Source organism: Platalea leucorodia (assembly GCF_965183815.1).
Source record: "Platalea leucorodia genome assembly, chromosome: 10".
Lineage (NCBI taxonomy): Eukaryota > Metazoa > Chordata > Aves > Pelecaniformes > Threskiornithidae > Platalea > Platalea leucorodia.
The window spans coordinates 15,393,728-15,465,816 of record NC_138832.1 but is presented as its reverse complement, the minus strand read 5'-3'; the positions used below and the strand labels follow the sequence as shown (position 1 = coordinate 15,465,816).

The window sequence follows — 72,089 nt, the reverse complement described above, 5'->3', positions numbered from 1 at the left end:
CTGAAATTGTTCCAGTATAGGAAAATCCAAATTTGGATCTAGAATTTCATATTCCTCTTTCTGAGGGGATCTAGAATTTCATATTCTTCTTTTTGAGGGGAGAGGACAAGTGGAATCTCCTCTCTTACCCAGAGAACTGCTAAATGCTTTGCATTTGCTTTGCTTGAGGGACCTCTTGAGATCAGCCCAAATCTTGGGAGGCTAACAGAAAGCATCAGACATCCATGACAACGAGCATGCTGAGCTACTGACACAGATACCATGGCTTCCTGAATAAACACCATTTTCTTCACATCCAAGAACACTAAATTTGTACTGACTAAACCTTGGAGTAGGCCACAGCTTAACAACACCAGCATGAATGGTGACCCTACAGCAATGAACTCCAGTGTTTCCTCATCAAATTGTGAACACAGCTGTGCAGATGACAGATTTCCCCAGAACACCCATGTTTCAGAATAGCCTGCTGGGGACTGAATCACCTCAGGCTGAGCAAGAAACCAAATACAAGTGTCTCATAGTTTAGGTATGTGCTCTGACCACTGGCTGTTGTGTAAAGCCCTATTCTCAGAACCTCTCCTTCTGGATGTATTTTCAAACAGGGGCAGGGGGAAACCAACCTGTTGTCAGACTTCACCACTACCCACTGGTCTCCAAACAGCTCACCCAAAATTTAAGGAGTAAATAGCAGCCTTTCCCTTAGTCCCAGCAGTATTAATGTAGCTGTGTTAAGTTTTTGCTTGTTCGGTACGTGGTGTAAGCTCTGCAGATCATTACTGCTTCAAAACAAAGACCTAGCCACCTGATCTTGTATGCACTGGAGCTAATGACAGCAGTCCCATTAGCCACTCAAGGACACACTTAAGTCATTGTGCAAGTTCTGTACTTAGGGTCTCCATGAAATAGGATTCAACTGGAACAATCGAGAAAACATTACGCAAGTGCAAGCCACAAGAGATGTGCCTCGCTACTATCAATCGGGACACTGTTGTACCACACTTACTAAACAGAAATCATGAGAACTTTTGAAGAACTGGAAACACAGTTTTTGCAAAATTGCCACTCTTCTTTCTTACTATATGAAGAAAACACATTCCACTGAGAAACTCTTAAAATTGCCTCCAGGAAATGTACTTCTGTCATTCACATTTCTTAGGATAAGCTTGAGTGAAGAATGTAGCCATCTAAGGCAAAGATGAGAAGGGCTTGCTCCTACTAAAATTAAGGGGTTTCTTAGCCTGACCAGGGACATCAGAAATGATAACACAGACTTATTAAATACAGACACTTTAACACAGGACAGTTTTTAAGCTAATCTGACATGAAGAAGGTAAGTGATTAATTTCTTGTTTCTGCTGTATACAGGTAAAGACATTATACCTTTATATCTGTTTATGCCCATAGCTACAAATCCCTGTCTATCTATACTTAGGTTCGGCTTGAATTTTTCTTCTTGGTTTAAAAAAATTTCACTGGGCTACCAGTTACAGCAAAAGAAAAATTACCAAAATGTCTCAAACATCCTAGACAGCCACATGTGTTAGCTCATCATAACATGCATACAGATATTTATGTTCCAGGCTCTACAACAGTCACATTATGGTTTTAAGTGCATATCTCCTACAAACAAAGAAGTCTGAGGTTGTCAGTTATTACATTTGTGTTACCTGAACATCTTGCTTTTTACTAAAGTTTCCATGCACAAGCAATATTAACATCTGTTTCAAGGATCTCTGCTGGAATTGTAGCTTCACGCAGCCAAATTGCCTATGCTTCCACCGAGGAAACGGCTATTTATTTTATGCAGCCATCTGGGCTCTAAATAGTATGTTTTGTCATTTGTGGTCTTGTTTTCCAGGGTTTCTTGTATGAAATTTGATTCCTTCATAACTTACTTCTTCTGTAAATGACATTTTTTTTAGTAATCAAACTTGTGAATGAATGTTTCATAAGAGACTTACAACATCAGTGTCAATTCATAAATATTTTGGATCTAGAGCCAAACCCTAATTGCAACAGCTTTGATGGTCTACATTTACATGTTTTTTTCTGTGGAGTCATATGTAAAAATAGTCTTTATGAAACCCTCTCCCAGTTAGATGAAGGACATATGTTGTTGCAGAATTTAATACTTCAGAATGATGCTGGTCAAGTTGTTTACATGGCTTGAACACAGACCCTTGCAGTCTCAGAACCCAGGCCCCATCTTTTTAAACAAAGGGACCAATGGTAATGACTAGCAGCAGAAATAGATATTCACAAACCTTTACCCACAGTCTACTATTTTGCTTGGATTATGATAGAAATGCAAATACTTCTTTCCCTCCTCTTATCATACGTTCTCAGATTTCCCCTTAATTGATTTTAGTCTCAGAGTTACATGTCACAATCCAGAAAGTATCAGGTATCTTGGAAGGCCACTTACGGAAATAGTAAGAAATCCTGAATCACAGATGAGAACAGCTGACTTCCCCATTCCCTGTAGTCACAAACTGGTTTGTGTTACACCATAGAGCTCACTAATTGATGCAAGGGAACAAAGAGCAGGACTCCAAGCACCCTCAAATCTGCTCATTGTTCTCTAGATACACAACCAGCATTCCCCTTTTACCCATAACAAAGGGAGCTCTATGTAACATAGACTTAACACTCCACCTTTCCACACAGGTGAGCCAAGAGATCTCTTCTCCCAGAGATCCACCCCGCACAGGAGCCACCACCACAGCAGCCCATCCTCTGCACCTCCTGGTACACCTCCTCCCTGGCCCCATCCTCCAGCAAGGAGCGTTCTCTCACTCTTCCCACCAAAGGTTAATTTTCTTCCCAGTGTTACTTGCTCTGTCAAGGAGGCCAGCCACACAAACTAGCTAATACTAACAAAGCCGCCTTTTCCTCTTTGTGAAATGGTGAAGGGGATAAAGCAAGTAACAAGCTACACCGCAAACAAAGACTAAAGAGACTATAGGGAAGCACATGGCTAAACTAGGCAATATAAACTCATTCATTTTACTCTCCTCCTCCTCACAATCTAATCACCAAGCAGAAGAAACATCCCTATTCTATCCCCTCTTCATCGATTATGCTATATCCACTCCTATAGATCCTAAACATAGGTTTCAAACTTCAGGAGATACAGAACACAATGCTATCAACTCCCTCGATCAATTTCTTTTGTTCCCCTTACCTTGACCATCACTTTATATTACGTATCTTCCTTACCAGCTCTGCACAATCCATCTTGCTTCTGCTCTCATATCTTGTGCTTTACCTTCTCCTCACTCAGGTGCAGTGGCCTAATCATCAGGTTCATTGTCTTCACCTGGAACAGCTACTAAGTGGTAAATGGCTGCTAGCAAACGTTTTCCATGCAGCAATCTCAATCTCGTCCTCCAAGCTCTTTCTTAAAACATCTTCTTTCAAGAATACTTTTACATAATCAACATATCTTCAAAGACAAGGTACCAAGGATTAATACAGAAAACCTTTTACATTCAAACAGAATGCAAAAAGGAAGAATATCTTGAGTAACCTAAGACTATACATAGTATCCAGAAATGCTGCAAAATTCCATAAAGCCTTAATTCAATGCTGGCCTTTTCTGGAGCTGGCATGTGGTTTCTTTCCCTCCAGAGCCTCACTCAGTTTCAAACTGTACTCTTCCAATCTATCAAACCATGACTGGGATAGAAGGAGGAGGCTATCACAAGCCCAGGAAAATGTATTAATAGTAGGTTTGTCTACACTGCTGTCAACAGGCCCACAGCATTTGTAAGGAGACAATCAAATCTGAAAGGAGACAAACCCCTTTTCAGCTGGTTGTCTGAATGAATCAAGAAATAATTATTCTTTCCTCTGAGGCTAAACTCAGACAGATTGGCAGAATTCTCCCCTTGCTCAGCAGAAGTAAATATGAGTAAAACACATCTGAGGAGCTTTGCCACTTTAGGAGCCTTGGCTGTAGAGGAAGCTCTACCTCTCTTCACTTTAGCCTGTGACGTAAACCACTGGTCTCTTAAGAGGTGCCTGACTACTTTCCTTTAACTGGAGTCATCGAGCTCAGGAAGGTGACAGCTAGGAGGCAGCTAATATTCGGTGATCATCTGTGTCGATGATCTCGTTCATGCACCAGAAGACGACAGCCACTTGCAGATATGAAAGCCCACTGTGGTGGGCTGTACAATACCTGCCAGCGTGCTACCTGGTTCAGGCAAGCGCCATCCCCATTCACTAGGAAGCATGAGCAAATTCTCCTTAAAATAAAGAAGTGAAGGAGCAAATGACTAGACTCTGCAGCTGACTGCATAGATAACTTCAGGACAGGACTAGAGAACAGCTTCCCTACCCTGTATGATGAGTAAAACCAAATTTTATTACAGATGATATGAAGGGGCTTACTAAAGCAGTCTGACCGCATGATGTACTAAGAATAATTATGATCCACCCACCTTATTCATAGTAGTCATTAAGTTGCTATTTCTGTAACAGGCTTAATAACAAGGTGAAGAGTGAACGTGAAAGAAAAAGTCATATACCTGTCTCATTGGTCATTGTTTCCTGTATGACTAGGATGTCTATGTGGGGAGAACCAAGTAATGGAGAGAGAAATAAAGTACAGAAGATTATATTTAAAGAAGGGGGGAGCGAGGTCTGTCCTTGCACTACACCAAAGCAGTGGTCTCCTAAGTGGGGCATGTGCACTCAAGGGAGTACACAAGACAATCCATTGGAAGGAAGAAAATATTTTTCATACCACTAATAAAATGAAAAAGAATTTAAACCAGTGTTTATTCTATCTTTATCTCATCCTTTTTTAATTTTTATTTTTGTTTTATAAGGTACATAAGATATTAGTACAGGAGAAGTAGTGCTGAAACAGCAAAACAGCTGGAGCAGGTAAGTGTTAGAGTAGCTATTTTACTCACAGAACTAGTGCTAGGACCTGAACACCCCACCCTGAACATCAGCCCATACGGAGATCACAGTAAAGCGAACAATCCTCTGGATGGTACAGATACACCCACAAAACAAGGAAAACTCAGTTACTTGTTATGGCTCTTGCTGCTGTTCTAAATAATTGCATAAATGTGAGATTCATGCTGTAACAACTCTAACCTGTCAAGATGAGCTACAGATGATGTTTTAAACTTACCATTGGCTGTATACTTCTTATCAATGGCATTAAGCAAATAGAAAAGCAATTGTTCTAAGAAAAAAAGTTTGTTGAAGTATAATAATATGAAAATTGCTGCAGTAGATAACAATTCCTTTGGGTTTATCCCTGCATTCTTAACAGTATATACTACTTAATTGATAGATTATAACAGCTGATTTAGAGCTATTAGGTCTATTGCAGAAATATGTGGTCAAAAGCTCTTTAATGCACACCACTGTTAGTGTAGACCACAAGAGCTGATTTGAAACTGTCAGCGTAGTTTGTCACCATCTATTTTAATCTGAAAAAAATCTCAATCACTTTGTAGTTACCAACGCACAATTTAAGCTGATTGTTTGGTGCCATAGCTGAGCATTGTTTGAGCATGGGAGGTGAAATACTAAAGCAACTACTATGAACAACAGGCATCACTACCATCAGACAAATCACAGGGGACTCAAATTCAAAGTTAATAATGGAGATGCTTGCCATGTGTTTACAGAGGACAAACAATAAGAAAAGATAGATGGGAGACAGATTATTTCTCTGTTTAACTCTACTCAGCTACTTTAAAAACCTATGAGGAACCATTAATGCTACATTTATAATTAAAAAGCAGTAACTGCTTGCTACCCCCACTTCCCAGCTCAACTGTCTGCTGCCAGCCAGCTGAGAAAGCTCTGCTGGGAAAGGGGGTGCAGCCCAGTTCACCCATTGTAGCAACAAGTTTGGATCTCACCAGCATATTGAGAGCTTCCAGCACAGGAACTCAATGGAAAGAGCGATGGCACCTTTTCCTTTTCCTGTCTTTTGGCCCTTTGTACATTCCCTCTCCTCTGCCCCTAAGTACAGACAAGTGATTGAGAAGGTCAGATATAGGCACCTAACTTTGCAGGTAAGAAGTATGGAGTTGAGGAAGTAGATTCCAGCTGTTCTTAAGTGCAGGCAAAAGCTAATACAAATGCTCAGAACCCCCAGCTGTCTGTCTCTACCAGTCTCTTTGCTCAGAATGTGATTCTCTATAATCATGTCACTCAAAGAGACTTTTGCTAAGTACTGAGGGAAAAGTGGCTTCCTTTGGTGAGGGGGGGGAATGACTATAACTGCAAGCTATCCATCATCTTAAAGTACAAGATGTACTAAAGCTCCCTAAATTTTTTATTCCCAACAGAGCCAGATAAGACCAGTGTTTTCCTGACAGGCACTCCTCCCATGTCAAAATCTGCTTCCCAGTACAGTTTTGCAGACATCCACCTGCTTGCTAGGTTGGATAATAAATAAAAGCCCATAATGTCTTTATTTGAGAAATATTTTCTTCTTGCTGCTTTTTTCTTTTTCCTTGCACATCTGGGGAAAGACACCCTTCCCCCCTGCCAGGAAATAGCCATTTTGAGGTAAGACCTTAAAATTGATGATTTTGAAAGTTTTCCCTATTGCCATGCTGTTCTGCTCCTGCATTCCTGTGGTGCCAACAGATGAAGTTGTAAGCCTGCTCGCCTCCCTGCATCTAATCCTGATACTACTCAGCAGCAGGGAAGGTGGGCAAATGTTCACTAGCAGTTGTTGGCAAAGAAACACAGCAGGATTTAAACTGGATGACGCCACTGCATGTGTAAAACAACCATTTGAGCAAATGCTGCTATAGTAACATCTTTAACCAGTAAAACAGAATTTGCTGTTAACCTTTTGCTTCCTAACTAGCTGCACTGATGAGTAACTGTTAATTGCATTTATGCTTTTTTAAAAAATCCCCAAGCATGTTGATAAAAAATAAGATAAATAATACTAGCAGTTGCTGTGACAGACTTTTATACGTGACCACACTAACAAAAATAAATTGCAAAAACCAAATAGGAATAAGATTCTCTTTCATTCTGATAAAATGTTCCACGTCATTTTTCACAAGGTCACTTTTCCCATGATCTTCCTTCTCTTCCTTTCCAGCTTGCACAGCCTGGTCTTTAGTTGATGTGCCCCAACCCCAGATGTTTCACGGTTTAACCATAGTCATTTTATAGCATTCTAGGACTGTTATGAATGAGGAGGACCATAACAGTAATTTACCATGCTTATCTACTAGTCAAAAGCTAGATCTCAGTCACCTACTGTGTCATTAAAATAATCGGTCAACACCACCCCAATAACTGTTTTTCCCCAGGCTCTCAGGTTTCCTTGCTTCTGATGGTTGGTCATACAGACCATAAGAGCTCCCTCTCCTTCAACCTGAGCTCCATCATTCTTTAAAGTTATCAGTTTGGTATCATCTGAGAAATATAACTTGAAATAACTTGAAATATCAGCCAACAATGCACCCAATGTTAGGAATGGGAATGAATTTTTTCCTGCCTTTCCTTGAAGATGATGGGAAAAGATGCATCACATAGCCAACCACAATTCTTATATGCTTAGCTACTGCAATTCATAAGGTCATGTTTAATTGAAGAAATTGCTTTTCAGTAATGCTGCTACCTTCCTGGTGCATTTAACTGAAGCAGGGCTTTCCTATTAGGAAATGTATGTGAGAGCATTTTTTATCTGTGTACTATCTCCCCAGATCTCCTAGCTGTGCAATAAGTCCTAAGCACAGGATGTTATCTGTCCTTTTAGTTGGCTTAGTTCCTCCATCCCACATTTAGATCATGCGTGTTAGTGCTGGATCAAGTACGTTGAATAAGGAAATGGTAAAAGCTTGGAGAGTCAGTAAAAACCTTAACAGGAGCCTGGGCAAGAGTGCAGTGCTAAATGGCAGGCCAAGCAGATACATCAGAAAATTCCTTTTCTAAAGGAAAGTTGTTTTAATCATTTCACTTCAACTCAGCCGATGATCTACACTAGGTGGAATATTGAACAGCTCTAGCCTTACAGACTGAAAAATCACATACTTGAAAATCAGGGAGATAGGATGCAGCAGGTCTATAACATCTGTAGCCACGCTCCCTTTTAGAGGGCAGCTCTTTGCAGAATTGCCATCATCTTTCCCACATTGCCTGAATGTCAGCTGACACTACCAAACCTGCAAAGCTACCACGACAGCGATGGTGGTTGATACTACAGGGAAACAGCTGTTGCAGAGTGAAGCTCTATTCCACTTACCTGTACACAGAAGAGAACACACAATAATGCTCAAAGATTTATCCGCTTGGATGGGAGATATACGTAGGATAGTGATACTGTGAGGAAGCAGTGCAGTAAAAAACAAGCCTTTTGTGAAGGGACTTGGAAGCAGTACAACGAAACTTAGAAGGCTAGAATGGTACAGCTGTGGACAGTTTTTCACTTTCATCTGGCAGAACCCATGTTTTTATTTTTTCCAGTGTTTTGTGAGAACAAAAAAGTTTGGAGCAGGAAGTTCAGAGGCAAAACTGAGTTGGACAGAGCCAGTCGCTCCACCGGGACCTTGCAGGAGAACATGAAACACTTTTTCCAGGGAGACCTTTGCACTTCATTTTAACTGTGCATCCAAGCCTAGGTCGGCAAAGGATCAGAGGAACCATAACATTTCAAAACTGCATCCCTTACATGGAGACAAGCTGGGAAAATATTTGTTGAGCAATGAAATATATTCTCTTGCTATGTCTGCTCTACCTGGCATTGCATGAATCTCGGATGGGTAAAGCGTGCCCCAGAACTGAATATCAAGCCTTCAAAAATATGAGACCAGTTCCCCAATCACAGGAATTTTGCTTAAGTACAAATTTGTATTTTGCCTTGGATTTTTGAGCTTTATGGTTCAAATCTGTTCTCTCTCTATAACTCTGAGAAGCTTGGGTTTCATTCCATTTTATTTATTTTTTAAGTTCAATTCTCATGACTTTGAAAGCTTTCTAAAGGTCAGATGGAGGGAAGTACCAGATATTGCCACAATTGCCTGCAGTGTAATGCAGTAATTTCATATTGCTTTAAAGCTTTCAAAAAATCATCTCAACTCTTTCTCTTCATCCTACAGAAAACGGTTAAAGGTGTCGTTAGGTTTCAGAGGAACAGAAAGTGAGACAAACCCTCTGCCATCAGACATGGTGCAGGCTCTGGGTGACGGGATGAAAGAGCTGTACTAACTGTTGAAGCCCTATCGTAGCTCCTGTCTCTAGGGTAGCGGCATCCGCTCTTGGACACAGCTACTGTGCATTGGGGCAGGTTGTTTAGCCTTGTATTTATTTAATCTTTGTGAAGATAAAGAGAGATGTTCCACTGAGAGCTCTTTTGTTTCACTCTGTATCAGTTCAATAGGAGAGAGAGCAGATCTAAAGCCACAAGCAATGGTTTGTGTATCTTGTAAGTCTTCTAAAGCCTTGTCATCATATGCTGTATTATGTTGTCTTTTTTACTGAGTGACCATTGCTCTATTGTACACTATCTGCCTTTTTGTGACTTGATGAACCACATTGTAAAAGGTAGAAATCAATGAAGTTCTCCAGAAACCAAAACCGCTGAGGGGAAAAATGTTTTCCTGCAGCACCATCTTGTGGTCCCTGATTTTAGTACTGCGGGTGTCCCCCTCGCCGTGCGCCTGGAAGGTGGAAGCTCTGCTCCGCAGGCTTGGGAACTGCACCCAGCCCTGAGCGGCTTCTTTCGCTAGCCACAAAGGCACTGTGAGGAGCCTTGTAAGAATGCTTGTGCCTTCTTCTAGCTGACCTGGGCACTAATGGAGATCTTTGAACGGAAGGAAAAGATAAAGGAAAATTGAGCTTGGCTCAGCAACATGTAGAAGATAGATACACAACAGCAGTTTAGGCACTGGGGAAAAGACATGCTCCAGGTAGATCGGGGGTAACCCCATGTTGAAATTGTTCTGTTGTATGCTAAGTTCCAGCAGTATAAAAACAAAAAATTATCAAAGGGATCTGAATATTTACTACTGGAAGTAAGCAGCTGATCAGCTGATCAAAACATCCACGCTTATGTGACAATGTCAGTACAGTTAGCATCACACGCAGGCCTGTGAATGAATACCCGTGATCTGACCCTAAGGTGATAATCTTGACCTTCAATAATAATGAAATAGCTCTTATGACATTTTAGGCACAGATAGCATTTATTTATGCAATACACATGCTTGACAGCTATTGGTTCAATGAGCTGTCAAGCTACCATAGAAACTAAAATTTAACATCAGAGCTTTTGTCTTCTCCAACTGAAAAGCAAAACTTCCAGCTTTTTAGAACATCTTTACAATGAAGCTGCTACATGGAAAAGGGACAGGGCCCAAATCCGTGCACTGTGCTCCTGACTACTGTCCCACTAGGGGGAATATAACCCTTGCTGTGTCTTTTTCATCTCACCTCCTCCTCTTACAGTGCGTGTATTTTGCTTATGCTCATCTTGTTCTGGTGCTGCCAGATACGGTTACTGCAGATGCATCGATTGCTTACTGTTAAATACAGTTGTTTTATCAGTATGTGTCCCTTTGTCAGAATGTTATGTGACATTGAAAGCAGTTGTGCTGTCAATGACATGGAAACAGAAGGAATTTATTACCCTTCAAATCAAAATCATGAAGCACCATATGAAAGCCTAACTTTCTCCAGAGCACAGCTCTCTCTCCGTAATCACCATCAGCCACGAGGATCTATGTGGTTTGTCACATGCACGTTTCGGCTGTGACAGTGCCCCTAAATTCATGTAGCAGGAAACTGTTTTTATCTTTGTCAAAATGTCTATATGCATACTTCACCATTCATAAAAATAATATCAAGAAACAGCAAATACACATCAGATTTGGAAGGCAAACAGAGCCCTATTCAGTCTTTGTCATTCAGCTGCTCCACATCAAAAAAAGCATAATGCTTTTGCTTACAAAATTATAATCAAATCATCTGTAATACAATGCTATTGGCAATGGTTGCAATATCAGTCTTTAAAGCTCCTGCATATAGTTATGTCTGACCATCAGTAAGTACTCCGACAATTCCGTGAGATTGCCCATATGCATATTCCACCCCTATTACACTTGGATTTTAAGTGATGCCTTTCTTAGAACTGATGAAACTAAGAAAAAAATTATTAAATGGGGAATCCTGAAAGTACACAGCGTTTCTAAGAATCATTCATAATATTTATTCTCTTTCCAGCTTAGGAGCAATGCACCATTCCTCCCAGTTGTAGCTCTTGGAAATTCTGCTAAATTGACTTCACAGACCCAAATTAAAATAAGTAGTGATTGCATTATTATGGGTGATACTGATTTCTACTGACATTCTTTTAGGTGCTCACTCTTACTTTGCACTCAGCTGCTGAAAACTCTTACATGTTTGTTTCTTTTATTTTTGTTACACTACAGGGAAACAGAAAGAAATTGCGTTTTGAAATCACCTACCTTGGGAGACAGGTCATCCAAAGATCAAAGCAAGTTCCGTGGTGCAGCGATATACCATGGAGAGAAACAATGCCAGAGAAAACACTACCACAGTTTCCTCAAGTACTTTGTATTTTTGCCAAGCATATCTTTAAAGCAACTGCCCAACAACAGATTTCCCAAATCCTCTGCAGCCTAGTAAGGAGTTAGCTGTTCTCCTCACTAAGAGTAGCACTACTGTGCCATGGTGCCCTCCAATACTGAAACATTGGATTTCCAATGTTTCAGTTCCAATTTAATGAATGACAACACTCTCTTCTTAATCCAGATAATATTTTGAGACTGACCTCAAAACTGAGACAGGCACTTAACTGGTATCTTTATATCCCTCCACACAGATGCTATATTAATAAAGAGAAGACTAGCTTTATTATTCAGGAGTTACCACGAGCAGTTTTGCCTTTCAGTGTTACTGGTGTTTTTTGTATAGGAGATATGGAATGAGCATGAAGAACTAGAAATGAAGATCTTTTATTGCAAAATCAATAGCATTATCAAGGGTTGACAACATTGTATTACTTTGATACTAAAACAAAACATCTCATTTTCTAGGGCATACTCAAGTAATCCTGGTGTCCTTCTGCTTGAGGTCTTCAAGATCAGGTGGGTGTTCCTCTACACAAAAGGGAAAAAAAAAATACCAAACATCAGTATAACTAGATTTAGGGACATCTTTACATTTTTGCCAAATCAATACTCTTCCTGAAATATTCCATTATGGTCTAATGACCTCACTGACACGTCTTTATTTCATTGTCACCTTTAGCAGACTATAGTTTGGCATACTCATGTGGAGTAAACAGCGTTTCACTCTCAGATTACATTTATTTCAGCAGTCAAATGCTCTTCAGCGTTGAGGAAGAACGCCAAGACGTGGAGCTATGTGAACGTGTCAGCTATAAAACACCCCTATTCATACAGAAGGACAGATTTCTCAGTACCTGTAAATGGATCCACATCTGAAAGCTGCAAACCTTACTTTGCTTTTCCACTTTTCCATGCAAGACAGTTTGCACACGGGATAAGGAACACTGAAATGGCAGAGGACTTAAACCTAGAACTGTAATATTGTCCATGGCTTGCTCTGCTGTCATTTAGCATCCTAGGACAGCAATCAAATTCTTGCAGACTCTCATTACTTCTCCCACAACAGAAACTGAAGGTGATCCCTGATAAACAGTGCCTTTTGACAAAGTCTACTGACTGGGAAGCAACAGGCATTTAGTACTGCATATGTTTAGTATTCTATACAGAACTGATATAAGATAACAATCCTAAACTGAAAGTACAAAAGAATACTCCAAGGTTAGTTTACCTTTTTTTTTTTTGTTCTCATGGTCCTTAGAGTCTTCAAGTCAATCCTGTAAAAGGCCATAAACATCTTCACTACGTGCTCTTTTCTTCTGCACAATTTGCTTTATTTCCTTGTTTGCCCTTCGTAAAGGATTGATACATGGACTGCAACATATTAAAACAACAGCTGAAATTGGTTGACACCTGGACTTTAGCTGTGAAATCCTAGCTCCAGTGAAGGGGGGGGGGGGGGGAAGCAAAGCTACAGTTGATTTTAGGGGCCATCACAACATTTCATCACTAGAACACAAACAGATTAAGGCTAGGAAAAGCATTTCAATAAGGTTTTCTCATCTCTTACACTTTCTTCATGAATTTCAGCTCACCTTCTGATTCATATAATGCAACCATGACCAGAAATTTTCCCAGTAACTAGTCAACCAAATTCTATGGCCTGCTTCCCACATATGTACTTGGAATTCAGCAGGAAATGAAGACCTCCAGTTCTTACTCTATTTTAAAAATCTACGCAGTATTATTCAAATATAGCACTAGTTAAGTGCACCTGCATTTTCCTAACCTTTAGTGTCTTAACCTACCCATCATAGCACGTGGTTGTTAAGACTAACAAAACTGAGAGAAATAAGACAGGATAGCACAGTTATTGACATAGCAAAAGCATCAGAGAACACAGCTCAAGAAAAGAGATATTGTGTTGGTAGCACACAAGAGAACTGTCAATTACCAGGGAAGGGGTGCACGTCGATTCTGCTTCCTGCATGAAAAATACCATTGGAAGGAAGCAAACACACAGTTCATCAGTGGGGATGTGGAAGTAACAAAGCCTCACTGACTCAGGAAAGTACTGGTGCTGATCAAGCGTGGCAAGGGGAGGAGTAGTCAGCTCCCTCTATCCATTTTACAGGAATTCCATGCTTTTACACGTTCTTAGTCTGGCCATGTTATGGAATTACTTCTGCTGTCCTAGTCCTGGGCATCTCTTGAAAAACAGCCACCCCTAGCTAATTAACACAAGTGCCTGCAAAAGCTTTCCCGAGCTAGTTGCCCAGGTTTGGTCTCCCTCTCTCTCTCTCTTTTTTAAAAAAATATAAATACAGATTCCTATGGGAAACCTTGGAATTTGCTCTAGAAGGGGCACAGTGGAACTAATCAATTATCCCAAATTTCATCAGCAAAAGCCGTCTTATTTTTTGATAACTCCAGAGAACAATTTTTACTTTTGTGCACGTCCATTGCAGTAGTTTTAGCAATGTACGTAGGACCGTCTCAACAATGACCATACAACGTTGAAAACAAAAGAATTTCCATCCAGAGAGAAGGCTATTTAAGGAATGCTTTTCAAAGCCATATCCTCTGTCAACTGTCTCTAAAACTGGTAAAACTCAAAGTTACAATGTTATAGGATTCCTCGTTCCCTAGAACTCAAATATATGATGTTGGAAATTAAAACCATTTAGCATCTGGTTAATCACTGCATTAAAAAACAAAGCAAAACCCAAGTCATAGCAGAACAGCAATATTCCTAAGTTTCACTGGCTATGAAAAAACACAGAAATGATCATTTAGACATTAATGTGAATTCTCTCAAAACGAACACATATTAATTCATTTTCCAGAAAATTTATGATAATTCCATGTTAATTCTTTGCCTCCTGTTTTCAGAGTCACTGATGACTCAGTGCAGCTATCTGTATGCTGAACATCAGCTGTTGAGCACAGTGTAAGATGTAATGTGGAGATTTTCACAGCAGGTTTTGTCTAAATGTGGAACTCCATAGCAAATAGCCATCTGCTAAGCAGCCACATTAGTAAAGTCTATGTGTGTGTACGTGCATGTATATGATCCCACACAGACTACTAATATCTTAGTAAAGCAAAAGTTTAACACTTCGGGGGAAAAAAAAACTTCACAAAGACGACAATTCTGTCATATTAACCAAGCTATAGCATTAGCCATTCAATGTGAACTACAACCTTAGAAAAATAAAGCACAGTTATGTTAATACATTCCATCTTCGTTGAATGATTTTGACATTGTGGAGCTTACATTTTCCCATTATCATAAGAACATATACACATGCCAAAACTCTTCACAATATCAAATGCTAAACTGCTTGCATAGCACTCACAGGCTGTAATGTGCCCTATACATTAAAAAAAAAAAAAAAGCACTGCGCATTAGAAGCATTCGAGATAATTAATTTGCTTTTCTCCCAAGCACACTCCCAGCCCGTCTCTCTTACTCTATTCAGGCCTACTACTGTGTTCTTTCCTTCTGTGTCTTACTGCGTAACTCTACGTTTATCCCACACAGACACGTTTCTACTTGTTCTTCTTTACAAACTGCTTTTTCTCATTCATTTCTTCCCTGTTATCTTTCAGATAATTCACTCCTGCTGGCACATGCCATTTCCTGTGCAGCAGTCAGTTGTTTACCATGGGCAACATCACTCTTTTGTAGAAGTGCCTTCGAAGGCAGTGGTAAAAGAACCATTTTTGTCTCCGTTCTCCCTTTGATTTTTGAGAGCTAACGCAACTGGCAGGAAGTTTTCTCTCTTGTTTCTGTTTAAACTTATGTTGCAAAGTGAAATTAACTTTTCCTCCAAACTTTCCTTTTCTTTTTTACTGATGTTCTGGGTTTTCTTTGCACTCAGGACACTGTGTCCTAAAAACCTGTCTGCATTGAACAGGATGGGCTGCGTGCAGCGTTGCAGGCTGCCCGATAGCTTGATTTGCTCTTAAGTCTCATTTGCTCACAACTGGCAGTTGTTAGTGTTACCTTCTTGCCAAAGAGGAGAAGAATGGCAATCAAGTGGCTTTAACATATATGGATATATTAGCCTTTGGTGGGGAGCAGGGGCAGAAAGTGGGGGAAGATAACAGAGTCAATGGAGCAGAAGCTGGGCCTTCCATACCTCAGCATATTGGCCCAGGAGAGGATCTCTGCTTCCTGCAGAGCTGAACTCAAGTTCAGGCACAACTGCTCAAGCTCCATTCAGGGCTTTATGTGCAGACTCATTTTCTAACCTACAGGCAGCGTGCCTTCATGTTTTACATGCACCTTCCCAAGCAAGGGAAGTAAGATTAAGTCTAAGTCCTTTATAACTGGGTCTTTAGAAAGAGTACTGGGGTATTAACAAACTTTTTTTCCTTAAGCCAAATTGACTGTTTTATGCAGCTTCAAAACAGAAGGACTCATTTTTTTATGTTTGCACATTAGTTTCTTGCCTTTTTTTCCAATCTTTTCTCCTCTCACTGACTTCAAACATGTCAGTTGTCCATATTTTCTATGTTTAGTAGCAGTACATCATAAATTTGGTCTGGTCATGCTCTAATGCTTACCTTCTCTGCAAACAGGCACAGCAACAGAATGGTAGACACCCGAAAATCAAAAATCCTCCTGCCACAACCACAAGCAGTCGAAATGTCAGTTGCATATCTGTAGAGTCAGCAGAAGTTTGCATTAGTTACGAATCATTCTGAGGTACATATTGGGATACAGATGACAGAGATCAGCCTCTAAGACAGACATGTATGTATCTCAGCCAGCAACGCAATGGAAAAAAGTAGGTGTTAGAAATGAGCTCAGATAAGAAAGATCAAGTCTCAAATTTGACCTGGGTTTGAATACTCCAAGTGCTCGGTTGGTTAGTTTCAGAAGCGACTGGGGTTTGAGTGAGCCCAGGGCATGGGGGGGGAGGTGTGTGTGTGAATCAAAGTCCTTTAGCAGCTTCTTTAAGAACAGAGGCAAACTCACACAAATGAATGCTGTTTATCTATTTCAGTTCATAACTTCTGCAGCATTTTCTTAAAGCCTCATTTTATTCCTAGTGAAATTCAACACAAACCTCCCAGATAAGAACCATCAAGTATGCAACCTGTGACCATCTTACAGAAATGCAAGTGCCATGAGTCTAATATCTGCTAAATGCTTCTATTTTGTCAACAGATTGCTACGAGGCAAACAGCATGTGCTCCCAGGGCAGTAAGTGTTTGTATTTTCTTTGGACATATGTTGTACATCCAGGAGCATTCAAGTAGCTAATTAATCTATGAACAAATAATTCTGTAAAATAGTCAGCCCTTGATATTTATGTCCAAACAATAAAAGCGTAACTGGAATGAGGAATCAAGCAGTCACAGCTGAATAAGCATATTTAATTTTAACATTTGCTTGAGTGTGTGTCCTAAAAATGAGCAGAAGAGCTATAATATTCACTGTACAGCTTTTCTTCTCACTATAGTGAAGTGTCTTTTATACATAATATAAAGGCCCAAGTGGGGAATGAATATTACTAAAACATTTTATTTCAGCAGTATGTCCCTACCTAATAAACAGATTCTGATGGCCTCACGTGGAATGGTGCTTTCTTCTATCAGAAGTTATCTAGCTTGTAGTAGTTACAGCTGCCCTAGCACTGGAATGTGGAGCTGCTCAACTACAGGAAAAATTTCAAGGTTTGATCCTGACCTCTGCTTGCTTCTGAGCAAGGACAAACAAGCAGAAAGTGAATTCATGTTAGCTTACAAGTATTCCCTGGAGGTATCTGCATTAAGTCAGCTCTTCCTGAAAATTGGATATCATCTCTGAAATCAATGGAGGTATGCTGAATTATATCAGGAAGACCTAAACCATTAAGTTCTAGATTATGGTTTCTTTTTACTAGTTTAACATCCATGTTTGGCAAGATTGCCTGTGTCTGAGAACTCTTCCTGCTTAATTGTTGGTGAAAAAAAGGGTACAATATAACAGGAATTGCTGTGTTAGAAAAAAACATGGTAATATTTGGCTCTGTTCCTATTTAAGTCTATGAGTCTCCAAACATCGCTCTAATATCTTGACATAGTTCTTGACAGAAAATGATGAGATATGTGTCTAGTGTCAGGGCATGAGGCAAAGGACACAAGATGCAAAATTCCACCTGAACATAAGAATTTTTGGTGGTTTTTCCTGTGAGGGTTCAAACAGCAAACACTGGAGGAGGCTGCCCAGAGAGGTTGTGGAGTCTCTGTCCTTGGACATATTCAAAACTTGACTGGACACAGCCCTGGGAAACCTGTTGTAGCTGACCCTGCTTGAGCAGGGAGGATTGGACTATACATTCTTGAGAGGTCCCTTCCAAACCCAATAATTCTATGTCTAATAAAAAGCCTCTAACTTTTTTGCATTTTTCCGGTTTTTTGAAGCAGCTTCTCTGTGCAAAGCAACAACTGTTTCTACCAAGCTGTACAAACAGGAAAAAAGTTATGACAAAAATTAAGATTTGATTCAACCCTTTCAGTAAAGCAGAGATTACCAAGAGTTATGTGCAAAGGTAGGATGTACAAAAAAAGTTTGCTGCATTCTTTCGTATGAGAGAGAAAATAATCATGCACACCAAGTCTACGCTCAAAAAAAAATAAAAAAGGTAAAATATTTTGTTAAGGTTAGAATTTGAGAACACACAACCAAAATTTCTGTGGTTCTAAGAGACTTCTGCACATCATGTAGACCAACCTTCTTCTTGAAGCAAGGCGACCACCAACATGAGGTCAAGTAAGTTGTGTCTTTGTCTAGCCAAGTCTTGAAAACCTCCAAGGGTGGTGACTCCACCACCTTTCTGATGACTTGTTCCAGAGTTGCACTACTTTCCTAACGAATATTTTTCCCCTAATGTCCGAGCTAAATTTCCCAAGCATCAATTAGTGGCAATTCCCACTTGTTATATTATCTGGTTCTAACAAGAAGAATTTGTGGCTCCCTCATCTTAGTAACTGCCCTTCTAAACAGGCTTCAGTAGCTATTAAATAACCAATCAGCCTCCCCTTCACCAGATTAAATACATCCAGTTCCTTCACCTTTTTTTCATAGCACTTTCACAGAGTCACTACTACTTTGGATTAAATCCCCCTTTTCACAAATAAAGCCTTCAGTCCATTCTTTGTACTAACATATATGACTATGTTTATTTGTATCACATCACTTGTTCTTTGCTTGTGCTGGGGTTGACAAGATATCCAGACAACTCTTTATCATTGAATTGTTTTTTGTATTTTTACATATATATATATATATATATGCAGAAATAAATGCAAGCTTACACTTACTTTGAAGAGAGTGGTGACCTGAAAAACTGAAGGAAGAAACAGAAATGAAAATCGCATTGTCTGAGCAGAAGCAGCATTTGGCTATGAGGCAGTCATCTACAGAACTATACTTACTGTCTTTAAATGGCACGTAACATTTCAGTTCATGGCTGGTTTGGGAAGGACAACATTTATTTTCCAAGCATTCAGTTGTGTTAAGGCCCTCTCCTACATGACAAGGAGTTAATGTTTGTTCGCCTTTGTGACTGCATGCTTAAAAATAAAAAAAAAAAAAAGAAATAATATATAAGATCTCTATTCTAGGAGCAATGCTCAAGTAGAAGGAAGTTATCATTTTGGTGTCCCTAGGATGTTTTGATAGGGTAAGTCTGCCAGAAAACAGTATCATTGACTTTCATGTATATTCTTTCCTCAAAACTAATCAATCTTTATATTAAGATTAACAGAAAAGCTAAAATCATGTCATACAAAATCTTAAGTAATTTGCTTTGTTTTGGTAAGATTTACAAAAGCAAATCTAAACACCATTGTGCCACTGTTTTGTACTTAGGTTTGTAAAGTAAGTGGGAAAGACAAGCTAAATTTTCTGTCCAGACTTTCTAATTCAAAAAAGAAAACAGAATTTTTTTTTTTTTTTTTTTTTGAAGGGACCGGCAAAGAATATATTGCAACCAACCATCTCTCTGTTTGGCACCAATTGCATTTTTCTACAAGCAGATGAAAATCAGCTGATAGGAACAAAACCCCAAGATATCCAATCCAGTTATTGAAAAAAATATATAAGCAATTAAAAAAAATTGCTATTTAATAACAGATTTAATGATAATCATGAGATCCTCTATGGGAAGGGCTTAAATGTGTAAGATAGTTATAAATAGTACAGGTCTCTATATATTTAATTCCTGTGACACTTGGTATCGCATCCCTTACGTGACACATTCACGGCAGCTGCAAAGCATCCTTTGGTTCCAGCAACACTCCCAAGACTGGCTGCATTGTCCATCCTGTGTTTACCAGAGACATTACTGGCAGCCAAATTCAGTTTATTAAATGGGGGATCAGGCACTTCAGGAGACCTCTGTGTTTACCTAGGGCTAGGTGGTAGTAATAGCTGTGGAGATACACCGATATTAAGGTAATGCAGAAACATACTAAGTGAAAACTGCTATTTCTGTTTCTCCTTTCTTTGTCTGTGATACAATTATGGAACCAGGCTTGCGATTTTTGTATATGCCAAGCCCTTTCTGTATTCATAGATATTATCTTTCTTATTGATATTAGCAAATTAGCATTGCTATTTCCTTCTCAATAATTTTATGAAATAAGGTAATTCTTCTCATTTAACTTCAGCAGTCCAAAAGGTGAGTGGTTCAGTCTAAGCTAATGGCCCCGGAGCCTTCCCTGGCCAGCAGAAGTGGGAGACGCACTACTGTGGGGCAAAATCCTTCTCTCACTTAGGATGTGCCAAATTGCTCCTTTCTTCCTAAGCATACATGGGAAGACTAGAAAACTAGTTCAGACAGACACAACAAAGCTAGGCAAGGTGGATCCTGTGCCGAACTGCCCAGCGTTTCTAGCACAATCACATCACTGGCAATGAAGGGTTTTGTAGGAGGGTAGTAACGCGGCGGAGGAAATTTCTGATTGTTCCAAAGGGGCATTTAACAATATCGTTTCGAAGAGACCTAGTAAGTATTACAGTATCAGGCTGAGGGTTTCAAATACACTAAATGCTGACAGGTAGGGGTGGGAGGGTGGACTGGAGTGAGGCAGAAGAAGGGGAAAGGGAGGAGAGAAACAATGCTGCAGTGACGAAGTGACACTTACTCACTGGCCTGAAGAAGCTTACGAGATGTTCATACGCCTCTCTCAGTTTCACGTTCAGTTTGCTGGGTGCCGCTTCACTTTTTTCTAAAGTATGCTGAGTTGGCTGTGCAAAACCTGAAAGCTCATAATGATTGGCTCATTACCATCAAAATATCCATAATTCATTAAATGTAATGACATTTTCATACTGATTATCTTTCATTATGAAGGCATTTATAGTCATTGTGAATTGTGACTACTGATGGCTAGCAAGGTTAAGCATAGATGTCTGTGTTGTATTCACTTATATTCAAATTGCTTCATGAACCACAATGAGTAAAGAACTAAAGCTGTGAAATTTAAATTAAAGAGTCCATTCAGGTGGAAATTGTCAAGATAAAAAGCCCTACTGTTCACCTATAAGGTGCAGATTACATGAAAACCCTGTATCTATAGATGTATTTCTCTGACGTACGCAAGCAGAACTTTTGGCCTTTGTTTTAGATAAAGTTCAGACCCCAACTGAAACACAGAAACATGGTGAAAGGCAGCTTTATCAGATACAACCAAACATGCATCTATCTCAACATCTTGTTTTAGACAGTGACCTACAGCAGTTGTGTAGAAAAGAGCAAAACATCCCTGAATATAGAGGTTATAGAGGTACTGGAGTATTTTCCCAAACCCTACTGATTGCTGGCTCTGGGACTTCTCGATCAGCTTTCACGTACACTACTCTGAAAAATGTGGCATCAGTAAACCTTCCTGCCTCACTACATCAAAAGATTAAACCAAAAGTGCAAATCACAGTGGGACTCCACTGGCAATCGACCACTCCACAAGGGGGGGGGGGGGGGGGGAGAAGAAAACCAGTATTGCTACTTGCTTGCCTTTTTTCTCTCCATATGAGAAACTTACACCATCACAACTTCAATAGCTTTCAGTGATGGAGTTTATTGAAAGCCATTTCAAGGTTTTATAGTTTATTGTGAACAGAAGGGAGATCACGGCCTAGCCAAAAACTAAGGTATTGAACAACTTCAGTCTTTCGGATGATTCTTCAGCTAGCAGCACCAGGAGCATAAATTCTCTATTTGTCCTGGGGCACAACTTGCCTCTTCTGTGCCATACAAAACTCCCTTGGGAAAAAGAAGAACCCAAGTAGGAAGAATTGAACATATGTCAAAATAGAGAATCTGAAACTAGCATATAACAGAAATGTGACCAGCAAAGTTCACACCAATGGCCATGGCATGGTGCCCCTCCCCAACAGTAACCAAGGCAGAAGAACAGAAAATTTTAAAGATTTTGTAATAATTTCACAGGAATTTCATGAGATGAGGTATCTGACAATCAGTTTGGTAAGAATGATCTGAAAATACAACCATGGTTGTCTTATACATTACTCTCTCATATGAGAGTTTAAAAAGACACAAGCCATATACATAGGCTTAATGGGCGCTACCGATATAAGCTGCATTACATACTTATAAATCACATTTATATCTACGTTAGAGCTCGTACACACACACTCTGGAAAAATGTGGGTTTGAGACAGAACAACTTCCTCATCTAGATTTTGCAGAAGCATTTTACAATGACACTTGCAGCAATCGACAGCCTTTCACCAAGACCTGAAAAGGCAGTCTCTGAAGTCTGGTTTCTCAATGCATAAAGGATCAAATGCAAGCTTAATGTGTGGGCTGATCCTTTACACACGTCAGATGACCAACTTCAACTTCTGTGCGAGTGCAAGTTATCAGCCAAAAATCTTTGCGAACTCTTTTGAGCCACCTGCTGCAGTAAGCAAATACATCAAATCTCAACAGATAAAACACCTTTAACTGTATGCTGGAAAAAAACAGTTAAAGTGGGGAAAAAATAGAAGAATCTATAATCAAAGGTAAAATAAAAGCAAGATAGACTGCCACGGATGAAAAAAGCAGCATGTGTTTCTCATACAGATGCACAAAGAGGGAAATGGGAACTATAGTTGGGGAAAAAAACCATATTTTGCTGTATTTAAGTATTAAGACTCATCAATCCCATCTGGAGTAATTAACAGTTTGTAATATTTTTCAGTATTTTTCCATCATTACCAAGACAACAAAATTGTAAACTTCTTGCTAGTACAAATACTTGCTGCTTCTATGAAAATGCTCTTCTCCTTGCAATACTCACTTGAATTGATGCTATAAAGCAGTATCAGTACCACGTAGTTCCACACTAGATGGGTGCCAATTAGCAGCATTACTACAATAAAACCAACAGTAATAACAGGTATGTAGTTATGCATTAAAAATTTATTGATCTTAACTTCATATTTATGGATTAGAACAAACACAATAGCAGACTGCTTGCTGCACAGAGCAGGACTGCTTTTTTTTGCAATAAGAAGGCCAAACCCAGTAAAAATTCTTTTTGCAGTAAGTGATTTTGAAGAAATTATTCATTTAAAGATGTTAAAGGGAGGCATCCTGTTAACAGACACGAGCCAAAAATCATCTCTCTGAAGTGCCCCAGAGCTGGACACTTGACACCTTAAAAAGGTCACTTTTAGCTAAAAATTTTAATCCAGGTTTAATGAACAGGGATCAGGACCGAAGAACTCAAAATTATTGGAAGCTTACAATTGAATTCTAGTATAGCTCATTGAATTCTTCAGTCTTTTCAAAATCAGAGGGTATGAGATGCTTTGGATAAAAACATTTAAAAGGTTGTTCAAAATGTATTATGAATAAAAATACTTTTAGAAATCCCCAAGTCATTTATAGTAATTTAACAGCAGGTTTAAGCTGGGTTTTTTACCTCCAACCAACCCCTGAAGATTGCTTTGCCAGATGCTATATTTCACTTTGCCTGCTGCTCCTGTTGTTACCTAAAAAGGTCTTTTTCAATTATTATCACATATATTTAGTTGTTAAGGCAGCTTAAACCTAGAGATTTTGTTAGTATTGGTAAGGGAGGAGAACCCCATTTTCTGAAGTGCTATACAGGGAAAAGAAAGATTGCATTTTACACAGGTATTGGCCTTTGAAAGGTCTGTTCTCTCTGCACTCCTGCTGCTAAATGAGGAAAGCTTTCCTGCCGTTAGAACGTACCTGTTCTGTAGAGTAATATACAAACACATTCTGCCCCACGGAGAAACTTTGCTTTGGTAGTTACATGTGAAATTATTTCTTAAGAGGACAGGAATCATGTTTTCCAAGATACCTGTTAAAATCTAATGCCATCCAGGACAAATTGGGAAGAGGAAAACACTTCCTGGGAGAAGGAAAATAAAGGAGAGAAAGAGACAATTCCAGTTTTCCCCATTACATACTGCTGCTGCTGTCTTCTCCGCTACTGTCGGCAGAGGAAGGCTACAGCTGTCCGGAGTACAGCAACTACGGACTCGGTACGCACGACGACGTGGAATCAAAGCCGATCACAATGGGCTGCCTGTTACTGTGATGCAGCTCACAATGAACAGTACAGATGTGATCAACGCATCAACAGAGGGGCCAGGAAAAAGCTGCACATGCAGTCTGAAGAAAATCAGCTCCCCCAAAGACTGTTACAAAGCCTCTTAGCCTCCTAATTCCCTAAGTTAAAACCAAGTTTATGCTATTACCCATCACACTTCAGTGTGCAACACAGAAACACCACCTAATTGTGCAGGCCAGGTAATCTCAGGACATCAAAATACACTCCTCTCAAAACAGACCAAGTTTGGTCAGAGCTTCCCAATAATCCATTAAATGTGAATTAATTAGGTAACAGGATCATCCTGTAGGTTCACCAACTACCTGCACATTTGAAGCAAAAGCACAGTCTGACACAAATCTTTCTTAGACATTTCCATTCCTTTTATTAAGGAAAGGCTCTTTGAATAGACTAGGAACAGTGTTTTAAAAAATAGAGAACCCTAAGTAAACGCAGATGCCCCCAAATCAGCAGTTCCCCAAACAGCTGAGCTGCCTAAAGCAGTTCGTTATGTTTTAGGGAAAAAACGTATGCTACAACAGCCATCTGAACAGATAAGTGATCTCGAAGAAAGTTATATATTCACACGAAAATGTTGTGGGGTTTTATTCATTTCAGTTAATTGAGTAATAAGTTTAAAGGGTGACTCTTTTTAACCTAATTTGTATGCAGTATTGGCTTGCTAATATAAGCAACAACATACAGTATCTTCAATTTCATTGCTTTATTCTATACACAGACCAGGCACAGCCACTCTCAATAGCGCCAATGAGGAGATACTTAGAAATGCCCAATACACAACAAACACTCTTCATTTTCTGAAGCATGGTTTCACATGCAATTCAGATTTTCCACGTTGATCTCTCTCATGGAACACTGCATATAGTGCGATGCATTTCTGATGCCCAAATACGGGACTTTTCAGATTGCTAAGAATCCAAGAAAACTGACCCCACATTTTTATGTTGACCATGTGATTTTCTTTCTATCAAATTTAGGACTGTTGACTCTCCTTGTTGTAACTGTAGTCTATGCCTAAGGCTCAACCTGAGCCCAGTAGCCAAAAAAACACATCCAATACCCCAAAGCACCCCAAACAATTCTTTGTTATACCATTTCTGCAACAGTCAAGTTCCTAGTCATTTATACAGACTACAGCCATGGGAATTTTTATTTTTGCTTTAAATTAACTGCTTTTATTGGAAATAATCTCTTTTATTCAGTGCAAGAATCTAAGAAAGTCTTGCCCTATTGAACCCTCAATAGAAACACAAAACAATCATCTCTAATTGTTGCTTTTTTATTATCCACTTCCATACAGCACACAAAAATTACTACTTTAAAGCCTATTGTAAACAAATTTTTAAACAACATAAAAAAGTAGTAGTGGCAACTAATTCATATTCATGGTTTAGCAGCAATTATTTCTCTCCATCACAAATTGCTCAGGATGGATGACCTTCATAACTGTGAAAGCAGGAGTGACAGATGTGGGATACATCTAAAAAAATTGTTAGGAGTAGGAAAAAAAAAGATTCATCCCCTCATGCAGGCAGAAGATCCACAGGCTGCTGTGAGAGACTCGTACTGCTGAAGAGTAAAGAGCTGCTGTAGTAAATCTAACCCTTTCAATGATGAAAACAGCATAAAACTGTGATCTGAAAACAACACTGCACTTAAGCCCAGTGAAACTCTGGCAAGGAGAACCTTGCAGATCAAACTAGAATGTATTCAGAACACTTCACTCAGAGCTAACCTCGCTTTTCATAACATATAAAGCCGTCTTACACTGTTAAGGTATTAAAGGTTCTTCTAGTCACCCTGATTTTCATGGATGTGAATATGGCTGGAAAAGACTCTTCTACTACTGTCTTTCAGGACCAAAACTTAAGTACTGTTAAGTTCAAGTGGATGCCAAACAAGCTTATTACACACTACTGTGGAAACTACATCAAGCTAAGCCTTGTCACTTTTCCAAAGAAAAATTCTTTAAAAGTAGCCACCAGAGGCAATATCAACATCTCCCCCCACCCCTCAAGACAGGTATTCCACTACCAGTCCTACTGTTCCTGGAAACAGACAAAACCTTTAACAATACACAGGATAAAAAAATTTGAGACCCACCTTTCCTCTTGCTGATCAATATAGAGTGCCACTCACGAGAACCATGCAGCAGGGTTCCTGAAGTGACTGAGGAATACTCATTGGAAGCTAATTAATCTATTCTCCTTTAATATTCAATACTGAAGGGTTTTGCAGAGAAACATACTGCAGTTCAGGAAAAGAAGTTATCTTTCACAGTAAGTGCTCCTATGAAGGACGCAGAGTCTACACTCGGTATCAATACTTGCAGTACTTAATTTCATTTCTGGATTGTTGAAAGCAAGCATGGTACACAGTATTTGACATTAGAGGCACAAAGGGCCTAAAAAGCTCATCTATAACTAAGTAATTTAAGTAATTTCTGTATTCAAGATACTAAACCTATTTACTTCTTGAACTCATGAATGCTCATAAGGAAGAGAGATATTTATCTGTGTTTCAAAAAAGCTGTATAAAAATATTTTTTTTTCCTTGAGAAGTTTTTATACCAACTCCAAAAATCTTAACTTCCCACCACCATTACCAAGAATGCATTTAGTAAAGAAAGGAAACACAAACTTTCTATTTTCATAAGCATTTGTTAATTCATAGGCTTTAAGCTTAACCCTATTGAATTTAGACTTTGGCATCATTCACAAATACCTCTCACTCTTTTTAAAGAACTTTATTTTAAAAATAACTTTAATTCATTAGACCATACTTTATAAGTTACCAATAGGACGGACCTGAACTCAAGCATCAGACATTTGTTGCACTTTTAAGTTTGGTAACAACATGACTTTTCAAAATAAAATTGTACATTTAGATTCACAGTTTAATTTGTTGAAATTTAATAACATTTAAAAACACTGGAATTTGAATTGAAAGGGATACATGTTAAGCACACAAATACTGGAAAAGGTCATAACCCCAAAATGCACTTGAAAACGGAATGCAGCTAATTAGTCAGACTGTAGTTTAGTAATTTCACATTTAACCTAGTCAGCACCTTAGTGAACTCAACCACTGAATGTGAGAAATATAGTGCATGTAGTGTGACAACTCAGCAGGTACTGTACCATTTCATAATTAGATTGCATTTTCTTGAGCATTATGTGCCATATTTTTGAAAACTGGTAATATTTTAGAAGTCTTCTAAAATGTGTAAATAAACAATGGCTACAGTTAAAGTCTAAACAAAGAAATACTTTCTCTACTTTAAGTTGAGATTTTTAAAAGCAATCATTTATAAGGATTGCATCAACATCAGTTAGCAGAGGAAGATCAAACTTTATTGAAACTGCTTGCATACAAAATATATTGCACTATAACCAAACAAATGTCAACATAAAATCCAATCTGTTGTAGCTAATATGTACAGAGAATATTGCCCAAGAGCAGTTACATTACAAGGTCAGTCTACCTTGGTTAATTATCTACAGTATTTTAAACCAAACAGCTTACAGATGATGTGTGCAAGGTACCAATTTCTGTTTTCAAATACTATACATTCCCAAAATAAATAACTAGAAATCAACATTAATGTTTGGCAATACTTTTTAAGACATTTTTATATTTGTTAACTCATGTGCAGTTCGTTGCCATTTTTAGTATGCTCACCTGTATGCAAGGAAAAAAAAAAAGAATGAAAAAAGCAAAGAAACAAAACTCACAAAATACATCAGAGGCAAGGTCAAGTTTGTACAATTCTGTACATAAACAGTGGCTCTCCTTCTGGAGTAATCTCAATAAAAATGGATTAAAATGAAGGTTCTTATACAGTTTTGCCCAGTAAGTTTAATGTGTGATCAGACATAAAAGAAAGAACAGCTCCTCCCACCACTTCCCGCCCTTCCCTGGTGTACGACTGTACTTTGGATCAAATTCTATGACACCTTCAAATTGGCTGGTAATTCAGACTTTGTATCTCAAAATATGATGAATTTTTGTTCTACCTCCAATATCTCCGACTACTATATCTGCACTTTCCAGGGCATTACACATGGTGATTTTCTTCCTACCTCTCCTGAGATAGTCCCCGAATTAAAATAAACAATTCAAAAAATTTTGGGAGGATGAAAAACATCAGCGCTTTAAACTGGTCATCTGGCCAAATAGCAGGCACACATTACTAGCTCGTGAACACATTACACTTGTTCCCTCAGTAACAATGAGTTTTTTAGTTTTCCACAACGGAAAGTTTTTTTTTTTTTTAATTTTTTTTTTTTAAAAAAAAGCTTCTGTACTGCCTACAAAGAAAAAAATTACACCCCTTTTTCAATAACACTATTTGCCAAATCTTCAGTGCAAAATAAATTTCCTATTCTTATGACTGCCTAACTCAATGTTTATGTAAGGAAAAAATTATGGAAAGCATGCACTTGTCTATAAAGTACTAACGTCTGACAAGGATTGCTACATATATTTTACATTTAGTGTTACCAACTCATCTTCCCTGATTTCTGCATCCAAATATAATATTCCTACCTGCCAAGATATAAAAAAGGCACAGATCATACAACTTTTTTGCTAATGAAAATGACAATTGTTACATCACACATATTTCAGGGTCCACTAAAATATTGAAAAAGGTGGACCAGAATGTGAACTGACACAGGACATAAAACGACATAGCATTTCATGAAGAACTTGTAAGTTAGATTGAAAACAGAAGCCAATTTGATTACTGCAAACACTATTTATTCTGAAAATTGAAATTGAGCAGTGAATTTGACCCGATGTGTTAAAATGGTACAACTGAACAGAAAGTTTACCAATGCACAGCTCAGTATTTTTAAAACAAACAAAAAAGAATCTTTCATTGTTTGAACTGCAATATGTACTTGAAAGCGATTTTTGGAAATTCAGGTATTTTTATGCAAATATTTGAATAACTTCTTATTCTGAAAACAACTGCATACTGTTGATGTTAAAAAAGGCTAACAGAGAACATATGTTCATTTCATGCCCTGCGCCATCTTGCCTACTATTTGTCTTTGGCCTAACAAGTTTCTCTAACATGGAATAGGAATTACTGAAACAGTATAGGAAATATGACTTTACAATTATGCAGTTTAGGGTACTCCATTCACCAGTGGCTGTTGACCATCTGCGCTGTCCGTTTTCTCTTTCTTCTGATTACGTTCTTTACCCGTGCGCAGCCGACTACCTTCATTGGAGGTATTCTGTAATGTTTTAGTGTGGACACTCCTTTCATTATTGCAGTCAATTCTGATCTGGAACAAGTCAGAGTTATATAAAGCATTCTCTTCCTTTCATCCACCCCTTACGCATTTGCTACCTTAGCAGCCTGGGAGGAGCACTATTTATTAAATAGTCAGAAGACACAAATAGTACCACACCCATATGGCTTTGTTAAATGTGCCCAGCTGAAATGGAGAGTGTGTGAATTCTTTTCTGTTCAAAAATGCCACATACTTGTGACCTAAAACAACTAAAAAACCTCCCGGACACCTGGCCTCGGAAACTAAAAAAATTTTTTTCCAGTGTGTTTGTGCAAGAGAAAGTTGAAGAACTACTAGCAGATGGAAGTTTGAAACATCATTTTACGTTCAATAATTCAACTTTCTGCTTGTTATATACAAACATTTTTTTGAAAAAAAAATGAACATACAAATGCTGCCACGAAATGATACTAACACTCAAAAAACCACATCTACTCAGCCACCTTTTGAATCTGAAAAAAAAGTTTCATTTAATCCACCGAAGAGACTTCTGTGGCCTTTTTAAGTGGTCATTAAAAAAAAAAAAAAAAATCAAAAAAGCATTCTGAAAGCAAAATTTTTATGCTTATAAAGGGGGTAAGCCTTTATTCCTTGAAATATTACAAAATTTTTATGACTTAGTCAGGTTTCAACAATATGCAAGTACTTATTTTCATATAGAGTAACATCTCATCCAAATCTCAGAGCAACAGGAAAAAAAAAATCGTGACTTGTTGATACGTGCCTTAGTTTCTTTTTCAGCACCACAATTCTCCACTGTCTACTTCAGGCTTTCTAAGTTAATTACTGATTAACTATAAAAGTTGTGTGGCCATAAAAATTTTTTTTGGCATGTTAATTGCTTGCATTTCAGATGCGTATTCCAGTACTACACCTTCAAGTTCAGCACTCCCACTTGGAAAACTAAGCATTTGGTCACTTGTTCCATTTTTTCCCCCCCTCCTTTCTTAAACAGGCCTTCTAAAACCAAACCAAGAGTCATCTCAATCTCCCATCAGAACCATGACTCCTGGTAACACCACACAGAAGGTGGCAGCTTGCAGCTGCTCATTACTTCTTCCTCCCAACATAACTCATCCTATGCGGTAAGACGTGGTAGAAGTTTGCATGTTATCATTTGAAGCAAGAACAGTTTCCATGTAGGGAAACTAAACATATATACATAAAATATCAGCTTGGATAACTTTACGCAACAGAACATATTTGAAAAAATTGTAGAAATATCTTTATAAAAGGCTAGAAAATATTTAAGGTTATAAAATATTTCAATCTATGACTTGAACAGTTTCTTGACGTGCATTTTTAACTTACTTTCTAGATTGCATAGCCTTGAATTGCAAATGTTTCATTTAGTAGTGAAGGTAGTTTCTGAAGTTTAATCTTTCTTACTCTGAAGATTCTGGCTACAACACACTCTCTCTTTTTATATAAAGCGTTAAGGATTCTCCTCCCTCAGGTATATAGGCGACAGACAACAATACACAACGCAGCAAGAAAGAAAAGCTAAAAACAAAAAGCTAGTAAGAACAAAGACTGAAATCAAGCTGGTTAGTAAATCCTTGGGACTTGTGATCAGAGTTCTAACCAAAGGAAGAGCTAAGCTAACATTACAAAGTTGCATCTTTACACAACTTGATATATTGAGATTCCTTTATATATGTTACAAAATGACACAGAACTCTTGTAGATCTGATTAGGGAATTAGGGAATGAGGAATGACAAGGCTACTGTGTTGCTTGTGGCTTTGAAGACTCTAAAGTCAGTATATGACACTTATGCAATTTTAAACAGTGCAGAGTTCCAGTAAGAGAAAAATTACCTCAAGAGATCCATCTGCTGTTCTCCCTTTTGCATCTCTTGAGTTACGCTGACGGTTATCTGTTCGTGACTGTTCATCATTTCCTGTAAGAATTAATCAACTAAGTTATTCGACAAGGATATATGATGATCTTTAAATTTATGCAAGCATAATACGGAATCACTTCAAAATTTTCACGCTAAAGAATATTAAACAAATATTCTTAGTAACGTATAACAACAGTTCTTAAACTATGGGCCAAGAATCACTAAAGAAAGTCTTCTCAGGTGCTAATCAAAGTAGACAAAACCACTGTTTAAAACCACCACAGTTTAAAAGAGACTGCCTACTGACTGAAGACAAAACACCTCTCAAAATGATTAATCATAGGAGAGAAGTACACAGTCAACTTTAGTAAGGTTTAACACGTTCACATTTTTTCTAATGGCTTATGAGCTTTCTAAATTCTGCATTACCCTTTTTCAAAAAATCTTATTGAATTAAGCAATACTCATACTTTGAAAAAAATTTCAAGAAATAAGCAGAGTTGTAGACAAAATATGTAAACAAATAAATATAATGACATATCACATTATGAAACATATGTATTTAACTTCTAGTTCTCCCATCTTACTTTTGCCTTGTCCTTTCCATTGAACACAAATTACAACCTTATATAATCCTGTTGCATGAAAATCACATCCAAGAAGATGGGAATATGGGTAGTTGAATGAGTAAGATTGTGAAAGATTTTTCTATATCCATTGACAAACTAGAACTTGATTCCTTGACCTCCACGTTGATGGCACAGCCCACAAACTTGAGTCAAGATGCATATTAGGAAAGCAAATGATTTAGAATGCTATCCCACTTTACTTATACAGGGAAGACAGGCTTTATATAATGTATGAAGACACACTGGGATGGAATGTCTCCTCAGCAATTCTGCAGATGACACCAAACTGTGAGAAGTGGTTTGATACAGCAGAGGTCAGGGCTGCTAATCACAAGGACCTCAACAAGCTGAAGGAATGGGCTGACAGAAAACTCATTAGCTTTAAAGATGAATCCCAAGTCCCAGAGCTTCAACAGGATAACCCCATGCAATAGCACACTCTGGGGACTGACAGTGTATGCAGCAGCTCCACACAAAAGGAGCTGTCCTGGTGGACAACAACTTGAATAAGACATGAGCATGCTCCTGCAACAATGACAGCTGACTGAATAATGGGTTGTGTTAGCAGAAATGTGGCTAGCGGGTCAAAAGAACAGATTATTCCTCTCTGCTCAACATTCAACACATCTGAAATAAAATATTCAATTTAAGAGATTGAGAAAGTGGAGAGGATTCAGGAGAGGGCCACCAGGATGGCTAGGAGGCTGGAGCAGACGACAAAACAAGAGGCTGACAGAAGTGAGTTTGCTTAAGGATTCCAACACGGACCTTTTTCAAAATTAAGTCTACATTTACCTTTGAATCCTCCGCGACCCCTCCCTCCTTGCCCTCTTCCACCACCTCCACGTCTTCGCCCGTCTCCTCTACGAAGGTAGTTGTCTCGCTCCTCTTCTGCTGGGGCTGCTGACCAATCGCTAAGTTCATCTCTGTGATCAGATTCTGTTTCAGAAGCATTTGATGCTTCAGAATTAGTTCCTATCAAGAGGATAAAAAAAAATCCAAACATGCCAGTGCAGCTTAGCATGAAAATACTATAGTAGAATGAAAAACGTATATATTTAAAGATTTTCTTCTTTTTTTTTTTTTTAATAAACAGTTCTAGGATTTTTTGCCTCCCAACCTCTATAACATATGTAATACAGAAACATGTATAAAATATATTTCTACTTCAAAAAGACAGACATAAATGAAAGTTTTTTAAGTGTGTTTAAGGTTAAATAATTAAGTGTGCCACATGTTTAGAGTTACTTGGTGTTATCAGCCTGTCAATACATTATTGAACCTACTATGCAAATGGATAAGTCTAGTAAAATATAAGAAGTCTATTAATAGACTACACTTTCATATTTCTAAAACTGAAAGTTCTGAATATAACCTGTGTCCTGTCTCCCCTCACCACCGCAACTACTCTATGAAAAGAAAAAAATTCCATCATGAAACAGCCTGTAACACACACTACAAAAGCAGAGAACAAAGTTAGAATGCTAGAAATGTATCAAATCCAAAACAACTGGCCATTACAATTTTTCCAGTTAACAGATCACCTTTGCTGATAAAAGCTGGTTCTTTTCCCCACTTTTTTCCCCCTACTACCCATTAGCCAGGTGAGCTCACATCTTCTAAAAATATTAAAAGAGCTTCAGCACAAACATATTAATTTTGTACTATGTAGAACTTAAGCTAAGACTGTCTTACCAAGCTCATACTACAGGCCTTTCAGTCAGGACAAATACCAGCTGACCTACATTACGGATAATGAAGTAATAGATTGCTCCGAAGAGGCACAATCCTGAAACCTATTCATTAATGAATTATACAAGGTTTTAAAGAGGAACACTATATTTTGGTGACTATGCTCTTCTAGTAAAAACACAGAAGTTCAACTTAATATAAGGAAAATAGCTTTTCTGCAAATTGAGCTACACAGTATTTTCACTTAAAAATATTTACGTTTAGATAGCCTCTTACAGGTTCAAATGAAAACCGAGCCTTTATTATTAGGAATTGTTCAAAATATAGATAAAATAACAATCCTTGCCCTAAAGAGTTCATAATGTAGAAGACAAGCGTGCTCTAAGAGACAGGAACTGCATGGAACTAAGTTTAGATTGCATATAAGCACTACATTTTACTTCAGAATATTTTCTACAGCTTAAAGCTCTAGATAATCTTCAAATATTAATATGCAATATTAACTGAATTTCTGTTTTAATAGCTCTGTTTCCAAGTTGAGTCTGTTTCAAGAAACCAAGAGACCAACAGGCTATTCTTAAAACTGCAAGTGTACTTCTAGTTACCTACCTGAAGCATAGCCTGGACCACGTCTGCTATGTCCTCTGTTTCTGTAAGGTCGACTACCACGTCCAAGTCCTGGACCATCATCAGTCATGTACCCTTTTTCCTTATCTGTACGATTTGGTGGTGGCCTAGAAGTAGCTCCAATCTGTCGAAGCTGCTCATCAATTTGCAATCTTTCCAAACGCAGCTGGTCCACTTCCTACACAAACACAAGCATAGTAAGTCATATGTATCCGCTATTTAACCATCTGAACGTACAGACACACAGTTCTCAGAAAGGAAGAGCACTTAAGTATTGCAACTAATAATCTATTTAATACTTAAATAGTAACTCAGCTTTGAGAATAATTTATTTAGTAAAAAAAAAAAAAACCAAACCAAAACCCAACACTTTCAAATGTTCAAATCTGTTACCAGTACAACTCTCCCTGTGACACAGTTGGCAAGTTTATGTTTGTTTAAAATAAATATATAAAGAAGAAGCACTCAGATCAACTGTTTTCAGGATATAATTAACTATACTTCAGTATTAAATTTATGAGATCTTTACCCTTAAGGAAGTTAAACATTCTTTAAACAGAGAAATTAATATTCCTTTATTTTTGAACACAATAATATCATCCATTTATAGCATTCCAACAGTGGCATAATTTAAACTTCTTAGATTCCAACACAAGCTTCTTACACTGTTGCACGTAACAAATATCAAAGTTATTAAACAATTATGATGTAATAGTATTGTTTCATAAAAAGGGCTAGAGGCTACACGGCTGTTAAATTCTACTTAATTATAATGACTAACACCAGGGAAGTGAGGAGGCATTAAAGCACAGAGAGCAAAGTGCTGTAACTCAGGCATAGAAAGACAGCCAGCACACAGAATTCTTACTACACGTAACTACTAAAAGAGATAAACACAAACAATTATCTACAGCAACACATATTCAGAAAGTACTTTTGTCAGTTTGAGATGTTCTCTAGCTAACATCAAAAAGTGGCGAACACTTTTTTTTTTTTAAAACCAGGGAGAAAGCTATTTATGAAAGTTTCAATGTGATACCGGAAGGGACCTCTGGAGGTTTCTAGTCCAGCTAGGACTTCGACAAGATCCCTCAGCACTCAGGGATACATCCCACCACATCCCACTGACTTGTGTATATCCTTTTTTTTTCCTCCAGATGTTCCCTAACTCAATCTTCCTTGAGTCTTCATTGCTCCAGACTCTCCAATTGGCTTCAGGGGCCTGGGATTCCTTAGGACAGTCTTGTCAATCAAAAAACAAAGTGAAGATAACATTCAGTACCTTATCCTTTTCCTTTGTGACCAACTTCCCTACTCCATTCAGCAGCAGGCCTGCATTTTCTGTATTATTCCTTTTGCTGCCAATATGCCTGTAGAAGCCCTTCTTGCTGCCTTTCACATTCCTTTCCATATTCAACTCCAGATGGACTTTGGCTTTCCCAAACTCATCCTTGCACACTCAGATTGTGCCTTTATATTCCTCTTGGGTCACCTGTCCTTACTTCCACTCCTTGTATGCTTCCCTTTTATATTTGAACTTTGCCAGAAGCTCCTTGTTCATCCATGCAGGCCTCCTGTCACTTTTGTGTGACTGCCTGCATATTGAGATGGACTATTCTTGAGCTTGGAGAAAGTGATTCTTTAAATATCAGCCAGCTCTCCTGGACCTGTTTTCTTTCCAGGAATACATCCCATGGGATTCTTGCAAGCAGATCACTGAACAGGCCGAAGTCCACTCTCCTGAAGTCTGGGGCTGTGATCCTGGTATCAGTCTCTCTCCTTCCTCTCAAGATCCTGAAACTTCACTATGTAACAGTCACTCCAGCCAAGTCTGCTTTCTTCTTATATAGAGAAATTCACTGCTTTGAGTTGATACAGTACATTTAATGTTGATGCCCTATTGTGTATCTTTTACAAAAAGTTTCCTTAATAAACTTTGCCTGGAGGCACAGAAAGACAGAAAATCTTAAAGGAACAAGTCACTTCCACTTCTTGTCAGTGAACTGGAGGACATTATTCTGAAACGGAACCATAAAGCAAGAGGCCACGAAGATGATCATGTTTTGTGTGTGTATGTTAAATGGGATGAGAAGGACGAGATCAAAACCTCCAAGATAAGAATCTATCATCTACTTGTTATGCAGACAGATGAACACTGTTGTACGCACCCTTCTGTTCAGAAAGGTTAGGACAATGCCAGAGAGTGACCCTAATTGACAATGAACTGAAGAATCTAAAAAAATTGCTGGGCTATTAAGCACTTTCCACTCACATGTCAGTACCTGTTTAAGTACTGACTCACATGCAACTACCTGTTTAAGGTGGCCAAAGAAATTACACCAGAAATATCTTCTGAAATAATAGTAAGCATGCAAGAAAGGAGCTTGTTTTTTAGTACTAGTTTTCATGTGGTCCTCCTCTGCCTCTACTACATGATAGCTACACAGCTGCTGTGTCTCTGCTCCAAAACACCAATAAATCCAAGTGCTCCACAAGCAGGATTAAAAGGTAGAGTTGTTGAGTAGGTAAGTAAGGGAAGAGAAGCCATTTCTTCTTCTAACTCCTCTGATACCTGTACTGAGAAGTTTCTTTTAACTATGTACAGAAATTTTAGCATTCTAGAAGATTCAAATGATAAATACTGCACAGACTGGACATGTATCAAATTATGAATGGTCTGGAGGTTTCAAGAGAGATGCAAGAATATATTTAATTAAATGAACTCAAAGCAGTCACTACTGTTAGCATCTGACCCTGCCATCAAAGATTGAGCATCTGGCCATAACAACTATAAGCAAAAGTAACTATAAGCAATAACGTGGGATATTTTTTGCTCCCTATACAAAAGACAACAAGCACTGCAGACTACTGGAGAAGTTATGGGGCCAAGAGGCAAACACAACGCATAAAGCTGAATTGCCTACAAGTACGAAATGTCAATTAACTACAGAAAAATGAACAGAATGAAATGCCCACTGTATGCAAGATCTCTACATAGAACGCTGCTTGCTTTGCAGTCCTATGAGGGACTGGCTATTCCTTGTATATAAAGTTGTCAGCATTTTGTGAGATAGACTTTTTTTTAATTTTTCTTATTCCTTTGTATTTTGCATTCTGAAAAAAATTGTGGACTGAAAACCTGTTATAACACCAATTTTTCAACAGCCTTTGGGGCCTGAACAGATTTTCATCATCATCTTACTGTTACCATCTTAAGTATTGATAGAAAAATTTCAGTGGTAAAGCAGCATAATTTTCCTCACCTTTAAATAATTAAGATGATAATCCAGAAGAACAGTTGCATTAGTGATGCTATCCTTGGTTCCCACAAACACAAATGGTACCATTCCCTAAAACACAGTAAGAGTAGTCTTATGGTTATTGATTAGGCATTAAACACTGAAGAGAACCAAACATAGTACTGTAAAACTTGAAAATAATTTTTACAACATGGATAAGCACAAATTAAAAAATAAATGAGACAACAGTATATTTAAATTCTGATGTTGACTAGATCATGCAGACTAATTCCCTTTATGCAGACAGCTTTTTTTTTTTAATAGGAAAATTTACATTGTATGCATCACAATGATAACGTTTATTTTCCCAACCAAGTTAAAAAAAAAAAGTAAATTCAAAACACTTCAGGTTTCCTCCCTGCAAAATTAATACTGCCTTTGCTGATCACGTCTACTCTCTCACACCAGGTTCTTTTAGGTTACACATCAGTAAAGAAACCTTTGATCTTTTAAAAAAAAGTACATCAAATTAACACCATGTCATAAAACAAAACCTGATCCTTCCTGAGGATCTCTCAATTTGTAAAAGGCAAACAAAAAAAATATTCAAGAAATAGAGTTAGTACTTCAGGAAACGATTGCTAATTTACATTTCTTTTACCTTTCAAGCATTTAAAGTGATTTGACAAATACCTGAAAAATGTAAAGCTGGAAATTCTAATGCCTGAAATTATGACACTTGGAGATGAAATATCTAAAGACTAACTTAGGTGGCCAAAGCAGGCTAAGAAATCTACCTAAAACGGCCCCTCCGAGTGCTGGAAACAACTAAACTTTAGCAGATACAAGGGTAATTTCCATACCAAAATTCCTGATGCTAAAATAGGTCTATGCAGCATTTCAGAAGTGTGATTGCAGCCCACACAGACCCTATGAGCTAGCTTTAAACTACTTGACTCTTGAACCAGCTGCAGCCTCACCATGGCAGTATAAGCTTCACCGTGGACTGCAGAAGGCAACCTGAAAGTCTCATAAACACTCAGCTGCTGAAACCTATGCCATTGCAGACCTAGAGCCCGGCTACACCTACTGAATTAATTTAAATTTTGTTTTGGTATCTCATCATGTCCTCTAAAGACACCTTTAATTTTCACTGTACACATCCCCTTCACACGACTGCATTCCAAAGAAGGGTTTTTTTGCAAAAGTGAAGTGCTTTGAGACACAAATGTCTTAAACAAAAAAATAATAGACACACAGCATGCTGAGGTTCCCTAGGAGTGGCAAGTCTATAATTCGCCTCTGCTTTTTGGTTTTCTTTGGTTTGTTTGGTTTTTGTTTGTTGTGTTTTTTTTTTTTTTTTTTAAAAACTTTTTTTTTTCCCCCAGATCTAACTTCTGTTAGATCTTACACATTTGCATTAAATAACAAGGCAAAAAAAAAAGACACAATCCTCTAATCCTAAGACACCTCAACACAAACTTTCATGAGCATTAGCAATCCTTTAGCCACAGGCATCATTGACTGAAATGTTTTATCATCTGGAGTAACTTAAAAGTTTCATAAATAACCTGATAAATAATAATGAAATTTCTACTAAACTGGCATTAACTAGCACATAGTATCAATTATTAAAAGATCACAAGACAACTGACTTAAAAAGGCATTTAAGGGAACAGCTTGTTGTTGCTTTTAGCAGTGGATTCTAGGTATAGCAATGCCAACTATTAGGAATATGAGCTGGTAACAATGTCAAGCAATTTTAGCCATACAAAAGCATCAAAGTGCTTATTTATTGAACCTTATTTCTGTCTTCAAAGCAAAAGTACCAATCTTCAACTTAGTTTCAGTGGTGAATACTGAGCAGACCTTATGTGCATAAGAAATCTAGAGATAAAAATAATATATACTACCGTAACAAACAGTATGTATCTCATTTTAAAAAGATGAAAAGCCTGAAGATCCTATTATAAAATTATGGGAGTTATGAAATTGCACCTGAAATTTATGGGCAGTATTCTAACATCTCAGTCATAAGAAAAAGAACCCAGTGCTGTACTAAAACTTAAAACTGAACTACTGTTCTTTACAAAAAGAAGAGCTGTAATATCCAAGTTCACACATGGGAAGATTAATGCACATTTATTTCAAACATGAAATTCCAATAAACTTAGAAGAACTAACTCTTACCTGCCAAGATTTGATCTCAGGTTTCTGTGTTGCTCCTGGTATGACACAGCTAACACGTGAAGCAGTGTACGCAATGCCAGTGTTAGCAATGTCATTAACAGGTAAAACAGAAGTATGAATGCAGAGCTTGGCAGGTAAAAAAAGTTTTCAAGTTAATCTTTAAAAGCTGCATTTTGGATTGAAGAACATCAACAAATAAGCTTTTTCAAGCCAGAAGAAAAAAAAGAAAACCTGACATACTAATTGCAGCCATGACTACTTGCTCTTTTATCCTTTTATTATTCTGTAGGCTGACACATTACAAATATTGAAAGTTTTAGCCTGCAACACCCTCTTGCTTATTAAGCTAGTTCAAGAACTTTATGCTGCAAGAACTTATCATTAGAAACGAAATATGACATAGCAGTGAATCCTTTAAATCTAAACATTGACTATTTTACCTTTTCAGAGAGATGTGAAACAAGTAAAGTACTAAAACACCTTACTTATTTGCTTAGCCACCATTTACAGAAAGATGGAAATTGGATTGTGAGTCTCCAGTAATAGTTTTACAGTGATAATACAAAAGATGAAATAACTACTGAAGCAAGAATGTAAGCATTCTAGACATGTATTTCATATTCAAAGTAGCAAAAACTCCTTACCTGGTACATATTTGGATTTTCAGGTAAATTAAAGACAGTTCAGTTTTCTTTAAGCACATTTCACATTTGAAATTGCAGGGAATCTTTTTGCATTAAGATGTTAAAAGCTTCATGCCTGAAGCTTTCCTTGCAAACCCACAACTTTTCCCCTCCACACAGCCCCACACAAAAAAGTGCCTCAAATTACAAAGTTCAAGACTTCATTAAGGCCCTTTACAAGGCTGAGAGCCTTCCTGTGCAAACCTGGAGTATCACATTGTTCATGCTTGTTTTGCTTTAGGTTACAATTTACAGGCTATTGTGAATTTACATAATTTTTAAAAAACAGAAGTTTATACATAAAGCACAAGCTTTCCATTACAATATAAGAAATTACTAGTAAAAATTTAAACCAGGTAAAAACCTAAGAGGTCAAACCCAAAGCAAATTAATGAATGAAAACAGTAAGTTTCACATATACTGATTTACAGCTTAGCAAGTCCTGGGTAACAGTGTCACTGCTTCCAACAGGAATAAAATGAAATCCGTAAGAAGGTGCATCACCAGAAAATTTCACAAAGCATTCTTCAAACACAGATAACAAGCCAAATTTATATAAAAATGCCCCTCAGCATTAATAGGTAAATATCGATTCCATCAGAAAAACACACATTAATCAAAACTTTATCTTACCACTATGAAGATAAAAGGAAGAATCCATTTTATCACTGGGTAGAATATAACGACCAATTAACACATACAGACATCACATTAACTGAAAACATTACCTCTTCTTGTGGAATATTTTTATCATTTTCAGCCTCAATTCTCACTCTTACAACACCAGATTTGTCCACTATCTCCTGAATCAGTTTTCCATTTTTTCCTATTACTTTTCCTACAGAAAGAACATACAGAACATTCCATCTTTAGGGTTTTCCCCCAAACCTGAGAGTATTACTATACTCTAATTAAACAACAGTATTTAGTATCAGTGCAAGAACGTCTCAAAAATGACTTAATGCTCCACAAAGATTTAGTTAACGAGCCATGAACTAAAATGTCTAAGTAAGCTTGGGGCGTTAACTTTGGTATGTTCCAAAGCAAGCACTGCAGCATACAGGAAGAGAGGTACTTTATTATCAAAGTTTGTTACTGAGCATAGTTTCTTTCTCAAAGCTCCTGTAAGAGAACAAAGGAAATTCAATCACAAATGCCTTACCTTTGTATAAGATTATTTGAAATGACACATCTCAATTACAGAAATATTCAGTATCTTGTATATTTATTTGGCTTTGCTTTGGTTTAAAATAACTTCAGTGATTTATAAACAAACATTGCTGGTTGCATTTAAAAAAAAAAACCAAAATAAAAACAAACGCCACCACCCAAAAAACCCTGTTACAATGCCCTAATATTTGCTGTAACCACCTTTTACGTAGAGAACAAAGCAAAGCTCTTAGTTTGTTCACAAAAATTTTAGTTGATGAAGTTTTCTGATACTACCAAAGATACTGTTTGAGCCAGAAGTAAAATTCTCTTCTCTGAAACCGAGCTTTTTTAGAGATATTTGACAATAGTTTATAATTCTTTAAAAAGTCAAAGATAAAAATGAAATAAATTAAACTCTAATGCCAGTAACACATACATTTATCTTAAGAACTAGACATTCTAATTAGAGACAATGAAAATGAAAACTTCAGTTCTCTCCAACCTAAGCAAAATAACTTGCTGTCTGAAAATTGACAGGAAAACTGAGCTGCTTAGGAGGTAATGAGGAATGGCCATATCCTTCAATCACAGCATTAAAGAAAACCTTAGAAGAGTGATGTAAAAGATGTTTTCTGCATGTAACAAATAAAGATTATTTTTAACAAAACTGCTGGAAAACTTGCAACATAACATAGGCACATTACTGAAATACAGGCAAAAAATACTGAGTGCATGACAGCTATTATTTTGCTGATACAATTAATCCATGAAGAGCAAATTAAAACCTACTTTTAATCACATGGGGACATTGTTCCTATTGTTCAAAGCTAAATAAATTTTCATTTTTCTGTTTCAATTTTTCTACCATGAATTTTTAAATCCTACATATTTGTGGAAAACATGACAAGAGATGGCCAATAAGTTCTTCCTTGATGACAAAGACTTCCCTGAGAGGCAAAAGCTTCTTCTGAGTACTTTACTGCATTACACATCACTGGCAAATGCAGCAGCAGCTTACTAATAAATGTAAAAAAGCCTTGGTAGTGGTTTAAAAAAGTCAAGTAAACAAGAAAAAAGAAAAAGAAAGAACCTTACGCTGGTTGTCCCAATGAAATAAATATAATCTTTTTAAATATTTCTTTTTAGTTAGAACTCAGCAACATACATAAAAATCTTTAAAAATCATTAAGGACTGTATGCATATCTTTTTAACCTATGTTTCAGATTATAAATTTCCATACGGCCTTTAAATAGCAACACCTTGGGTGGGGTTCTTTTTGTTATTGTTGTTTTGGTTTTGCTTTGTTTGAAATTTTTTTAAGGGTAATTAAGTAGAAAAAGCCAGATGTTTGCATTTTCTTTAGATAAAAAAATTCAGCATATCAATACTGTAGTAAAAGGAAAAAAGCCTCTTGCCTTTTTAAAGCAAATTAGTTTTCTGGCGAATTATTAGAAATATAAAAAAGCAAGTTATCAAACATAGATTATTTTGGATAAAACATACGGTTCAGCCAATTTTATATTCTAAAGGATCCAGGCCAAGAAGCCAAGTAGAAATGAAAAACTGTCAAAACAGAAATAATTGCAAAGTTTTAAATAGAAAACAGAAACAAAGAAATTAAAACCTCAAGTTAAAATAATGATGGCAGCTTATCATTTTTACTTATCACCAGTAGAATTAGGAGGGACTGGGAAAGAGAAAACTACTATTTTTAAGTCAATTCCAGAGCTGAGATGCCACATTTGTACTTGTCCCATTGCAGAATTTCACACTGCTTCAACACCAGGTTTCATCCACTGCTTGATAAAGTATTTGCTTTTAGAGGTATGTTATCCCATATAGTATTTTTCCTCTTCTTTTCTTATCTACTGAATTAAGCCATGTTGCTTTGTAGCATCAAAAGATCATTAAAAGATTCCTCCCCAGCCCCGAAGGGTTGCATGCAGTCTTGAGGACTTTTTTCACGGTGTTTGATAATGGAAATCTGTTAGATTGTCTTTGGGGTATTTTCTTGATCATTGGGTACCTTAACTAGGCGTTCAGTTCATCCCACAGTGCTGCTTCTAAACCAACTGTCTTTCAGATATAAAGGGACAGGAAAAAAGACAAATACAAGTCAAAGAAATGATTCAAAATGGATTCAAAATGTACTAGGAAAATATGAGACTGCAGATTCATCTGTTGTGTAGCTGAAGTAATCTCTGGACATCTTTGGAGGAAGGCATTTAATTCTTTGGCTCAATCCAGAAGCTATTCTACTTTGTATTTAAACATCAGCACATTGCTTCTAGTTTAAGATATCCCTGAACTGCAAACCAGGAGGTAATTTCTTACAATGTACTGAAAGTAAACTTGTCCATAGAAATTCTGCATGGAGCTGGAAAACAGAACAAAAAAGCCCCAAACCCCAAAACTTTGTACGACCTAGAACCCTTTCACAAAGAGGACTTCTTCAAACTTTTACCCTGCCATCCTTCTAAAAGTAAAAAACGGTTCTCAGAAGGCATTTTTCCTCACTATCACAGCTAGCGCCCAGAATTGACATACCTACTAAATTTCTTGGGACTTGTATGACATCTTCAGCAAATTCAAGGTAACTTCTTGCCTTTTTCACTGCATCTTGATCCTAAAATAAACAGATGTATGAGAGAAACAAGATCTGTTTTCCCAGGTGTGGGTTTGGGTTGTTTTTGGTTTTTTTTTTAAACGTTAAAGAAGGGAACTTACCTCTCCATAAATATGGAATGTGCAAGTATCTTCATCAAGATCAATAGCAGTCACTCCAGGGACTTTTCTGGCTTGCTGAATATTAGCACCGTGAGTGCCAATGGCCAAACCCATTAGGTCTTCACGTACAACAAACTGTTCGTGAAATCGTGATGCAAGTTGTCTAGAACTCTGAAGAAAAAAAAACGTTAGCTTACTTTGATTTTTAGTACACTAGAGAGAGAAATCAATATAATTTTAGAGGAGATTCTTTAATCAGGTACTTAGCCTACATTTTATTTTAATCAATCTTTTTAATGCACTTATTTTCACTTCAAAAACACTGAAGAGTCTTCTTCAGAAGTCCTAATACCACCTTTTAAATATTACCATAAGGCTAGCCTCCAGTTGTGTTGACACCTCTATATTTTGAATTACCACAGAATATCTACAGCTATTAAGTGTTACTAGGTAAGACAGCATTTGTGTAGGTTAGTAAAATAGGAGCTGTGTTGGTTATTAAAGCAAACCCTACTATCTCTAAGGAAAAAAACTGCACCCATTTCAACAGGTAGGGGGAAACAGCAGTAACTCAATCACTGGACACAAAAATTATATAGAAAACAGAGTAACTCTATCTACTGCACTTAAAAAAATAAAATGAAGAATCCATGCCTATGCAAGACAACACAAAATTGCGCTATAACTGCAATATATTGCCTGAATTCAGAGAACAAGTATGTTACGAATTTCATCCAGGAATCACATTTCTACCAAGGCAGAAGGGTCAGTCTGAGAACTTGAGATTGTCACATGCTATCAAAATGGAATTCCTCGCTTCAGCAGGACAGTAACAATGAATAAAGAATATACTATTAAAATGACTTTCAATCACATGTTTGAGGCTCAGTTACTCTTGAATTAAACACCTGGTTACTGTTTTGCAACTCTCATCACCCTTGCATGCAACTGCTATGGTGTAACCAAACAATACAAAATGGCTTACAGAATCTTAATAAAGATCTCCTATATAACACACCAAGAAAGAAAAAGAAAAAACAACAAAAGATTAAGCAACTTTTGGATCTGGAAGAGGATTTTCAAAATAACTGAAAAAGTATCACTAGAAACCTGGATAAAACTTGCAAAAAATATACAAAATGAGGAAAAAACCCAAACTATAACTCCAACGACCATAGCAAACAATTTCCTAAAGCAGTCCTGATCTTCCAAGAGATCTATATTAGCCAGCTCTGATTTGATGCATAAGTATGCATACGCATGCCCACAAGTAAAATACAGTTTCAATATTTTCTTAATTGTGTAAAGCTTCCACCACACAGCCAGCACGCAGAAGAGAGCTGGGAACAGAGGGAAGCTTTTGAGAAATATCTTGTAGCGCACCATGGAGTTGGATGGTGCTGAAAATACTCAAACATGCAGGAACCCTAGATTTCGTCAACACCCATACAATCCTGCACTGATATGAACAGCCTCTGTCAATCCCAGGTGGCTTAGATTATTAGCGTGAACAGACCTCATGAGTGCAAGGAAAAACTCTTTAGGAAATGCTGAATTGCATGCAGTTCAGAACCTGTCAAGCAAGTGGGAAAAAAAGATAAGTGGACACATTTTTTTAAAAAACAAAACCACATGTTTAAAAAGACTAAAACAATGACTAATAAGTTTCTCCTACACAGCCTCTTCATACTTTCAGAAAACAGTTAGTTTTCTTATAGGATGCTTGTGCTATGTGAAGCAGGAAGATCGCTAAGTTTGGTCACCCTGAGAACTAAAAGAAACATATAGAGAGAAATCAGTAAGATATAAACATACAGAACAAAACATATACTGTTTATGATAATGAAATTGTCATACAGTTAAAGAAAGTTATAGTACTTAAATCTACAGAGAAGAGCAAATATAAAATGTGTAAAGAAGTCATTATTTACCATAGTGAGTAAAATCCGTATATAAATATGCGGACACTATCTACAAGCATCTTAGCAGAACAGAACACAGGAAAGTAACAATAGTTTAAAGGCATTGAGGGAAGATAATTTCTAACTCTGATAATCTATTAAGTAAAATGGAAAGAGTCTTTTGCAAGCTGTATATTATCTTTTCAGAGCCAAGATATATAATCCTATATGCTTCCGCATCGCAATCAAAGCTGTAACTATTGTGAAGACATATACAAGCACACTTTAAATTAGCAGTTTAACATCAGCAACATGAAACCCTACAGAGCTCGAGGAAACATCAAGAAAGCGCGCACAGTAAGCCCTACTCTGTCCCAGCTAAACTGCTACTGTTATCTGACCTGCTCCTGCTTAAAGCTGTTGATAAATAGCCTGTGCTAAATCAGTCACAGAGAATTGGCTACAGTAGATAGTGGTGTAAGTATCCAAGTGTCATGAAATACTTCATATACTCAGGAATTCTATCAAGCATTTTATTAACTAGATTACAGACAACTCAGAAAGCAAACATTATTTTAAATACTAACAGATCTACATTCTAACAGATAATTCAAAAGCTGATTTACTAGTTGACATCTGTCATAGACTGCCACATGAGAACAGAGAACAGGATGTTCAAGTCAATGATCAGTTGTTAACACAACTATCTACAATACATAGAAAAAGGTGAAGCTACATCATCACTGGGGACTTTGGCTATGACAGTCAAACTGTAGTTATATTGCTTGTACTAAAATATCATTAGCTTTTCTGTAAATTATGTATTACGAGATGTATTTTATTTAAACATAATCCTGTATTCTACTTCCCTCCAAAAAAATTAGTAAGAAACAACTATGCAAATAATGCATTAATCCCTACTCAGAGGCCATGACTGAATTGCATTTAGACAGAATAAAGTACAAACCACAGTGCAAAAGTACACTTGTAAATTCAGGCTTTTTAGTATGTCAAAATAACCACTAAGCCACACCTACCGGGAAAGAATGCAAACAAAAAATAATTGGTTATTTTATCTGATGCTCTAAAAGCCATGTTTGAGAAGTAGAGCCATGCAAGTCAAGAAGCTAATATGCAGAAAAGAAAGAAGGTACAAGATACAACAAATGGAAAGAAAAACCAACCAAAAAGAAGCTGGTCTAGTGATTATGGCTCAGAAAGCAGGAAAGGTAAAACTGCTAGAAGAAACCAAGTGGCAGGCATTTAAAGTTCAGAGAGTATAAGACACAGCAAAGAGTTTATTTGATGGAAACAATGAACTATTATTAATAATGCAGTAAAGCCCAAAATGTTCACTAAATATTTCTTCTGTAGATGGACACGTGCAGTCTGTTTGTACGTCAGTGTCTCAACAGCAATCATAAGTATGATTTTTACTATCTGAAGCTTTTCTTTTCAGGTTTGGTTGAAATTGATTTTATGTTTAAGTACAGGCAACACAAATGCCAACATGAAAAATACCAGCCAAGTTTTGTCATGCAAATTATAACCATATATATTTATCTCGCAACCACTGTCACTTAAGTAGTGCTCAGGTGGAAACTAAAGCCCAATAATAGTTTTCTAGTGAGAACCACATCAAGTTCTCAAGTCCTTCACAGCAGCAAAAAGGTTCAGCCTTACAATGACAGCAAGAATCCAAGATTAGTTTGGGAAGGGAATCAATGACAACAGCTGTTGGTGCATGCATTTGTGGGGGCACGTAAAGAGAATTAGCTCTAAAGAGGCTGTTGTTCTTCCCACCTCCAAAATAATACTTTGCACTTCAAGAGGTAAACTGCCCACACAATTGTCAGTTCTGGAGGAAGACAGAGAATAGACTACTGAAGAGCTACAGTGGGGTGTTCAAGAAGGAACACCAATGAGAAGAAACTGATCCTTTCTTGGTCTTGAGAAAATCAAGACCCAAACAAACTTGGGTTACAGCTCTGAAATAGAGAAATCAAGACACTACAAAGAGAACAACAGAAGAGAGAACTTCTTGCAATAGTGAGCATACCTACTGGATACAAGAGGCCTGAACTACTACACAACATCCCACTTCAAGCTCAAACCAAATAGATGTAACCCTTGGGGTGGGGGAGAACGAAACCCGTCTCTAAAGTAACAGAGCTGGTATACACCCATGTAAAACTGAATTACAATAGTTCAAGTGGTACTTCTAGTTCTTGACAGTGAATCTAAAAAGAAGTTTTCAGAAATGTTGCTATTTTTTCTGATTTGTAGATAGGAGAAAAGCCATGAAGACGTGTTAATTCTACTGTATAAAGATCCCCTTATTTCCTAGCCTACTCTTTTTCCCTTTTTTTTTTTTTTTTTTCCTCCCATGGACAAGTATGAGTCAAGCTTCTTGCCAGTCAACACCCACTCTCCAGTCACAGGAATATCAGAAGCTGTATCTGCTGAAAGATGATTTCCTAACATTTTATCTATAGACAAACCCATTCCTTCGTACATCCTACCAACATCAGTCTCACCCCCTCCATCTCGTTTTCACTGTGTTGTTTGCAAGATCCAGTTCTAGTCCATCTCAGTATCATGTCATAGTCACTCCCATCTATTTTTAAAAACAGTAATTCAAAGCTATTGAATATGTGGCACTATTCATGCAACAGTGGCTAGTTATTTTATGCTTCAAACTATGAAAGAAATATATATGTATGTGTGTGTGTATATATATATATATTTGTATTTAATCCCACACAAAATCCTGCTGAATAAAATGGGATTGGATAAAAATGAGTCTTTGCAAGAACAGGCCCTTTAACTGTAAAATTCTTTGTTAGGTTATATCTGCCTCTTTTTAACACCAGTAATAATTACTTTCACACCAATGCAAGTCCTACCAGCTAACAAATGCACAAGTATTTTTTTTTTTAAACTCAAATTACTTCAGGGAAAACAAACAACATACCTCCAGCTGTTTGCTAGCTTCTTCGTTTCTCAGAATCAGGGATAACTTGGTACGAAGACTTCGAAAGTGCATATCAATCAGCATATTTGCCCGCTTCGTTGTTACATCATTGATTGACTAAATTATTAATAAAGAAAACAGTGGTTTACACACGAACTTTTGAAACAAACCACTGGCAATGGTATGGTTAGATGTTTGTACTTACCAAAATAATAAGCTGGTGGTTTTCAGAATCATATGTTACAGAAAAAGCTCCAACGGCCTTTTTGAAGTCCTTATGTGCAGATTCTTTGGCACACCTAGGAATAAACGTGCTACAAAGTTAAAAATTATGAACTGCTCATTTATCGTTCACAGCATAAAGATTAATTTCTTAATACAAAGAATCTAAATAAATATATCCAACTTCTCCCTTTTAATGCAGGTGTTATTTTATTCTGTGGTTACCATTTATTTTTCTCATTTTTCTTTCATTTGTTTTCACATGAGTAGAATTAGAAATATTTCAGAAATTTTCTGTATGTACATCTATGAAATGACAAACCAGTTAAGTAAAACTACATTAAAAAGCTATAATCGTTACAATCGGCAAGTCCAAAATTTCAAACACACCATGAACCAGTACGATGTGACTTCCCTGTCACCACTGCAGCATTCTAACGGCTGTACGTTCATCTCATGCTATATTCTGCTTCTCCAGGTTTATTCTGTCTACTCGCTACTTAATAAACTTGTGTACTGTAACATTAACTTCAGATATTCTTAGTTTAACCTGAATTTATAGCTTATTCCACATTGAGGCAATAACACGTACCTCAAAAAAGCAGAAAGTGATCTGAAGGTAAAAAAGAGGAGTCAGCATTAATCTGAGTTTGAGAGCTATATTTAACATGAGAACGTGTCTGTGTTCTAGGAGAAAACTAGCTGTTTCTGTATCATACTATGGGAAGTTTGATTATTGCACAACTATTCCCAAAGCCTTATGCCCTACAATAGAAGGCAGCGTTTTCTTTTGTCACTAAATATTTGTCACTAAAAATTGTCAGATACTCTATCAATGAAAGAGTGACCACTTGGAATTATCAAGAAAGTTGACAAAGACTGGATTCAGATTAACCCGTGCATAGGTTACTGAACAGCTGTCAGAATAAAAATGTTAATCTATGCTTAATCTATACTGCACACAAACCTTAAAACCTTGAAGGAAGTATTTCCTCCTCCAGGACTAAAATGCATTTCAAAAATCATCTTTTCTATTTCTGAAATACGAACATGTCCACATTTCTATTTTCTACATTCTTATATGAAAATTTTAAAAGTTAATTTAGAGCAGTAAAAAGCATTATTCCTTCTTGTCTCAGGCTCAAGAAGTTACCCACATTTTGAAACAAGTTATAAAGAAATGCTTGTACTTACATTTGCCTTAAATCTTCTGGAACTGCCAGTTTGATTTTATGAAAAGTATCTTTTGTTGCGGGTTTATTGGGGTTCACAGATCTCAAACGCTCAATTGTGACAATTTCGTTGTATGTAGCATCACAGGCTGCATATTCTATTACGTAGAACTGATATAAAAATAATAAAATCATCCAAGCCACACATTTTACGACAAGAGTGAGCATTACACTATTAAGTGAAAGGCACTTCTGTTAACTGTACAAGTCAAATTTGAACGTTTTGGGTTGAGGTTAATGGTAATTGCAACAGTCCTAATCAAGAAACTCATTGAAAATTAAGGGGGACAAGTTAAAAACACCGTGCACACCAATATAAAAGAACAACGTAAGAAAAATAAAGTGTAACTAAATATAAAAAAATATATATATGTATATATGCATATTCCTACCTCACCCTTTATCATTCTCACTTTAGCCAACCACCAACAGCAGGGTTCTTTTTCATTTGCCCTGGAATAAACCTAAACAAAATACATACATTATATATATGTAGCATTCTTAAATGACATCACAGAAGCTGACACTAAGTAATATGATCAGGAGCTCTGCTATAGGAACAAAATCCAGCAAAATATATTGGTACATAAAGTCTCTAAACACTGCATAGCAAGCGTGTAACAGCTGAAACGTCTATTGCAAATACAGGTAGGATATAAAATTATGGATATAAGATTGTACACATAAATAATATTGTACCAAATCTACTGGCATTAGTTGCTTCAGTCTTGCATACGGCCAGAAGAGAGATAATTCAGCCTTTTATACCCGTTAATATTTAATCAACAATATTTCTAATTGCCTGTAGGTCTGATGAGGTCCTACCAGGGGGTGGAAGGGAGAGGACACATATCTGCACTTCTTTAGCACATATATAATATTGGCCACATCCATACCAAAGAAGTTTTGCCATTTTCTGATCTTTCAAATCAAAATAATCACATGCAAGCAAAAGGTAAATCTTGAAAGTTCTCTTTTTTTAAAGTAATTATAAAAATCAATTTTATAATTTTATAAAGTAAAGAAGTTTTAGGAATGTGTTATATTAAAGCCAGTCTCTGTCTACGTATACGTAAGTAATTAGATATACACATATATTTTTATATTTTATGTACACACACATATAATGCAAATGATCTCATTCAGCTTTAAGTTTTGGTAATACAGACATTATTAACTTATAGTTGAAGAACTACAATCAAACATATATTTCTAGATTAATTCAGTCCTGATAAAGAACTGATCTGTAATCAAAGAAACATTGATCATGTCTGTAAATCAGCACTGAGGTCACGGTACGTGGAATTCCAAAACAGCCGTTTACAACTGTCAAAATCTCTTTTTGAGGACATGCTTGACATTGTGTTTTATGTAGTACTTGGAATCAAAAAAGGTGACAGCATATAACATGGAAGCAAGCTTTCCACAGGCTTGGCTGACGTTTTTCACCCTGAGTTCTCTCACTTCTCAAAACAAATGTTGTTAATGGAGCACACATACCTCTACTTCATCGCTTTCATTTATATCTTTATTATAACCTGCAGGTGGTGGAAACCTCACATCATGGAATGGTATTTGTCTCTCTGGTTGCCAGCTAGAAATAAAAATACAGTAAATGGCCTAAACATTTTCACCTTCTTTATAAATAGAAATCAGAAACGTTTTCAATCAATTAATTTTACATTTTTAAATTTTGTGGAGCTTTTGTGCATGTATGTATTAAAGGCAATGTGATCCAACATATATATAATAAGAAGAAACACACCTAAGTGACCATTAATCATCTTAAATCATGGGATCATAGAATGTCCTGAGTTAGAAGGACCCACAAGGATCATCGAGTCCAACTCCTGTCCCTGCACAGGACAACCCCCAAATTCACACCATATGTCTGAGGGCATTGTCCAAATGCTTCTTGAATGTTGTCAGGCTTGGTGCCATGACTGCCTCCCGCGGGAGCCTGTTCCAGTGCTCCACCACCCTCTGCGTGAAGAACCTTTTCCTAATGTCCAACCTAAACCTCCCCTGGCATATCTTCCTGCCTTTCCCTTGGGTCCTATCATGGGTCGTCAGGGAGAAGAGATCAGTACCTGCCCCTCCTCTTCCCTCGTGAGGAAGCTGTAGACCACGATGAGGTCTCCCCTCAGTCTCCTCTTCTCCAGGCTGAACAGACCAAGTGACTTCAGCCGCTCCTCGTACGGCTTCCCGTCTAAACCCTTCCCCATCTTTGTGGCTCTCCTCTGGACACTCGCTAGTAGCTTCGTATCCTTTTTGTACTGTGGCGCCCAAAACTGCACACAGTACTCAAGATGAGGCCGCACCAGTGCGGAGCAGAGCGGGACAATCACCTCTCTCGACTGTCTAGCAATACAGTGCTTGATGCACTCCAGGACACGGTTGGCCCTGCTGGCTGCCAGGGCACACTGTTGGCTCATGTTCAACTTGCCGTCGACCAGAACCCCCAGATCCCTCTCCGTGGGGCTGCTCTCCAGCCTCTCGTTCCCCAGTCTGTCTGCACATCCAGGGTTACCATGTCCCAGGTGCAAAATCTGGCACTTGCCCTTGTTAAACTTCACGCAGTTGGTGATTGCCCAGCTCTCTCATTTCTCTAGATCTCTCTGCAGGGCCTCTCTGCAGAAATGAATCCCTGATGCTACCTGCACTGTTCTGAAATTTTCCAGCAGCAGTTTTTACTCTATTTACAGTTAAAGGTTTTAACCTCAACATTAGAAATACAGTTTAAAAAACATTACATAACACTTTTGGAAACTTCCTTCAAAACAAGCCTGTTTCTTCCTTTTCTTTGGTACTACTACAGATTATGAAAACTTGACCAGGATTCAGTCTGAACACAGTTTTAATTTTCAGTTTCTTTAACAGAGACTGGATACAAGGAGCATGACAAGAAAAGATAATTTTTGAAGAAACTAGAAAACAATTTCCAAAATACAACAGATGATGCCGTAACAAAGATTCACAGGAAAAAGTACATAGCAGCGTGGAAATGAAGGGAATGAAACCTGAACTAAATGGTATAATGGAAGGTTAACTTTTTATGCCCTTAAATGATGGAAAAGGAACATCATTTCATTTCTAGCTTAGAAAACCGGTATTTATCACTTTATTACAAAACTTATTTTATAGATACGTCATCTACTAAATCTAAAATAAGACATGAGAAAGAGGCAGACATGGTACCACTGCTGACTTATTCAAACATGGGTTGTCACCATGCAAATTCAATAACAACAAGCTTATCTTCCCAACAAAACCCATGTTACTATAGTTTTGCACTTAAAAATATTTAAACAATTAAAAGCATTTATACAGAAATGTCTCAACATACTAAATATCAAACATAATTCTAAAACATGCTACCAGCAAGCTTAGAGTATCTAAAATATACTACTCTATTAAGTTATATTTTGGTTAATCAAATGCAAGGCTGATACTCTATCATTTACAGGTATAACATCTGCAGTACACTTACTTGTTTTCAAATGCAACTGTTATAGAATCTTCATGTACATCCTTTACAAATGCCTGTGTAGAAAAAAGGTATAATTATGGTCTGCTTATAGATATTTGTAAAAATAATTTTGAACTCATACAACATCTTCCTTTCACAGATACTGATGAAACTCAAAATTTAAGTATACTTTGAAGTCAGCCTTTTTAATTTTGCAATAGACTTACGGAAAACAGGTACTGAAAGCTGATAATCTCCTTGGGTTCATGACTGCCAGAGTACTGATACACGGACAGAAAACCCAAGCTATACATGCATTCTTCCTACTTTTTAGAAGTAGTGTGAGAGGTTACTAACAAATGACAAGATCACTCTGATTAGTTTTATAACTAAAGTTTAAAATGTTTGGTTTTATAACAACATTTTGTGTATTTTGACAAGTGTAGAAATTAAGCCACGTCAATACTCCTAAGAAAAAAAAAAAAAATCCTGTCTCTTTTCTCTTTTACCTCAAGGTAGGTTTGAATATTGCACTAGCAAAACTCATCTATATCCATTTCAACACAGTTTTCCCCTTATTTACTTCATCATACTTAACTTCCGTAGCGTACAAATTTAAGATAAATGCCCTGCAGCCTTCCTTCAGTTTTCTTCTGGGAGATGGAAAGCAGTTGTGCTAAGTCTCGCATGCAACCACAAAGCAGAGTACAGAACCAAGATTCAGCACCAAGAGGGCTCTTCCTGCCTTATGCTACTCAACTGACTGACCTTTGATCAATTTTCAGCCTGAAGTCCGAATGTCTCCCCACCTACAGAACAGCAAGACCAATACTCAAAGAACTTTGGGATTTACCAATGAAAATATTTTTCATAGCCTGAAATGACAGAGGTCACAGGGCAACTAGGGATGAAAAGACTGGGTTTTTTTTTCGTTTGGTTGGTTGGTTCTTTCATTTTAAAAATATCTCTATGAACTTCTGGAACAGATAGACGTTGGTGAAGTGCTGAGTATTCCACTAGTATTTGTCCACATACAGTACATCCTTGCAAGGTAGGTAGATAAAAGCCAAAAGCAAGACTGAGTATGTAAGTTTGCTCTACCAATGAAGATCCATCTTAGTGGATCAAAAAAATTCTCAGTAAATTGAAAATAATTTAGCAGTAACTAGCGCTTCTGAAGAAGAGTTAGTTAATGAACTGTGGAACATTTTATTCTCCTCGCATTTCAAGCTTCCAAGACATGAACAGCTCTTATCTCTTACAAGAAGTTAAGAGTTTCTTCCTCATATGCAATCTAAATGGTTTTAAAAAATTATTCTGATTTCTTCCTTTATAAAGTATCCCAAAGTATTTCCTGAGTTGCAGCAGTATCTCACTATCAAACAAGAACAATACCTGAGAACTGATACAGAGCTCCAAGAACTGGTTATACTAAAATTAAGCAGTACATGCACACAAGTGTCATTACTCAGAGACATTCAGTACAAGAAAGAAGTGCAATGCTAGTTAATAATCTGAAAATAACTAATGCCACCTTGAATAGAAGCCAAAGCAAAGCCACAATGACAACCGCAAAAAATGGTTTTACACCTTGCTCACCTCTCAATATTGTAAGAATAAGGTTACCGGAAAGTTTACTTAAAACAGTCTCTAATAGTATTTACTTAATTACTTATTTCAAAATTCCAAGATATTCCTTCCAAGTGGATTACAAGCATAGTTGATATTTTTTAATGACATGATACAAAACAGATTTAAGACCACAGCACAGGATCATGTTGAAAGTAGTACAGAAATGCTATTTACATAAAGAAGCAACAGAACTCCCAGTTGATCATTACGGGTACTGAACATTTATCTAATGCTTCATATTGCTGCGTCTTCTGTAAGAAAATTCCAGAACTGGATACGCACTTGACAAATACTATGGTAGTCCTGACTCATTTTGCAACATTACACACATCAGCTTCAAAGGCTGCATCCACATTTCTTCTGATGTTTATCATGTGCAGCTCTGAAGCACCTATTCTTATAGATGTAGCAGAAATGGATGCCTTTAATACCTGAAAAATACTGTAATCGCTACCAAGTATTTGGTATAACTCCTTCATGCCACAGACTGGAAAAGGGATAGGACTTAGTATTATTAGTAACACTTGAGTAGGCAAAGGCAGAGATTATTTTAGAAAGCAACTCCAACAGAAATGACACGAAGAACACAATAGCCTTGAGGAAAACAGGTAAGAGTAACACAAGACAATGCCCTGAGAAAGAATTTGTTGATATTTAATTTTCTCGTATTCATAAAATAGCAAAAAAATCACTTCTCCTGCTATGAAAGACACTTTTGGAAAAGAAGTCATCCCCTCTATGGTGACAAAAACACCAGAAGACGCTCTAAATAGCACTCTAAAACTTACAGGAAACGACAGAAAAATACACAAGACAGCAGCAAAGCGCAAGACTACATCTCATATTCAGATCTGATAGCTCATAACATCCAAGTCATCTTGAGTAGAATCCTAGTGACTACAGCAACATACGTAACTACTGGCAATAACGCTAAAACCTACCGTTAATAAGTAAACCAGATGGTGACACAAATGTAAGTTATAAAGTTGAAGACTAGCCTAAGACCTTTAAACAGCTCAGTACTTATGTTATCTGGAAAAAGTAAAACTGGGGGCACACAGCTAGTTGAAAGACTATTGAACTATAATGAAAGTTATAAAACTGACATAATTTCTTTATCTTATACCAAGTTCAGAAGACTCGAGCACAGAAACAGGTAGAATACCTGGTTTTCACTCCAGACTGGCCAAAAAAGTTGATGTTGTAACACTGTTGTTTGCCTTTTAATTTCTAGCCTTGCAAAATTACAAAAATTCATTGTAATGAGTTTTTAATCAATTACAAAATTAATGATGCCTTACCAAATACCTGATTTCAAATATGCAATATATGCAACACTTCTGCCTGCCTTAATGTGAGATTTATGCTTAAAAAACAATTAGCCAGACAAAATATATTAATAGCCTAAATATTTGGTTGTCTAATCCCATCTACCCATAGAAAGGTGGTTTTCCTTGTTCTTTAGTTTCTTGTGACACAGAAAAATGTCGGAGATACTTGATCACATCAGTTTTTCATAGTCTGTATCATAGCATTATGTCAATTTTTCTCTGGTATAAATATTTAAACAGATCTGTAGTAAGTAAAATGTATTTGGACTCTACAGCTCTATATATTTGTACACTTCTAAGTACAAATAGAAATGTTTTGAAACATTTCTAAGTTTTCATAAAAAAAATTAATACTTAACCATTAATGCCTTTGGAAAACCAAAATTAAAGGTTATCAGAACTGTTTGATTTTCTTTATTTTGTGACATGTGTAAAGTTATATACAATGCTGAAAAGAAATGAGACCTTTAACACCATAAGTCAAATTCAGAGACACAGGACAAGCCAGCCCCAGATGTCAGTAAAGGCAGAGAAGAGGTACTGATTTCACACCAAGTATTATGACAAGTGCAATAAGCATTCATCAGTCTTTTTTTTTTTAAATAAAGAGTGTAAGTTGGGCATAGAAATTAAAATATAAAAGTGCATCTATGTGAGTTTGAAATGCACACCCAAGAAGGGACAGAACATTGGCTATGATGACTGTGAACACATAGATGAAAAGCATTAAAAATATAAAAGTGCACCTATGTGAGTTTGAAATGCACACCCAAGAAGGCACAGAACATTGGCTATGATGACTGTAAACACACAGATGAATAGCATTAGACATAGTGAAACTAGATGGAAATAAAATGAGGGAACAGGACAGCGAAAGACTACAGCAGCTGGGAAATCACTGTCACTAATATCAGAGATATCAAATAAGTGTACACAAAATGAAATCAGAACCAGTGAAAAAGGTTTGCTTTTACTTCTGTGAACAGAAGCACATTTTACAATGGCTAAGGTTGATTCTTCTTCTCTAATGTGGAAAAAAAAAAATCAAATGTGCTAAGTTTTCTACACTATATTTGACTTTCAGTCACATAAACCATTAACATTTCTCTCCATGCTTCAGACATAATTAAGTTAAAAAGTTTACAATCCAACATTGGTCAAGGCATTTCTCAAACACATGAGCATTCACGTTCTAAGAAGGATTATATGCTGAAGATATGGTCTAAATTGTACAAATTATTTGATATAAAATAAGAATTATTGGAAACACCAGTATATGTTATTTTTGTGCTAAATGGAATGACAGACACTTCAAAGGAACAAATAAAGGCTCCAGCTGCCATGAAGTTTTGTTGCCTTTTTTAAAGTCTGCTCACATCATCAGATGTGAGCAATGTCAACCATTTTAATAAATGAGGATAATTAACTGTAAGGAGTGAAAATAGGGAAAATACACTTTTTAAGATTTAAAAAATGCTATGTTGATACAAACGTGCATCTACTGTCTGCATAACAGCTCTGTAACATTTCATACCTGTTGGAAGGAGAAAGTCATAAGGGAACTCACATGGCTAATCAAATCTGAGAAAGGCAGGCCATACAAAGAAACAGAATAGGGAAAGAATAGTCACAGAAATGGTAACCAAATGAGGGATAAGGGTACAGGCTATCATCCTTAAAAGGACTGAGTAGACAGGCTTGTGAACATACAAAGAGACTGGAGATAATTGCTGAAGGTATGTCTGTGTGGAACAGTGAAAGAAAAAAAAAAATTGATATGGACTGCAACAGGAGGCCAAGGGAACAGTTGTTAATAGCGAGACCTGAAGTAGTAAAGAACTAAAAAATGAATGATTTTGTCAATTGTAGCTTCAACAAAAAAATGTGAAGTACCTATAAAAGCAAGGAAACAATGGCAAAGCACTGAAACTACGGGGATAAAAAGTGGAAGGTTTTTAACAAGGTTATAGAGCAAGAAGTAGCAAAAATTGGTTACAGACGACATACAGATGTTAACAGCAAACATCATTCCAAAATGATATGCCTCATAAATAGGATGCTTTCCATTTTTAGCAGAGGATACATGAGAGAATCACTCCCAAACTGGAAAAGAAAAATCAATTCCATGCTGGAAAGGCATCCAGCATGTCCCCTTTTAGAGGGAAATAATATCTAAAGCTAGTCCCAGAAAGATTAGACAAAGGACTGTCTATTAGTCCTCTGAGAATGAGATAAGAACTTCAAAACCCAATTTGCTACACCTGTACAAGAGAAGACGTGAAAAGATATGCCCTAATAGCACACATCTTCAAGAGTCAGTTACTTAGCTGTGAGCTGTAAAAAGGCAGTTCCCTCTCCTTAGGGCTCACAGTCCTGGTGGTTTGTTGGACCAGTCGTCTTAAAATAAATAAGGGAATCTAGTCTTTTCTTTCCAAGGATTCTGGGCCCAGCAACATACCAAGTCATGACTAAGCATCTCTAGGTACTAGATTGTCAGTTATCCCTGAATCATGCTCACTGATTGCACTGCACTTTCTGTGGAATAACTCATCTTAGCCAAGGAAAAAAAAAAATTCATGAAAGTACAAAGCATTCACCAAGCAATATTTTAATTCCATTCAGAAAGAACTAGTCTCCACTACAGCGATCACACCAACACACTCCAGTGTTGACTGTGACACATAGTGCACCTGAACAGTATGAAATTTTAATTCAAATCTTCCATTTGAGTATGAATGCATCCTCAAACCATCTCCTATGTTTTCTGTGGAACATGATCCCTCTAGATGTATCTCAGAATGCATTCTGGATCGAGTCCCACAGGTAATACAAGCAGAGAAAAGACTGGTTTATTACTCTCAGTAGGGCTTAGGTGACAATTAGGCACCAGCTTTGTACTGTCGAGGTCAAGATGCTGCTGGGTACACTCAAAAATGAAACTAAGTGCTTAGGGACTTGAATTTATAAGGTCCTCAAAGAGAGCTACAAGGAGGATACAAAAACCTGAAGTGGCAATTAGGTGTCTACTTGTGCCACTTAGTCCCTTCAAGACTCTAGCAGCCTCATATTCCTCCCCTCCATGTCTTAATATCAAGATAGAGGTGTATTTTTCCAAAACATTTATGCATTCTGATGAAGATCTTCAGAATGATTCAAAGCCAAAGAAATTATCACGTTATCAGTAAACCATGAGATTGAATAAAAGAATTGTTTTGCTTTTGATTTGTTTGTAGTGTTACATTTCTCAAGAAGCTGCTTAAAGAAACTTTTTAAATGAAAAAAATAAAATCATCTTGCAATTAAATCCACACTTGACATCATCACACACTTCTTGTTATGCTGGGTCAACCAATTCCTTTTATAATCAAATTCCCCATCTGCAAGATGGGCATAAAAATCACAAGAAAGCATTTAGATAAATTACTTAATAACAGAGTGATACTCAGACATTATGATGAAAGAAAAAATTGTACCTAAAATTCAAGTAATTCAGGCTAGAGGAAAATCGCTGATTTACACTGAACATTATTGAATGAGGGTGGGTTGTTGTTTTTTTTTTTTTTTTTTTTTTTTTTTTTAAACTTTTTTTAGTTAAAAAAAAAAAGTTGCTGTATTTATCTTAAGTGTGATGCTCCACCTAACACAGGTGAAGACCGATAAATCTGTGTGCCCCGTTTGTCCCCTAGATAATTTAACCAAGTCCTCTTGGTTAGAGATTAAGAGACAAAAACATTCCTATGTTTAAATTTCTAAAAGTTAAAAGCGAAACATAATATGCAACTTGGAGGCAATGCCCGTGTTATAACTTGGATACACTAAATCATGTTTAATGAATAAGCTCCCATGAACATATGTTGAAATTAAATTTTCACCTAAACTACAACCAGAAATGTCGGTATGTTATGGACAAAAGGGGTACAGGACCCCACAGTGTCAAAACTGAATGTAACCGAAAGAAAAGTTACAGAAGCTTTTAATTCTCCCAGGTTTCTCTGATAATATTTGTCACTAAAGAATGCACAATATCATTTTTATCATCATTTATTTTGCATGACTGTGTAAACACTCTCATATAGTCTGATAAAAGCCTCATTAAAAGTTCTCTCATGCAACATATTTATGCCTCCTGCTTCTTTCTGAGCAAATACTATATCTTCAAAAATGTAAAACTGATTTTTGAAAGTGCTAAATAATTTAATTCCAGGAAAAAATGTACAGATATAGGACTTTGGTTACAACACTGCAAACCCACAGGATGCTTATTTACCATATTTACAGACTTGTTTCATACATTTTTTTTTAATATTATTTTCAGAATAAGAGACTAGCACATGTATTTTAAAAATATGCTTTGAAGAGGTCTTTTTTTGTTAGAAACACTCAGAGATATTGGAACTGTATCATTTGGATACCAACCTGCCCTACCACACTAACATCAGAGTGTGAAATTCTACCTGTTCCTTCATTGCTAACATAAATATTGGATGCTGCACAATAACTAGGCCCAATTTTTAAAGTACTAGGAGCATTTAAATGATGGTAAACTTGCAGAACACATTCCATGACTGTTTCTGGTATGTTGATAACATGTCAATGATAGTAGGCCCAAACCCACTGTGTCCAAATTATTTTTGTGTGAATAGGGTAAACCCACAAATTATACCCTATTAATATGCGGTTTAATACACCCCAACTCATGCAAAGCCACAGCAATACTACACAGTATTAATAAAAATATTAAGTATTCAGCATATATGTTCAAGGCTCAGTGATGGCTTTATTCAGCACAAGGCCGTGGAAACAAACATGGAATGCCATTAAGTAGTTTCAGTAAGAAGCACGTTTGATAATTAAATGTATTTAGCAACTCAGCACATATATTTGGTCAAGCAATGCTCTCTTTAATATCAGTAGGCAGTGTCCCCTGCCATAGCATTAAGAGCAGGAATCCACGACAGCATTTTGTCATGAACGTGTATTTAACAAGGGCTCCCCCTCCTCCCCCGCCTTAAACGCCGTGCTCTAGCAGCGCAGCTCTCCTGGAAACCTAGAGAGCGAGAAAGACTTTCCTTAAGTAGCGACAAAAGCTTAGGATTTAGCAATTAATGCCCCATCCCCAGCCCTGATCCTCGCTTCGGCGCCAAGGAGAAGGTGGCCCAGTGCTCTCCTCGCCTCCTCTCACACACCGGCAGGGCGAGGGCCTCCCCTTCCCACAATAGGGGGAAGGCCCAAGGCCTCCTCGGACGCCGGGGCCCTCTCTCCCTCCTCATCAGGCCTCGAGCTCCCTCAGCCCCGGGGCGGCGGCGGCCCCCGGCTCCTCTCACCCCAGAGGCCCGGCTCCCTCTCCCCAGACACCGAGAGGGCCCCGCCGAGGCCCCCACCCCTGCCCCACTCCTCCTCCTCCTCTCCTCCCTGCCCCGGGGCCCCCGCTTTCCCTCAGAGCGGGGAGGAGGAGGAGCCGCCGCCGCCTCCTCCTCCCGTCCCAGGCCCCACTCCCTCCCCTGAGGCCCAGCCCGATCCAGCCGCGAGCACCCGGTACCTTGTAGAAGGCCCCGTTGGAGCCCCGCACCTCCACCACCAGCTCCTCCATGTTGTGCCGCGGCGGCTCGGTGCCGGAGACCCAGGCCCGGCGGCGGCGCCTCCTCCCTTCCCTTCCCTTTCTCTCTCTGCCGGCGCAGGAGGGGGAAGAGGAGGAGGAGGAGGGGTGTGTGTGCCGGGGCGGGGGAGGGGAAGGGGAATCTCGGTTCACGCCGAGCCCGAGGGGGTGGGGCCGCGGGGGGGCACTGCGGGGGGCGCTGCGGGGACGCTCCGCGCCGCCGCTCCTCGCCCTCGGCCGCCCGGAAATGAAAGCGAAACGGTCACCGCCGGGCGGCGCGCGCGGGGGGGGGAGGGGGAGCTCCCGTTTCGAATGTAAACGCTAAATCCGCGTCACGTGACGGGCCGCGGCGGGGCGGGGAGCTGGCCCCAGCCAGCACGCGCCGCTCGCCCACCGCCTAACGGCCGGCCCGCGCGCGCGCAGCCGCAGCCACAGGGCGACCGAACCCGGCAGTGGTGACGGAGATCCCGCCTCCCCTCCCGGCGCGCGCCCGAGTGACTGCCCCGCTGGCCAATCAGATGGCGCGCTGCACGGCGCGTCCTGACCGGAGTTGGGCGGGGCGCTCGGCCTGCTCCGCCAGGCCCGGGGGGGGGCGGGGCCCCCGTGTCTCCAGGGCGGCCTGGGCTGAGGGAGGGGCGGGGGGCAGTGCCGGGGCCCCCGGCGTGGGCAAACGGGGCCGAGCAAGCGCTCTTGGGAGCGGTGATGGTGCAGGGCCCCAGGGAGAGGCGATGGGAATGATGGGGCCGAGAGAGCGTGGGGGCTGCTGGGATGGGGATGGGGGGGAAGGAGGAGGAGGAGGCCCGGGCCTGTGGGGACTGGGCTCAAGCCCCTGAGGGAGGCTGCGGGAGATGGCTGCCAAGGCAGGGGAGGTAGGCTCAGCTACGCAGTCGTCTCTGCCTCACTGGTTATGGTCAAGAGTGCAGAATAAAATACGAATCCTTGAGGCAGTTTTTAATGAGTTCGGCACTAAGGAATGGTCTGGCTGTTGGGGTTGTGCTGGAGACCTAAACACCTCACAGGGGGTGCAATACAAGATGAACAAACCAGTCGGCCTGGAAGGCTGATGTGCTAGTAGTCCCTCTATCTCTCCATGTGGGAGTTAAGCTTTGTTCAACAAACCAGCAAGTTCACCATGTAACACCATTATTTTAGCTACATTTAAACACTCACAGACATTTCAACTCCTGAACTTTTATTACAGCAAAGTGTAACTGTGCATACAGTTCACCATAGAACCTCATGGTGAATATTTTAAAGAGCTGCTGTAGCTGTGATGGAGCATTTACAACTGACAGTATACTGGCACAAAAGCTGCTTGTTCAGCCTTTCATTAGACCTGCACAAACATCAACATGGTATTCCTATGTGTTTGTTTTTTCTGCTAACTACAAAGAATAAGAGAAGAAAAAAAATAGTTCTACCGTTACCCTCAAAAATCACGATTACAGTGTATTACCATGGCTGTGATTTCTCTGAACAAGTGTGTGATGCTCTCCTTATATATGTCATGGGGTGAAACTCTGCGCCTACTGATGAGTTTTCAAAACTCTCGAAATCAGTAAGCCTGTGATTTCATCTTTCCTCTTGTTTTTTACATTTAAGCTATGAAAAGGTGTACGGTATTTCTTGTTAGCCACTAAAACTTTCCCTTTATGTTTATTTTTTTCATGTGTGAGAGACTGAGAGTTGCCTGTAGCGATCCCTGTATGTGTTCACCTGCTTGTTGTGATGTTTATTGTATGCATCCACAGTATTGAAGTAAATTTAATAGTATGGTTGCTATGCAATGTACCTTGAAGGGAAGGTGTTTGATTCTCTTTTCATCAGGTTTGGATATTCTTCTCAACAAATTCTTGAGTACGATGAAGGGTCGGTTCAATCTAATGATTCAGTTTGACAGCCTGCTGTGCTTATTGAACAGGCAACCACAGGGCTGACTTGCTTGGGGGTGACAGAGGGTCCAAGAGGACTGAAGGAGGAAACATTTAAAGACGAGGGGCAATGACACAAGATTTGTGTATGAACAAAAACACATCAGAGATTAGATCTTACAGAGTATCCATAAAGAAATTTAAGTAAAAAACCCTTCTCTTGTGACTTGTTCATGTTAGAAAGACTTTTTTAAAAACTGGAAACCGTATAAATGTTTCAACTCAAAATTTCAACAATCTGCCAGGAGAGATTATGCCCAGCTCTAAAACAAAGTTAGCTGAAGGTTTTTTTGCATTCATTATTTGTCATAATTACTCTCTTGTTAATAAAATAGGTTGCTGTCATGCAGACATGTTATCTTTGAGCAGACAGAATATAAAGGTGTCTAATTTAGCTCTGACTTCCATGATGATTTCACCACTTTCCCTAAGCTAAAAGGTGCTGTACTGTGTATAATCCTCCCTAATGCTTAACTTAAATTTTCCTTGCCATTGCTTAAATTCCACATTTTTTATTTTGTCCTGACTAGTGAATGTTCTAATCCTTGTCTACTTAATGAGACAATTTACATATTTCCAGAGCACACTCTCTAGTTTTTCTGCCGATTGAATCTTAACCTTTCCCCTTATTTTCCAAATTACTTACTGTTTTTGCTATTTTACTTTGAACTGTCTTCAGACCTATCTGTCCATCGTTTCTGAAATGTGTTCACAAATCAACTAACTAGTTCTTATGTAGACTTAGAGTAAACTAGATCCTTTTAAATGTGTATGTATTTCAAACGCAGTGACACTATAAAAACACATCTCAGCAACTCCATTTTATTATATTATTATATTAAAGATAAAATGTTATTTCATTCAAATGTTAGACTTCACTTCTTATATATAATCCTAGTGTTCAGTTAGTTACACTATACCGTGGCTATGGGATTATAATTCAACCAAAATTCTCCGCTCCTCTATCCCCCCAAATTCTTTCATAGTCCCCAACAATCTCAACTCACCTGTTCCAAGTCTTAGGTTTGGTCCTACAGATGCTCAGTGCTTCTATTTCTTACTCAGATCTACACTATTTGGTGTTTGCAGGCTGATCTGCGAACTGGAAGGTATTTCAGGCACTCTGCATTTGGAATACCTCTTTTCATCATCAAGATAATTAAAGAAAACCCCAACTTTGGCTTTTATTCACTAATGGATTTACCCAAATGCTTTCTTAAATATTTGTAGAGAATATAAGAAAAAGTTCTCCTCCCATCTTGTCCTCCTTAGGAAAGTTGAAGGACAGAAGGCTAAGGTAAATGGCACTCCTCAGGGCATATCGGAGTCCTGTACCCTTCATCATCGGTACCAGTTTAGCTAATACTATTACCCTAGGATTTGTATCTTAGGTGTTCCAGTTCTTTGTCTATTGATCTTCACCAGGAAATGCTAGCTTTGATCCAGCACATTGAAGGAGTTCAGCATTTAACATGCAGCCTTTCAGAACTATAGCAGTAATCAGAGCCTTTCCCAGCATCATGCATTGCTCATTAATTGATTTGTGACAGACCCTTCATATAGACACTGGGGTACAAGTGACAGGAACAACTGAGTATTTTTCCCACCTTGTGCTATTTACCTTAAGGCTCGGTCAGGGACTACAAATAAGAGTTACTCATGAAACATTCTTTTCAAAAGCTGGTAATCCAATTAACTATCAAAGTCTCTTAATGGAATTTTATACAATTCTCCTTATTTACACACCCGTTTGGGGCTTCAGCTTAGTCTTGCCGAGGTTCATAGAGATTTTAATTCAACCTTTCAGATTTTTATCTGCTGGTTTTCCTTGTGCATCACTTCGGACAGGAGCCTCTCCTGGCTGACTTTTTTCCCCCCTACATTATGGCTTTCAGCATGTCATACAAGTGATATTTAGACTTCTGTATTTCCATCTAAGCCTGGTAGACACAATATACATATCTTATTTCTGACACTGTAGTTGATACTGAGAAAAAAAGACTTTGCATTTATCTGAGATACATAGGATTTTGAGTTATTTCAATTAGATCAAACAGTTCAGACTGTTGTCTTGTCAGTTTATAGCTGTAGCCAAAAGTTTCAGAGGACAGGAGACTATCACCCTAGTTTAAAGATGGTCAGATGCTCTTTTCTTCTTGGTTTACAATGTAGTCTCAGTAAAGTGCTTTCCAGTAATCTAACTGAAATGGTGATGTTATAATAACCAGGTCAGCAGTTGGAAGAAGCAGTTACAATCAATAGAGATATAAAGATGAAAAACTTCTCAGACAAGGTTGCTTTGTGATTAATCAATAATAGCTGAAGGTTGAATATCACAGAATCATAGAATTGTTTAGGCTGGGAAAGACCTTTAAGATCATCAAGTCCAACCATCAACCTAGCACTGCGAAGTCCACCACTAAACCATGTCCCTAAGCACCACATCTACCTGTCTTTTTTCCCTGGGCAGCCTCTTCCAGTGCCTGACAACCCTTTCAGTGAAGGAATTTTTCCTAATGCCCAATCTAAACCTCCCCTGGCGCAGCTTGAGGACATTTCCTCTCATCCTATCACTTGTTACTGGGGAGAAGAGACCGACCCCCACCTGTTACAGCCTCCTTTCAGGTGGTTGTAGAGAGCGATAAGGTCTCCCCTCACCCTCCTCTTCTCCAGGCTAAACAACCCCAGCTCCCTCAGCCTCTCCTCATAAGCTTTGTGCTCCAGACCCTTCACCAGCTTCGTTGCCCTCCAGCACCTCGATGTCCTTCTTGTGGTGAGGGGCCCAAAACTGAACACAGTACTTGAGGTGCGGCCTCACCAGTGCCGAGTGCAAAGGGTTGATCACTTCCCTGGTCCTGCTGGCCACACTATTCCCGATACAAGCCAAAATATAACCAAGGGGTTGCAGTTTTATTGTCCTTGACTAAACTGATACACAGAAATGACATATATCCAAATCAGAGTGTAGAACAGTGGGTATTCCCAGAACTTGTGAAGAGAAGGTGAACTAAACCAGGGAAGATTTGCAAATGTTACTGTGTGTGTACAAGAGATCAGATTATGCTATGCCTGTTCATTCAGTTCTTTGAATAGTTAATGTGAACTTTATCTGGGAGTCCCAATAAAATACTTGAAAAGATAGTGTTCACATGGAGAGGCAATGAAAGTGTAACCATTACAAAAGGACAAAACTGAATATTGTAAAATGATTAAAACCAAAAATCCATTATTACATGTATTAGGCTGGTGGGTCATATTCTTTGATCTTGTAAAAATATATTAGTGAGAAGAGCCAACTAATCTCTGTTGATTTTCTATCATAATGACTTAAGCTGACCTTTGATTAAACTTTACTGTTTCTGTTTCTTTTCTAGGTCATTACTCCACCTTCTCCTCCTCCAAATGTACAGTTTTCTGTACATTTTGGAATAGATAGGCATCTAAGGTTCATTTTCTCACAGATTCTACTTTAGTGTAGCTTTATTTTTCCACTAGTGGTTTTCAGTTTCTACAGTACACTGTATCTTCCTGACCTGATTATGGAAGGAAGCCTGAGGGATTTAAGTCTACTTTGCGCCTACAGTGCAGAAGCTTCCCAGTTTCACAGAGAAGAGTCAGAGAAGTAAACGCTGGAACCTAAACTTCAGAAGGTTATTAAACTTCATAACTTATAAAAATATAATCTTCTAAAAATATGTATTTTTAAAGTACTACCTAGTAACTATCAAGCTCGAGCTCAGTTTGGTCATCCAAAAAACAACTGTCATTGTCATTCAGCTCCCCTGCGAAATAATTGTCTTGGTGGGTAATCTCTTTCTTATTTGCTCCATGTTATGTTATTTGCTGGAATAATGGGTCTCTTTTAAAATTAATAGTAATTTCTGCATTCTTCCAGAACACTATCTGTATATCCTGTTGTTGGTCTACAACTCTCAGCTCCTTTCTTCTTTTTGAATATCAGTAGTGAATTTGAAAACATACCATGTAGCGTTTTGCTGCTTAATTACTCAGTTTCATTTCCCACTCATGAGTTTCTGTCCACTTATCTTGTAACCCCACAAATGCATTTATTAGTACATTAAGCCTGCGTGTTATCTCATCTGCAGAAGTATATTGGTGTTGTAAACACTCCATGTTAATAGACGACACTTGCATTCATATTATAAAACTGCATGTTAGTTTATTCAGCTTTTTTTTTTTTAATTAATCATTAACAAAATCACATTTGAGATGAAAGTGAAAAGATTCCCTGAATTGTGTGGGACTTGAAAATGAATGAATTAAACCAGGAAAAAATTACAGTACACTTGGAGTACAGCTGGTTAGAATGCAATGCAAGAGAAATATTCTGTTCTTTCCAGGTGGTCGGACAGCATTTGTAACCATAAGCATACAGATGCTCCCCTACAATATGCATGCTGGATGGCTATGTATGAACACTGTATGGCAATCCATACAGTAGTCCTCATTTCAGTTAAGTGAGTTTTAGTATGAACATATAGCACTTAAATAATAGTTTATGTCTCTGGAAGCTATAAGCCTTAATCTTCTATGATCCTTATGAGTTAGGCATTAATGTTGCCATTTAGAAAGGAAAAGATTGGTGCATTAGGAGTTAACTCACCAGGGATGGCTTTGGTTCATAGAATTAAGAATCATATCCAAAAGTTACTGGTGTCAAAATGGCTGTGATTCACTTGACCATCTTGAGAGTGAGGCAAGTACAGCCCTACATTTCAGTGGCCATAAGCAGGACCTTAGATAACAATTCAGGTGAAGACAGATACACTGTAGACATCTACACTTAGTTAGACAAATTCCACATTATAAGCCTTTACTGAGTTTTCAACCAGCTCCTGTATATTTGTGAAAGGGCAGTATTCGTCAGCATCAATGTCAAAGATGGAACTCGTGAGCTTATAGGGTCTACATTTCTAGTCAACCTAGAACATAAGGTTATTTGAACAATACATAGACATTTCTAGAATAGTTCACATCTAATTCTATAACACAGAGTGCAAGCATGGTTTTCTAGCGTTCGTGGTAAATCAATTGGGCCATCAGCAGGTAGTGATTTTATCAGTGCATTCATTCTGTTGTGCATTATGAGCAGGATGCTTCAATACTGAAGCTAGTGCAGAGATTTATGAAGGTTGATTACTGCCTCTTTTGAACATACTTCAGTTTTTGCTGAGATTAATCTGAAAAGATCACATGACTCTTCCCAATCCATAGCAGAATTCTCAGGGATGTCGGGCAGCAGTAGGTCTGTATTTCAAAGGCTATATATACTAGTACATTTATATGGCTTTAACATCATTTGTATTGACCTTGATGGGGAGTGCTATGGAAGTACTATATCAAATGTCATAACCCTGACAGACTGTGATATTTAACTTCCTATTACAAGCATATATAACTTAAAAGATTTGTATTTTTCCACTAAATTGTTACAGAAAACAATGCTGTAATCTTACGCTGTGGCAACAGGTGAATAGCGTGAAAAAAATAAAAAGCAAAGGAAGCAATCAGCCTGTAATAATAGTCTTTTAGTCTTCCTTTCTGTTTTTTTCCAGCTAACATCGCTGACATTTTTGTCTCAATAGCTAACATTTTATCCTTTACTAGTTTGAAAAACAGTCTTTGACACACTATTTATAGGTTTATATCCTGGACATATTTGGCATAGCTATACTTCCACCTTTTTTTTCCTGTGGGTTTCAAAAATCACTTAATATTAACTTGCATTTTGTATACCTTCACAAACTGCAGAAAATAATGTTTGAAGACAGATCAGTTTAAAGATTTCCTGAATGCCTGGAAAATTTTAAGTGCAATAATTAAGTCTTACCACAAGAGGACCCCCAAAGACAATTTGTCCTGTAGTGTGGAAAACGAGATCGAAATTTGTCTTCAGAATACTGACGTGTGCCATATATTTAATTATGCTTTAAGATAGCTTATACATTTCACTGTAATTTTGAAAGAAGACATGATGTTAGCTCCTTAAATACTGACTACGGACTACGTTATGACTAGTAATATTTCACATAAACCCTGGAACCATATTTGAACCAAATTAAACACTAAGAACATATAATGCCTTTTCTTATTATTTTAGTTAGCAGTAAATTTAAACACTTATAAAGGACTATCTTTTATTATTTCTAAATGTATTTTAGTTTTGAGAACTGGCTTGTATACCATGATCTAGATTGTTCTTCCATTACTTTCATCCACTCAGAAGACTATGAAACACTTATGCAGTACCTATGTTGAATCCTGAAGTCCCTTTATGAACCCTTTAACTAGACTACACTTATTCTACTTTAATGGTCCTGTCCTTTTCAGCTTAGAGTTCGTTTTCATTTTCACAGGCTTTCAAAGAAGATCATATGTACTGAAAGTGGAGAGTGAGGTTGTGCTCTCTTGGATTGTAATGAAAAGTCAACTAAAATGTTCTTATTCTACAGGAAGGACTTTGGTGTTGTACTCTTTGCTCTTTAAAAAGCTCCACTTCAATAATGTATTGCTGAACCAAATCAAATGAGATTTTCAGCAAAACCATCATGATATTAAATGGAAGGCTGCTAAAGGAACATCCCCTCTAATTTAATCTCAAAAAAAATATGGGAGTATCAAACAAGGAATGGAAACTTATTCAAAACCTTTAAACTACCTTTTAATGGCAAGCTAGAAAAGTCTATCTTTACAAAACAACAGAAAAATTAAGGTCATAACTTTAGGAAGATAGTCTACTTAGTGTTCAGAAAATTTTAAATCAGGACACTTAGGTGAATAAATATATGTGTAACAATTAGCTTCAGTAATCCATTAGAATGGTCTAATTTTGACTACAGAAGAGGTGAATCTCAATTATAAAAATATATGGTATAAAGCCAAGGCCCTGGCTTTATAGACAGACAAAACCAGGACATTTTCCCATTACTTTTTAGAAAAAACAAGAAGTGCAAATAGTTTATGATGGTTCAACCCAATATAGTTCCACAGAAAGTAAGACACATTTTGATACTATAAAAGAAGGTGGTATTCTACTTACAATGATAATCAAGCTAAATGGCAATTAATTATCATGAATATTCCTACTATTCTGTATCAAGTTATATGATCACTTCAGCTCATGTAACAATCAAAGGCCCATGCTCAACACAAGCAACACTTAGGTGTTCTTAAAACCAGTATGAACTAGTTTTACTAAAGTGTAATAGAGAATATTTTCCTCAGATCTCTTAATCTGGGTATGAAAATATTGCTGACATGTCTTTGAGTTTAGACTTGAATAAGCTTGAGTTTGTATAAATCATTACTACAATAATCAGTCTGCTTTTCTTCACAAAGATACATCTAGACAGATTATCCTGTATTAATCAGTACTTCCTCAATAGTAAAGCACCTGAAAGACTAACATAAATCTCACGCAGATGTATCATCATGTTAGTAGGAAGCCAGGTTCTTGTATGCGTAAATATCAATGAAGTATTTGACTCCATTG

At 37.8% G+C, this 72,089-nt stretch overlaps 2 protein-coding genes across 6 annotated transcripts; both read right to left on the bottom strand.

Moving 5' to 3' along the window:
* Positions 1 to 12,859: 12,859 nt before the first annotated feature.
* LOC309595708 (fmr1 neighbor protein-like) lies at positions 12,860 to 22,962 on the bottom strand (the record flags this gene model as incomplete). The annotated part of the gene is made up of 5 exons (XM_082322966.1): positions 12,860 to 12,962; positions 16,161 to 16,257; positions 19,020 to 19,157; positions 20,733 to 20,846; positions 22,893 to 22,962. 5 exons carry the CDS (start codon positions 22,960 to 22,962, stop codon positions 12,860 to 12,862), a joined length of 522 nt encoding a protein of 173 aa, XP_082179092.1.
* Positions 22,963 to 25,655: 2,693 nt separating this feature from the next.
* Positions 25,656 to 62,876, bottom strand: FMR1 (fragile X messenger ribonucleoprotein 1). Of its 5 annotated transcripts, none has more exons than XM_082323155.1 (16): positions 62,589 to 62,876; positions 54,108 to 54,160; positions 52,118 to 52,211; positions 51,010 to 51,081; positions 50,580 to 50,728; positions 49,369 to 49,462; positions 49,164 to 49,280; positions 44,289 to 44,459; positions 44,109 to 44,187; positions 41,137 to 41,246; positions 39,726 to 39,851; positions 37,560 to 37,646; positions 34,279 to 34,474; positions 32,773 to 32,952; positions 31,323 to 31,405; positions 25,656 to 29,443 (listed from the first exon to the last, which is right to left on the bottom strand). In XM_082323155.1, the coding sequence occupies exons 1-16, from the start codon at positions 62,637 to 62,639 to the stop codon at positions 29,333 to 29,335; spliced, it is 1,773 nt and encodes a 590-aa protein (XP_082179281.1). In that variant the 5' UTR covers positions 62,640 to 62,876; the 3' UTR covers positions 25,656 to 29,332. The 5 variants fall into 5 exon arrangements, with proteins under 5 accessions (XP_082179281.1, XP_082179280.1, XP_082179284.1 ...); XM_082323154.1 differs by having other exon boundaries at positions 25,657 to 29,494; XM_082323157.1 differs by having other exon boundaries at positions 29,383 to 29,489.
* Between the last annotated feature and the right edge of the window lie 9,213 nt (positions 62,877 to 72,089).

What these genes read in the sequence shown, in the direction of transcription:
- FMR1 (XM_082323154.1), bottom strand. Translation starts at nt 62,639, where the DNA reads ATGGAGGAGCTGGTGGTGGAGGTGCGGGGCTCCAACGGGGCCTTCTAC. An exon ending in ACCACCAGCTTATTATTTTG is followed by an intron (nt 49,281 to 49,368) that starts GTAAGTACAAAC and finishes TTAATAATTTAG; the next exon opens with TCAATCAATGATGTAACAAC. An exon ending in CAGCAGATGGATCTCTTGAG is followed by an intron (nt 29,495 to 31,322) that starts GTAATTTTTCTC and finishes GACTTGTTCCAG; the next exon opens with ATCAGAATTGACTGCAATAA.